The following is a 72,089-nucleotide window of genomic DNA, read 5'->3' on the forward strand; positions in this document are numbered from 1 at the left end:
GATAGATAACTTTTGGAGAGCTGTTGTGGTTCCTTTCTCTGTATCTGTAGATGACAGTAATCAACCTGCTGAGTTTGGCTGTGGTACAACAGAAACTTAGCTAGGCTTGTTCCTACCTGCCCAGAGAGCCTATGCTGACTGGATCTAGTGTGTTCTCTCTCTCCTGCATCCCGCCCCTCTCCCGACACACACACACACACGCATGCAAACGAACAAGGAAGTACAAACATGCAGCTGTGATCCAGCCTCCACTGGTGTGTGTGTGTGTGTGTGTGTGTGTGTGTGTGTGTGTGGTGTGTGGTGTGTGTGTGTGTGTGTGTGTGTGTGTGTGGTGTGTGTGTGTGTGTGTGTGTGTGTGTGTGTGTGTGTGTGTGTGTGTGTGTGTGTGTGTGTGTGTGTGTGTGGGCTGGGGTTAATGGTATTGGTAAAATGAATAAGGACTGCTTCTGGCAAAACAAAAATGTTCTCTCTCCTTGTCGGCTTCTGCTGATGTTACCTTTCATTCACCTTAGCCTAGACTCTGTGGCGTTGACTGACTGACTGACCAAAGTGTGATTCCCATTGAGACTTGTAGACCTGGGAATGGTTCTCTTCTTGATTTGATTGGCATGTGAGCACCGCAATGAAAGTGGATGTAAAGCAGAGGTAAAGTCTGTAAAGTTGCTTTGGAAGCAGGAAACATGTTGATTGCAGACATATTAGACTTCATTAATTGGTTCAACGTTGTTCAAACGTCTTGTTTCAGCTGTAAACTAAACAAGCTTCAATGGTTCTTAAAATGGTTTCTGAGAAAACAGTCATAGAGTGAATCTGCATAGGACTCTCTCAAAGCAAAAGAGAAATGTTGCAACACCTCCACCAACAGTTAGAGATTGGAATCCCAGGCCAATCACAGTCTAAAGTAAGAGAATGACTTCCTCTAAGATCATTTCTGGTTTCATAACAAATACATGCACAGCACACACACACACAAATGCATTTGACAAAACGTGATTGGTGTGAAAAAGAGGGCTAACCGGACGAGACAGGGTGAACGTGTTTGGTGGCCTCCCACGCTTACCTGACACAAACTTCCCCTAACACAAACATTCCCTTACACAAACCTTCTTTTACACAAACCTTCCCTTACACAAACCTTCTTTTACACAAACCTTCCTGAACACAAACCTTCTTTTACACAAACCTTCCCTAACACAAACCTTCCTGAACACAAACCTTCCTGAACACAAACCTTCCCTAACACAAACCTTCCCTAACACAAACCTTCCCTAACACAAACCTTCCCTAACACAAACCTTCCCTAACACAAACCTTCCCTAACACAAACCTTCCCAAACACAAACCTTCCCAAACACAAACCTTCCTGAACACAAACCTTCCTGAACACAAACCTTCCTAAACACAAACCTTCCCTAACACAAACCTTCCCTAACACAAACCTTCCTGAACACAAACCTTCCCTAACACAAACCTTCCCTAACACAAACCTTCCCTAACACAAACCTTCTTTTACACAAACCTTCTTTTACACAAACCTTCCCTTACACAAACCTTCTTTTACACAAACCTTCCCTAACACAAACCTTCCTGAACACAAACCTTCCCAAACACAAACGTTCCTTTACACAAAGTTACTCTAACACAATCCTTCCCTAACACAAACATTCCTTTACACAAAGTTACTCTAACACAATCCTTCCCTAACACAAACATTCCCTAACACAAACATTCCCTAACTCAAACCTCACCTCAGTAAAACATTGTTGAATTAATATATACAGTATGTATACAGTACCAGTCAAAAGTTCGGACACATCTACTCATTCAAGGGTTTTTCTTTATTTTTACTATTTTCTACATTGTAGAATAATAGTGAAGACCTCAAAACTATGAAATAACACATATGGAATCATGTAGTAACCAAAAAAGTGTTAACCTGTTTGGGATAGGGGGCAGTATTTTCACGGCCGGATAAAAAAACGTATCCGATTTAATCAGGTTACTACTCCTGCCCAGAAACTAGAATATGCATATAATTAGTAGATTTGGATAGAAAACACTCTAAAGTTTCTAAAACTGTTTGAATGGTGTCTGTGAGTATAACAGAACTCATATGGCAGGCCAAAACCTGAGAAGATTCCATACAGGAAGTGCCCTTTTCTGACAATTTGTTGTCCTTCTGTTGCATCTCTATCGAAAATACAGCATCTGTGCTGTAACATGACATTTTCTAAGGCTTCCATTGGCTCTCAGAAGGCGCCAGAAAGTGGAATGGGGTGTCTGCTGTCTCTGGGCGAAGAACAGCAGGAGAATTTGTGAGTGGTCAGCCTGGGGACAGTGAGACTGAGAGGCGCGTTCACAAGAATAAATACAACGATGCCCGGTTGGAATATTATCGCTATTTTACGAGAAAAATAGCATAAAAATTGATTTTAAACAGCGTTTGACAAGCTTCGAAGTACGGTAATGGAATATTTTGACATTTTTTGTCACGAAATGCGCTCGCGCGTCACCCTTCGTATAGTGACCTGAACGCACGAACAAAACGGAGTTATTTGAATATAACTATGGATTATTTGGAACCAAAACAGCATTTGTTGTTGAAGTAGAAGTCCTGGGAGTGCATTCTGACGAAGAACAGCAAAGGTAATCCAATTTTTCTAATAGTAATTCTGAGTTTAGGTTGTCCCAAACTTGGTGGGTGTCAAAATAGCTAGCCGTGATGGCCGGGCTATGTACTCAGAATATTGCAAAATGTGCTTTCGCCGAAAAGCTATTTTAAAATCTGACACCGTGATTGCATAAAGGAGTTCTGTATCTATAATTCTTAAAATAATTGTTATGTATTTTGTGAACGTTTATCGTGAGTAATTTAGTAAATTCACCGGAAGTTTTCGATGGGTATGCTAGTTCTGAACATCACATGCTAATGTAAAAAGCAGTTTTTTGATATAAATATGAACTTGATTGAACAAAACATGCATGTATTGTATAACATAATGTCCTAGGAGTGTCATCTGATGAAGATCATCAAAGGTTAGTGCTGCATTTAGCTGTGTTTTGGGTATTTGTGATGCATGCTAGTTGCTTGGAAATGGCTGTGTGGTTTTTTGTGTCTATGTACTCTCCTAACATAATCTAATGTTTTGCTTTCGCTGTAAAGCCTTTTGGAAATCGGACAACGTGGTTCGATTCAGGAGAAGTGTATCTATAAAATGGTGTAAAATAGTCCTATGTTTGAGAACTTTGAATTATGACATTTTGTGGTTTTAAATTTGGCGCTCTGATTTGTCACTGGCTGTTGAATAGTGTAGGACAATTTCGTCCCACCTCCCCTAGAGAGGTTAAACAAATCAAAATATATTTTTGATGTTAGATTCTTTGAAGTAGCCACCCTTTGCCTTGATGACAGCCTTGCACACTCTTGGCATTCTCTCAACCAGCTTCACCTGGAATGCTTTTCCAACAGTCTTGAGTTCCCACATGTGTTGAGCACTTGTTGGCTGCTTTTCCTTCACTCTGTGGTCCAACTCATCCCACATCATCTCAATTGAGTGAGGTTGGGTGATTGACACAGACCGTGTCACCAGCAAAGCACCCCCACACCATCACACCTCCTCCTCCATGCTTCACGGTGGCAACCACACATGCAGACATCATCCGTTTACCTACTCGTCGTCTCACAAAGACACGGCGGTTGGAGCCAAAAATCTCAAATTTGGACTCATCACATCAAAGGACAGATTTCCACTGGTCTAATGTCCATTGCTCATGATTCTTGGCCCAAGCAAGTATCTCCTTCTTATTGGTGTCCTTTAGTGGTGGTTTATTTGCAGCATTCGACCATGAAGGCCTGATTCATGCGGTCTCCTCTAAACAGTTGATGTAGAGATGTGTCTGTTACTTGAACTCTGTGAAGCATTTATTTGGGTTGCAATTTCTGAGGCTGGTAACTCTAATGAACTTATCCTCTGCAGCAGAGGTAACTCTGGGTCTTCCTTTCCTGTGGCGGTCCTCATGAGAGCCAGTTTCATCATAGTGCTTGATGGTTTTTGCGACAGCACTTGAAGAAACTTTCAAAGTTCTTGAAATGTTCCGTATTGACTGACCTTTATGTCTTAAAGTAATGATGGACTGTCGTTTCTCTTTGCTTATTTGAGCTGTTCTTGCCATAATATGGCCTTGGTCTTTTACCAAATAGGGCTATATTCTGTATACCACCCCTACCTTGTCACAACACAACTGATAGGCTCAAACGCATTAAGAAGGAATGAAATTACACAAATGAACTTTTAACAAGGCCCACCTGTTAATTGTTATGCATTCCAGGTGACTACCTCGTGAAGCTGGTTGAGAGAAAGTCAAGAGTGTGCAAAGCTGTCATCAAGGCTAAGGGTGGCTACACAAACATAAAATATATTTTGATTTGTTTACTACATGATTCCATATGTGTAATTTCAATGTAGAAAATAGTAAAAATAAAGGAAAACCCTTGAATGAGTAGGTGTGTCCAAACTTTTGTCTGGTACTGCATATATATACTACATGACCAAAGTATGTGGACACCTGCTCGTCGAACATCTCATTCCAAAATCATGGGCATTAATATGAAGTTGGTCCCCCCTTTGCTGCAATAACAGCCTCCACTCTTCTGGGAAGGCTTTCCACTAGATGTTGAAACATTGCTGCGGGGACTTGCTTCCATTGAGCCATAAGAGCATTAGTGAGGTCGGGCACTGATGTTGGGCAATTAGGCCTGGCTCTCAGTCGGCGTTCCAATTCATTCCAACGGTGTTCAATGGGGTTGAGGTCAGGACTTTGTGCAGGCCAGTCAAGTTCTTCCACACTGATCTCGACAAACCCTTTCTGTATGGACCTCACTTTGTGCACGGGGGCAATGTCATGCTGAAACAGGAAAGGGCTTTCTCCAAACTGTTGCCACAAAGTTGGAAGCACGTCATTGTATGCTGTAGCGTTAAGATTGTCCTTCACTGGATCTAAGGGGCCTATCCGGAACCATGAAAAACAGCCTCAGACCATTATTCCTCCTCCCCCGAACTTTACAGTTGGCACTATGCATTGGGACAGGTAGCGTTCTCTTGGCATCCGCCAATCCCAGATTTGTCCGTCAGACTACCACATGGTGAACTGTGATTCATCACTCCAGAGAATGCGTTTCCACAGCTCCAGAGTCAAATGGCGGCGAGCTTTACACCACTCCAGCCGACACTTGGCATTGCGCATGATGATCTTAGGCTTGTGTGCGGCTGCTTGGCAATGGAAACCCAATTCATGAAGCTCCCGACGAACAGTTATTGTGCTGACGTTGCTTCCAGAGGCAGTTTGGAACTCGGTATTGAGTGTTGCAACCCAGGACAGGCGATTTTTACCCGGTACGCGCTTCAGCATTCAGTGGTCCCATTTTGTGAGCTTGTGTGGCCTACCACTTCGCAGCTGAGCCGTTGTTGCTCCTAGATGTTTCCACTTCACAATAACAGCACTTACAGTTGACCGGGGCAGCTCTAGCAGGGCAGACATTTGACGAACTGAGTTGTTGGAAAGGTGGCATCCAATGACGGTGCCACGTTGAAAGTCACTGAGATCTTCAGTAAGGCCATTCTACTGCCAATGTTTGTGTATGGAGATTGCATGGCTGTGTTCTTGATTTTATACACCTGTCAGCAACGGGTGTGGCTGAAATAGTCGAATCCACTCATTTGAAGGGGTGTCCACATACTTTTTTATGTATAGTGTATATATATTATTTTCTATATACTTTTCCCCCCATACCCTACCATCCCTAGCCTGATTGGGGTAAACTAACGGACAACAATGCTTCTACTGCTACTTACAGCTATTTCGCTCACATCTTCAGTACATGTAGTTAAATAATTATACATATATTCCTATTTGCCTCTTTCTTCAAGTACTGGATTTTGACCAACAACGGCCAATCACCATTCATTCTGATTTGAACTCCAACCGATGTCCACAGATTAACCCATCTTTCCCAGAATAACACCATTTAGCTATTTCCTTTTGCAATTACATCCCTCCATTTTACTATGATGTCTTATGAGAATGTTGTGATATGTCCTATCTCACCCTCTAACTGTATGGATGCTTTGTCTTTCAAAGTTCATCTCACATGCTGAAAGTTGTATGTAATATATAATAATTATACAGTAAATGCCATTTAGCTGACACTTTTATCCAAAGCGATTTACAGTCATGAATTTATATTTTTGAGTAGGACTAGGCACAGACAAGTCAAATACAAGTACTGCTGTAATAGCATACCAAACATACTTATGTTTATACTGTAAGGACCTACGGTTAACTGGACTGTAGCTAACTTAAATAGAGTTACTGTTGTCACTGTCTATAACAGACTTTCACAGTTTGATTATATTGTGTAAAATCCTGCGTGTCAATATTTGATAAATATACTTTCTCATAGTATTGTTTAGCTTACTACCTACTTATAAAAAAAAGGGTTCCAAAAGGTATCTTCGGTTGTCCACATAGGAGAACCCTTTTTGGTTCCAGATAGAACCCTTTTGGGTTCCATGTAGAACCCTCTGTGGATAGGGTTCTATATGGATAGGGTTCTACATGGATCTCAAAAGGGTTCTACCTGCAACCAAAAAGGGTTCTTCAAAGGGTTTTCCTATAGGTTCTAGATAGCACCTTTTTTCTAAGAGTGTAGTCCCTGAACAAACAATGTAATCCAAGTGTGGTGTGGACCGGCACTCTGAACCATAACGTTATAAAGTCTTGGTAAACGGCCCTTCCTACAGCATTCTGATCAACATAACCATCACAATATCATACTGGTCCTATGGGATCTGTGCCAGATTTAAGATGACTCCATAGAGGTTGGTAATGTCCTTTTAGTCAGTTGAGAGCCACGTTAGCTTCCACACAGGGTATAGTGAGGAGCTGGTCTGGGGTGGGTGACGATGTTGGCGGGGTTAGTATACAGGCCTGTCGCCCAGTATTTGCACTGTAAGCATAGAGAGCAGTGTGATAACATCTTAACCGAGCCTCAGCAAAACACCTCCTCAACTCATCCTGATCCATGTGCCCTGGCCTAGTCATCATGTTTGTATGCTGCAACTCTCTGTGTTACGTCCCCATGGCAAAACGTGCAGTCGTGTATGGGGATATTGTGCATAGATGACTAATATGGTTCACTTGAACAGCTTTTCCTCCCTGTGTTTTATCTAATTCTACGTGCATGTGTTTCCACCCTGTGTTTTATCTAATTCTACATGCATGTTTCCACCCTGTGTTTTATCTAATTCTACGTGCATGTGTTTCCACCCTGTGTTTTATCTAATTCTACATGCATGTTTCCACCCTGTGTTTTATCTAATTCTATGTGCAGGTGTTTCCACCCTGTGTTTTATCTAATTCTATGTGCATGTGTTTCCACCCTGTGTTTTATCTAATTCTATGTGCAGGTGTTTCCACCCTGTGTTTTATCTAATTCTACATGCATGTGTTTCCACCCTGTGTTTTATCTAATTCTACGTGCATGTTTCCACCCTGTGTTTTATCTAATTCTACATGCATGTGTTTCCACCCTGTGTTTTATATAATTCTATGTGCAGGTGTTTCCACCCTGTGTTTTATCTAATTCTATGTGCAGGTGTTTCCACCCTGTGTTTTATCTAATTCTATGTGCAGGTGTTTCCACCCTGTGTTTTATCTAATTCTACATGCATGTGTTTCCACCCTGTGTTTTATATAATTCTACATGCATGTTTCCACCCTGTGTTTTATCTAATTCTACATGCATGTTTCCACCCTGTGTTTTATCTAATTCTACATGCATGTTTCCACCCTGTGTTTTATCTAATTCTACATGCATGTTTCCTCCCTGTGTTTTATCTAATTCTACATGCATGTTTCCACCCTGTGTTTTATCTAATTCTACATGCATGTGTTTCCACCCTGTGTTTTATCTAATTCTACATGCATGTTTCCACCCTGTGTTTTATATAATTCTACGTGCATGTGTTTCCACCCTGTGTTTTATCTAATTCTACGTGCATGTGTTTCCACCCTGTGTTTTATCTAATTCTACATGCATGTGTTTCCACCCTGTGTTTTATCTAATTCTACGTGCAGGTGTTTCCACCCTGTGTTTTATCTAATTCTACGTGCATGTGCTTGGCGTTCCTTTATGCCTTTCCTATCTATTATCGGCTACCCTCTCAGTCTTCAGGCTATTGGATACATACCATGTGCCATTATTTTTTGTGTGTGTTTGTCTTAAGAATAAAGTATGTTAACAAAAAAGTAATTTTTGGAAGAGGGTGTTTTAATTTGTCATCTTTACCTTACTACTTTGTCATCTTTACCTCGCTTGACTGTTGATTTGAGGACTACTGGTCTGATAGAAACCTTCAAATAGGCATACCGTTGCTCGGTTCAAATAGGATATAAAGGATACCTCTTCAAACAGTATCTCTTCAAACAGTATCTCCTCCTCACCTTGAAAAAAAAATACTTCACCAGCACTTGCACTTGAAAATAGGCATTTTCTATGCCTGCGATATGTGGTTGTCCCACCTAGCTATCTTCAGATGAATGCAGTAACTGTAAGTTGCTTTGGATAGAGCGTCTGCTAAATGACTAAAATGTACAATATAAGAAACTCCATTAAATACTCATATTCACGTTTACTTAGTTTCATCAAGGTACTACAAGAAAAGTGACATCCACAATCATGTGCGCGGGACAACATAACATAATTCACTCACCACGGAATAAGGCTCAGCTGAGACATGCGCTAACAAGCCTGGATAAGAGGATTCATTTGCATGTCATTTCCATGAGATCCTGGTTAGTTGGAGAGTGCCTGGAGTGTAGAGCAGGCTGTTTGAACCAACTGTCAGGGATTCCAGGATGAACCAACGGAAAAGGGGATGTGAGAGTGAACAGGATAAGAGGCTTTGCCAGCACAAAACAGGCGTATTATTCCAAACCCACTAAATATATAGACAGTTTGGAACAGTTAGAGATCTGGTGATCACGAAGAGTTGCTAACCTGTTGGAAACCACAGACAAGTGCTTGAGGAGCTGATGTTATTGCTGATTTCGCAAAGACCACACTGAATTCACTGACTGCGCTTTGTTGCTTAGACAGACTCAAGTCCAGACAATTCCCAATGAGACACTGAAAGCTTCTAATCTATGTCAATGCTTTATGTTTTAAACAAAACTATATGGTCCTAGTTGAAGCTTTGAATGGATTGTAAGTTATCCTCGGGATTTAGAGCTCTTTTAGAATGCATGGTAATATAATACAGAAATTAATATCAGGTTGATTTGGTAGTGGACATAAAACAAGGAATCAGCCACAGATCTGGTGATTTTGATTTGGTCTTCAACATACATTATGTATTGTAATCATATGAAACAGAAAAAGAGTCTTGTGGCTCACCACGTGTCTCTCTTCACCAAACAAGATGGCAACATACATCCTGACGGTTCAGTTGTTTTGCTCAAAGCATGCTTTATCAAAGCTTGCAAAGACTTATTCCTTGGAAACAATTTGAAAGTCTTCAAAAGAAAGAACCAACCAGTTCATTGCTCTCTGTCACTTCCTGGTTATAGCCTAGTGACTAGTCGTACTATACTAAGCAATATTCAGGGAGACGTGAGTTGTTCCTCACCACAGTCATGTCATTATGGGGAAAACTCAGGGCCCAAGTTCTAATGAAAGCATTGTGTCTGATGCTCAACGGAATTTAGGCTAAGATATGTCATCAAAATCATTCTTCATTGGTGTTGGAAACAGTAGGGTAATAGTCGGATTCTATATTTGAAATATAATGTCTCAAGGTAAGATCACCTTATGGGTAACCATACTCTCTTGAAGAGTCCCATAGGTTGATCCCATGGGTTTGTCCTGCCTATTCGCTGCATACGTACTTCCAGTCTAGTCTACATGCTATACTATTTAGTCAACACCCAGTGTATTTCCGGCCTAATCTCCAGACCTGGCTGCATGGCGGGTACTCCCAACTCCCTCCCTGCCTGCATCCCTACCTTCTGGCTCTGCATGTCCCGAGTGCAAACAAAAACACGTCTCCCAGGAGAAGCAGGCCAGGTGCCCTTCCAACGGGATAGATCAACAATAAAGCAGGACGTGTGTGTGCTTGTGAGTGTTGGTGTGTGTGTGCAAAGAAGACCCAGAGTTACCTCTGCTGCAGAGGATAATTTCATTAGAGTTACCAGTCTCAGAAATTGCAGCCCAAATAAATGCTTCACAGAGTTCAAGTAACAGACACATCTCAACAACAACTGTTCAGAGGAGACTGCGTGAATCAGGCCTTCATGGTCGAATTGCTGCAAATAAACCACTATTAAAGGACACCAATAAGAAGAAGAGACTTGCTTGGGCCAAGAAACACGAGCAATGGACATTAGACCGGTGGAAATCTGCCCTTTGGTCTGATGAGTCCAAATTTGAGGTTTTTGGTTCCAACCGCCGTGTCTTTGTGAGATGCAGAGTAGGTGAACGGATGATCTCTTCATGTGTGGTTCCCACCGTAAAGCATGGAGGAGGAGGTGTGATGGTGTGGGGGTGCTTTGCTGGTGACACTGTCGGTGATTTATTTAGAATTCAAGGCACACTTAACCAGCATGGCTACCCCAGCGATACGCCTCCCATCTGGTTTGCGCTTAGTGGGACTATCATTTGTTTTTGTCAAATGCGCTTCCTCTCTGGCCTCTAGGTCACCAGGCTGTTCGTTATGGAGCACACCTGTCACCATCATTACGCTCACCTGGACTCGATCACTTCCCTGATTACCTTCCCTATATATGTCACTCCCTTTGGTTCCTTCCCCAGGCATCCTTGTTTCTGTTTCAGTTTCATGTCTGTGTTTCTTGTTTTGTATTATGTTGTGTTTGTTTTATTAAAACACTCACTCCCTGAACTTACTTCCCGACTCTCAGCGCAGATCGTTACAGTTTTTCAAAAGAACAACGACCCAAAACACACCTCCAGGCTGTGTAAGTGCTATTTGACCAAGAAGGAAAGTGATGGAGTGCTGCATGCTATACTATTTAGTCAACACCCAGTGTATTTCCGGCCTAATCTCCAGACCTGGCTGCATGACGGATACTCCCAACTCCCCCCCTACCTGCATCCCTACCTTCTGGATCTGCATGTCCCGAGTGCAAACAAAAACACGTCTTCCAGGAGAAGCAGACCAGGTGCCCTTCCAATGGGATAGATCAACAATAAAACAGGACGTGTGTGTGCTTGTGGGTGTTGGTGTGCGGGTGTGTGTGTGTGTGGGGGGGGGGGGGGGGTTGCCTCTATCAGCACATTGGGATAAACTTTGCATCTTGCTGATAGCATCTCCAAAGCTCCTCAGACTAAGAAGAACTGCTGTTTATTTTCCCCCTGTGTGTTTCTTTTTAATTTGATCTGCGTAAAAGCTGGGAATTAAAGATTAGTGGTCCATGTAAATGCCATACTGCGTGGAGCTAACTGCATGGACTTGGTATTTTACCAAATAGGGCTCTCCTCTGTATACCAAGCCTACCTTGTCACAATGCAACTGATTGGCTCAAACGCATTAAGAATGAAAGAAATTCCACAAATTAACTTTTAACAAGGCCCACCTGTTAATTGAAATGCATTCCAGGTGACTATCTCATGATGCTGGTTGAGAAAATGCCAAGAGTGTGCAAAGCTGTCATCAAGGCAAAGCGTGCTTCTTAGAAGAATCTAAAATCTAAAATATATTTTGATTTGTTTAACACTTTTTTGGTTACTACATGATTCCATATCTGGTATTTCATGGTTTTCATGTCCTCACTATTATTCTACAATGTATTAAAAATAAAGAAAAACTCTTGAATGAGTAGGTGTGCCCAAACTTTTGACTGGTACTGTATGTTTAAGCAATAAAGCCAGCGGAGGTATGGTATATGGCCAATATACCACGGCAAGGGCTGTTCTTACGCACAACGCAATGCGGAGTGCTAGGACACAGCCCTTAGCCGTGGTATATTGGCCATATATCATAAACTCCCGAGGTACCTTATTGCTATTATACACTGGTTACCAATGTAATTAGAGCAGTAAAGACAATTTTGGTATACGGTCTGATATACCACGGCTTTCAGCCAATCAGCATTCAGCGCTCGAACCACCCAGTTTATAATGACATTTACATTGTTTACAAACATTGGACAAAAACAAGCTTATATTTTGGGTTCTGATGGGATACAACAATTGAACTAAGCTCCTGTGGCATTTATCCATAGCCTATTATAATATGCTAAGCATTCTAAGCTGTGGGAGGATCTCCTCCTACAACTTTGTGCAGATTTTCTTAATTTTAGGCTCAAAAGAAGTGTATCATTCTCTTACAGGCCACTTTATATTCCACGTGTTTTGTCTTTTTTACCCATAATGCTCATTGACTTGACATTCCAAAGTATTATTAAATAAAGCCCTGAGTGATTACCTCTACCAGGTTTCATTGAGTAGGCCAAAGAAACTGAATGCTATTTACATTTGCTAAATCAAAAATATCACTATTGCGTCATCCTGCCAATGCTACTTTGACCTCACTGAAGGCAATAGTTTAAACAATTCTAACTGTCATTATTGCGTCATAATTTATCCCATGATGACGTCACTTCCGCACCCCTCCAGCCATATGAAAGGGACGCAGCCCGTCTAAAAGTCATTCATAGTCTTAACTATCAATCAAAATGGCCAGAAGACGCAGGCGCCACCGCCCCAGGGCCCGGAGTCACAGGAGAGGAGGCCGCAGGAGGCGTTAGACTGGCCGGGTAACATACCTGACCTAACTGCCCCGTTCCGGACCGACCCCTGTTAGTGTTAAAGTCTGCTTAAATAAAAGATGGACTTTCAACTAAAACTGTTATGACTTTGACTTTTTATTATTAGATGTTTTATAAGAGTTTTAGGCAGTTGAGTTAATGATAAATAAGTAGATAATAGCCTAATCTGTTAGGGACATACATATACAATTTAAAAAAGTAATAATTGTATGTGTCAAAAGGTGTATTGGAGGCGAAGTCAGGTGCAGGAGAGCAGAGTATAATGAACAGGCGCACTTTTATTATAGTTCCAAAAACGAGAGCACTACATAAATCAAAAAAACAGAACATAAAAGTAAAGCTCGTAAACTAACACCACAATAACATGAAACAATTACACACAAAGCATGATGGGAAACAGAGGGTTAAATACAAGTAGCTTCATTGGGGAAATGAAAACCAGGTGTGTATGGAAACAAGACAAGACAAATGGATATATGAAAAACGGAGCGGCGATGGCTAGAAAGCCGGTGACGTCGATCGCCGAACGCCGCCCGAACAAGGAGAGGAGCCGACTTCGGCGGAAGTCGTGACAGTATGCCTATCTATTCCTAACAAATAAATAAATACATTAAAACAATGTTATATTTAAAACATTGACACATTCAATCATCAACAGTCAAGTCAGATGGATTGCACCATAATGATTTAGTTTGAGCTCATTTACAGTATAGGTCCATCATTTCTTGATCCAATGGTTGATCCAACGGTCCAACCATTATAGGCAAATCACTATAGCTATAACATTGCACAACATTGACAGACAACTACGGAAGAGCATAGACACGTGAATATAAATGAAATAGGCTATTAGTTGATAGAGGATCATTTCAAGATTCAACCATTATAAATGGTAAATCATCTATATTCTAACACAGTGAGCCTCTCAGCTGCTTTTACAGATGAGGCCTAAATGACATATATTACAGAAAATACACACATCAATATAAATACAAAATGCAAGTAGAAAGGAAAACAAGGTCATAAAAAACCAACACATTCATCAGTAATAAGGTCCTCCCTCAGCTTTCTGAATTGACCTAGAAGCACCAAAACATCACATTTAACGTTTAAGAACATTTTGGAGATTGTTCCACAAATAAGGTGCAGAAAAACTAAAAACTGATTTACCTAACACCGTAGAGAAATGTTCCTGGATGAACCATCCCTGAGACCGGGTGTGGTAACTCGTATGTCTTTTAGGTACAGTGGGACTTTTTGTAAAAAGGCTTTATAAATGAAAACATATAGCAATGTAGCAACCTAGTAACATGAAAGAGCGCCCACCAACTTTCTGCTAGAGAACACAGTGATGAGTTTTAGGATCAAAAGAAGGGCGTCGCCCTCTTACATGCCACTGCCCACTTTATATTCTGCTGTGTTTTGTATATTTGTTTATTTTTCCGTTTTTTGTTTTTGGAATGGCACGTTTACTGTGGCAGATTCAGCTGTCTTAATGCAAACGTTTATAGGCCCATTTTGAATCTGTAGAATGACTGCTACCATAACCAATTGACTGAACATTCGAAATTACCATGGAAATGATGCATCACAATAGTTGTAATAGTTATTTCTATGGTGAAGGGCCTTCTAAGGTCTAGGACAAGCCAGGCATTTTTGCAATCAAATTATTTTACTGTGCCCGGTCGCACACAGACTTTTATGGTCACACAAAGTGCAACAGGTGTATTCAAAATGAGTAGCCTAATTATTATTTACATTTTGCATTTGCAAACAAATATTTTTACTGTGCTTGGTCACACACAGACTTGTATGGTCACACAAAGTGCAACAGGTGTATTCAAAATGAGTACCCTAATAATTATTTCATGGCCCCAGTTGCATTCGCAAAACAAAAATTATGTACAAAATCAATAATAAGCCTATAGTGTGACAGTGAGCAAAATAACCATAGATAGGAAGTTGGCAATGACTTATTACTAGGCAAAAATACATTGTATTTCTATGGTTGCAGTCCTCAAAGATGGTATTGGATTGAATCAAATTAATCAGATCCAATGATTTACCGCCCATAGTAGGCCTAAGTTATATTCTTCAAGAATAAAGGATTGCATATTATTAATTTATAAATCCCAAAATTTCAGCTATGTAGCAACTAATGATTCTAGTTTATGCAAAGCACATACCAATTAGAATTGCTGGCAATCATGTTGCTTGTCTTATATTTTACATTTTTGTTATTTAACAGACAGTCTTATCCAGAGCGAGTTACAGGAGATAAGTGCCTTGCTCAAGGCAGGTGTTTCAGCCTAGCTCAGTGCTTTCTGTGGTTGTGGGGCAAGCCAGCCGAAAATAGGAGCATTGCACCGTGATTGGCTCAGTGTTCTTTCACTCATGGGGACACTAGTCATCGCCAAGTTTAAGTCCTTAGTAAGGGTAGACATCCAACATTTCAGCCCTTTGGGTCCTGCATAAAGTTATATTACAAGTGCCCTTCCAAGAAGTCTCAAGGTCATTGGCCACAGATAAAATGACTCAAATCACGTTATATGTAAAGTAGCTTTGAAAGGACTGATCAGTCATCATCATGAATCAAGTGAACAATATACTGGGAAATAATTTTTAATCCTTGTCATATGAAGAGAAATAATGAAGAGAAATTTTAGATAAAACCTATCGGTGCTCATCAGCCATTGGTCATAAACATTATACAGCAAGTTGGAAATCGCAAATTCAACAATGAGTGGTTTGGATAGAATCGGTGACAGTGGCTAACTGCTAGCATTGCAACTGGGAAGTCGGGAATAAACGAGCTCAAAATACGTTTTGAATGGTCATCCAACTTGGAATTGTACATTCTTTCTCTTTCTTTGATGACAAAATTTGCCCACGAAGGACCGCTGCGCCAACTTCCTGTTCAAGTGAGCACATCACAACAAGGTGAGTCCAAAAATGTATTATATGCTGCTACATAAATTATGCAATATGCCAGGGAGACATGTATATGTATGTTGTATGTAGTAAACTGTTAGTAGCCCATGTGCCTCACCCTAATAATTTGGTCTATTTTCACCTCTTCATTTTGCCTAATGTTACTGTTCTGACTCGGTGGTGCTGCACATGGAGTCAATAACCTGTTTTTGAGAAATGTCATAATTTAATATTGTAAGCGCTTTCATTGTCTGCTTATATGCCTCCTTTATTTATCTAACAGTTCGGACTTGTTGTACAGGGAAAATACTTTAAGAGCAGCCCATGTTCTGCATTCTGTCGCTGTACATTTCAAAAGTGCTGAACACAGTTATATTGACTATGTCCGTTTTAGATGGCTCATTAATATCGTAATCGAAATTACAGAATGCCTCTCATCCGCACATCATTCCCTTATGCCATAGTTTGTACATCTCAATTGTCAGTAGAAAACACATTTGTTAAGCAAGTCAGCCATATCAGCTATGTGTTTTAAAAAGGCAGTAAACGAGGCTGAATTAATTGTTTCGCTGCCAGACAAGGCTCCGCTGATAGCCAGGTGTAGCAGTGGTATAGTGCAATACATGTATTGTTTAGTGTAGTGTAGTGGCTTTGCTGGCATGCGTCCCACTTTTTATTTTTTTGCCCCACCAAGGTTTACATGCTAAAGTCGCCACTGTCTAGAACTACACAATTATTAAGCATTTACTTACTAGGAAATATAATAAACCATCTAAATACATTTTCTTTCTGTTTGCCCCACCAAGATTTACATGCTAAAATCGCCACTGACTGTGAGACACGGTTATTTACGCCTGCTACATTAGTTTACCCTTCATTCTGTCACAGTCCCATGTCACGGTCATCCTCATTGTCTCATGCTCTGGCTTCTAACCAACCCACAGGTAGACCGACAGGTAGACCACCAGGTAGACCAACAGGTAGACCACCAGGTAGACCAACAGGTAGACCACCAGGTAGACCAACAGGTAGTGCAACAGGTAGACCAACAGGTAGACCAACAGGTAGATCAACAGGTAGACCAACAGGTAGACCACCAGGTAGACCAACAGGTAGACAACCAGGTAGACCAACAGGTAGATCAACAGGTAGACCAACAGGTAGACCACCAGGTAGACCACCAGGTAGACCAACAGGTAGATCAACAGGTAGACCACCAGGTAGACCACCAGATAGACCAATAGGTAGACCAACAGGTAGACCACCAGGTAGACCACCAGGTAGACCAACAGGTAGACCACCAGGTAGACCAACAGGTAGATCAACAGGTAGACCACCAGGTAGACCAACAGGTAGACCAACAGGTAGATCAACAGGTAGACCAACAGGTAGATCAACAGGTAGACCAACAGGTAGACCACCAGGTAGACCACCAGGTAGACCAACAGGTAGACCACCAGGTAGACCAACAGGTAGACCACCAGGTAGACCACCAGGTAGATCAACAGGTAGACCACCAGGTAGACCAACAGGTAGACCAACAGGTAGATCAACAGGTAGACCAACAGGTAGACCACCAGGTAGACCAACAGGTAGACAACCAGGTAGACCAACAGGTAGATCAACAGGTAGACCAACAGGTAGACCACCAGGTAGACCAACAGGTAGACCACCAGGTAGACCACCAGGTAGACCAACAGGTAGATCAACAGGTAGACCACCAGGTAGACCAACAGGTAGACCAACAGGTAGACCAACAGGTAGACAAACAGGTAGACCAATAGGTAGACCACCAGGTAGACAGACAGGTAGACCACCAGGTAGACTAACAGGTAAACCACCAGGTAGACCAACAGGTAGACCACCAGGTAGACCACCAGGTAGAACACCAGGTAGACCAACAGGTAGACCACCAGATAGACCAACAGGTAGACCACCAGGTAGACCAACAGGTAGACAAACAGGTAGACCACCAGGTAGACCAACAGGTAGACCACCAGGTAGACCACCAGGTAGACCAACAGGTAGACCACCAGGTAGACAAACAGGTAGACCAACAGGTAGACTAATAGGTAGACCAACAGGTAGACCTCCAGGTAGACAACCAGGTAGACCACCAGGTAGACCACCAGGTAGACCAACAGGTAGACCACCAGGTAGACCAACAGGTAGACTAACAGGTAGACCAACAGGTAGACCAACAGGTAGACCACCAGGTAGGCTAACAGGTAGACAACCAGGTAGACCACCAGGTAGACGAACAGGTAGACCAATAGGTAGACCACCAGGTAGACCAACAGGTAGACCACCAGGTAGCCCACCAGGTAGACAAACAGGTAGACCAACAGGTAGACCACCAGGTAGATCACCAGGTAGACTAACAGGTAGACCACCAGGTAGACTAACAGGTAGACCACCAGGTAGACCACCAGGTAGACGAACAGGTAGACCAATAGGTAGACCACCAGGTAGACCAACAGGTAGACCACCAGGTAGATCACCAGGTAGACTAACAGGTAGACCACCAGGTAGACCACCAGGTAGACGAACAGGTAGACCAATAGGTAGACCACCAGGTAGACCAACAGGTAGACCACCAGGTAGACCACCAGGTAGACAAACAGGTAGACCAATAGGTAGACCAACAGGTAGACCACCAGGTAGACCAACAGGTAGACGAACAGGTAGACCAATAGGTAGACCAACAGGTAGACCACCAGGTAGACTAACAGGTAGACCAATAGGTAGACCAACAGGTAGACCAACAGGTAGACCACCAGGTAGACCAACAGGTAGACCACCAGGTAGACTAACAGGTAGACCAATAGGTAGACCAACAGGTAGACCACCAGGTAGACCACCAGGTAGACCACCAGGTAGACCAACAGGTAGACCACCAGGTAGACTAACAGGTAGCCCACCAGGTAGACCAATAGGTAGACCACCAGGTAGACCAACAGGTAGACCACCAGGTAGACTAACAGGTAGACCACCAGGTAGACCAACAGGTAGACCACCAGGTAGACCAATAGGTAGACCACCAGGTAGACAAACAGGTAGACCACCAGGTAGACCAATAGGTAGACCACCAGGTAGACCAACAGGTAGACCACCAGGTAGACTAACAGGTAGACCACCAGGTAGACCAACAGGTAGACCACCAGGTAGACCAACAGGTAGACCACCAGGTAGACTAACAGGTAGACTAACAGGTAGACCACCAGGTAGCCCACCAGGTAGACAAACAGGTAGACCAACAGGTAGACCAACAGGTAGACCACCAGGTAGCCCACCAGGTAGACGAACAGGTAGACCAATAGGTAGACCACCAGGTAGACCAACAGGTAGACCACCAGGTAGACCACCAGGTAGACAAACAGGTAGACCAATAGGTAGACCAACAGGTAGACCACCAGGTAGACCAACAGGTAGACGAACAGGTAGACCAATAGGTAGACCAACAGGTAGACCACCAGGTAGACTAACAGGTAGAGCAATAGGTAGACCAACAGGTAGACCAACAGGTAGACCACCAGGTAGACCAACAGGTAGACCACCAGGTAGACTAACAGGTAGACCAATAGGTAGACCAACAGGTAGACTAACAGGTAGACCACCAGGTAGACCACCAGGTAGACCACCAGGTAGACCAACAGGTAGACCACCAGGTAGACTAACAGGTAGCCCACCAGGTAGACCAATAGGTAGACCACCAGGTAGACCAACAGGTAGACCACCAGGTAGACTAACAGGTAGACCACCAGGTAGACCAACAGGTAGACCACCAGGTAGACCAATAGGTAGACCACCAGGTAGACCAACAGGTAGACCACCAGGTAGACCAATAGGTAGACCACCAGGTAGACCAACAGGTAGACCACCAGGTAGACTAACAGGTAGACCACCAGGTAGACTAACAGGTAGACCAACAGGTAGACCACCAGGTAGACCAACAGGTAGACCACCAGGTAGACTAACAGGTAGACCACCAGGTAGCCCACCAGGTAGACAAACAGGTAGACCAACAGGTAGACCAACAGGTAGACCACCAGGTAGCCCACCAGGTAGGCAAACAGGTAGACCAACAGGTAGACCAACAGGTAGACCACCAGGTAGCCCACCAGGTAGGCAAACAGGTAGACCAACAGGTAGACCAACAGGTAGACCACCAGGTAGCCCACCAGGTAGGCAAACAGGTAGACCAACAGGTAGTCCAACAGGTAGACCACCAGGTAGCCCACCAGGTAGACCACCAGGTAGACAAACAGGTAGACCAACAGGTAGACCAACACAAAGTACCAACACATGTCATTGACTATTGGTCTCCGCCCCTTTCCTCGTTGTAGCCTAATCCAATCCGATGCCCTGTCACAGGTAAAACCGGTCACATATTCTCACTCTACACTCCAAAAGCCGACAAAACCCGTTCGTTCAGAGACACCTTTGCCGTGGCCCTCATCGTGCTTCAGTTTTTCTGGTGAAAGTAGACAGATCGGATTTACAGTACCAACTAGAAAGTCCAGTTCCACCAACCGAGATGTCACAGGATCATGACAAGTAAGTGTTTTTAGTCGCCACTGCAAGTCCAGCAGAACCAAGGTGTTGAGCTCTTAACAGTATACTGAACTTTGGTGCAAATTGACGAATGGATATTTTTTTAGGTGGTTTACCCGCGCAGGTGGATTCTAACGGAGTGTCCTGGACTGTGGGAAAGTTGACTTTTTTCCTGCCAGGCAAAACGACTATGATTCAATCTCCATATTTATTGTGCTTAGTGATTCAATATCTATTTATCGTGTTTAGGATCCGTGTGAGCGCCGTTTGGGGTTCATAGCTAGAAGCGCTGTTTCTCTGGTCGGGTTCTAGCCTGCACGCCACAGGTGTATATCTCGCCACCTGTCGTGCTGGTTCAGGCGCCTGTTCCGAGTAACGTTCTGCCAACCCGTGTGTTATTGATGGGCGGTTCATTATTTGATTTGGCTCACAGTTATGTGGTTAGACTTTATTTTGTTTGTCGAAGATATTCGTCTTAACCCCCCCATATTATTTTCCTAGTTGAGGTTTGAAATGTATTATTTGATGCCCTAATCCATGGTTGTAATTGCATTTCTAATCGAACATGTAACTTGAATCGAAAAAAATATCCTTATTTTTTTGTAGGATTTTTTATCTTTGCTCCAGAGTGGTAATGTGTGAATGTATTTTGTCCGTTTTTGAGGGCAATGACAAGGAGACTGTTGACTCCAGTGAAATCGTACACCTTTTAGGCGTTGGCCCCTTTAGTCAGAGGAACAATGTAAGCAAGATTTTCTCCGTTGTATTGTAGACACAGTCACTGGACGAATAATTCATGTTGACATAATTATTTAATTGATTGAGATAGTCAATACGAAAATGTTGTATTAAGAAAAGGGATTATAATATTCACAAATAGGCCCTTGTAAAGAAAAATGATACAATGATAAAGACGAGCTTTTTCGTTTTCTTTTCTTAATCTCATCATTTTTAAGCGTTTAATTTAGGCCTTACTGCATAGGCCAGCCAGTTTCACGTGATATCAAAATACGGTGTGAGGCAAATGGATTTCTCTCTCTTCAATCTTTCAGGAAAAACAATTTAGGCTAAGCAATTTTGTCAGTATCCAATTTAATGCTTTTTTCCACATTGAAAACTTTTATCCTTTTTTCCACATTGAAAACTTTTATCCTCTTTTGTTTTACAGTGGATTGCATATCATCCAAAACAAAAACAAAACATTTGGGCGGGGGGGTGAATAACGGATCTATCGGGTTGCAAATCCTTAACGCCCCAATTCGACCCGGGAAACATTTTGTGAATGAAACAATTAGATATTGGATTACTAATAATACGTTTGCCTTGACCATTCCGAATAAAATAATTTGCTGTAGCAACTATAGCTTGGAAACCATCCGTACATTCTGTTTGTGCCACTCTGGAGACGCTTTTGTGTGAATTGAGGACAGAAAATGTCTCTTATCTCACACTAGCCTATATAGCATTTTGTTTGTTCATTTGAGAGAGTAGATTTAAGCAATTAAACAAATAAGGGGTGTCTTTATGTCTAAGATCTCATCATTGTTTGCACTTTAAATATTGTGCTAAAAATTAAACCTCAAAGGTTCTGTTTGTGACTGTAAAATAATTAAATTAAAAATAAAGGCAAACTATTTATTAAAACAATATTTGTGTGATCATCATACACATGTATTTAACATAGAATTAACCCATGCATGTTAGCCTACATTTAAATCACTGAAATACTACAATCTCATTGTTCAATAATGTAGGGCTTGTGGGCTATGTAACACCCTCTCACATTCTATGCAATAAATCTTGGTAAAAATTACTTATAGGCTTACTGTAAGTACCAAAAATTTAGATATTGTAATAATGGACCCTTTCTCTAATACGTAGAATCACCCATCCTGTATGCTCACTCCTATGTTCTCAAGGTAGATACAGTTTTGTTCCTTGTACCTAATCGACCATGACTGACTGACTGTCTGATACAGTACAGAGAGGAGGACTGATTCTCTTTGGCATTGAGTCAGTTAAGGGCCTATGATTATGATGATGACGAACGATGATTGTTCCAAACAGGTTCTTTAAAAATAAAACAACAACCCAGTCATATAAACTCTGGAATGTTGTACTAGATCCCTGCCTGGAGACAAAAGACAGGTAACCAATAGGAAACACTTAACAGTAGACAGGTAACCAATAGGAAACACTTAACAGCATACAGGTAACCAATAGGAAACACTTAACAGTAGACAGGTAACCAATATGAAACACTTAACAGCAGACAGGTAACCAATAGGAAACACTTAACAGCAGACAGGTAACCAATAGGAAACACTTAACATACAGGTAGCCAATAGGAAACACTTAACTGAAGACAGGTAACCAATAGGAAACACTTAACTGAAGACAGAGACAGGTAACCAATAGGAAACACTTAACAGCAGACAGGTAACCAATAGGAAACACTTAACAGCAGACAGGTAACCAATAGGAAACACTTAACAGCAGACAGGTAACCAATAGGAAACACTTAACAGCAGACAGGTAGAGCAGTAGAGCATCTTTTCTCTCACAGGTTGCTGAGATTTGTTGCACAATCGACTTTCTTGTACAACAGGTCTGGAAGATAAAGAGTGACGTTGTTGATATTTCCAACTTGTTCGTCGGTTGTGAGCAATGCAGTGATTGTTGCTCTGACTGTCTGTTGATTTACGTGTTGATTTACGTGCTGATTTACGTGCTGTCAGTCCGGCCTATCCAGTGACTCCCTGTCTGAATCTGAAGTGAACCAGTTAGAGAAACAAGACCATATTAACTAAATATTTATAACTCAGTCCATCTTTTGTGTGTAGCTTATAATTATGCAGCTCCTGGTTTTGACATACACTTTATCTAGCTAGCACATTACTTTCCTTCAAGAAAATTGTCACTGCACTCCTGCTAACATGTCTCTCTCTCTCTTTGTCTTTTTTTTCTTCTCCTTTCTCCGTCTCTTCTCCCTTCTCTTTCTCCCCCTCCCCAGTAAGAGACCGGTCCTGTTGTTGCAGAATGAGCCCAGCTACGGCCAGCGTCGGCCCTACACCAACGAAGACGAGGCGTGGAAGTCGTTCCTGGAGAACCCCCTGACAGCCGCCACCAAGGCCATGATGAGCATCAACGGTGACGAGGACAGCGCCGCTGCCCTGGGCGTGCTCTACGACTACTACAAGGTAACACAGGACCCAGGCTGGTCGACTACAGGCTGGTACGACTACTACAAGGTAACACAGGACCCAGGCTGGTCGACTACAGGCTGGTACGACTACTACAAGGTAACACAGGACCCAGGCTGGTCGACTACAGGCTGGTACGACTACTACAAGGTAACACAGGACCCAGGCTGGTCGACTACAGGCTGGTACGACTACTACAAGGTAACACAGGACCCAGGCTGGTCGACTACAGGCTGGTACGACTACTACAAGGTAACACAGGACCCAGGCTGGTCGACTACAGGCTGGTACGACTACTACAAGGTAACACAGGACCCAGGCTGGTCGACTACAGGCTGGTACGACTACTACAAGGTAACACAGGACCCAGGCTGGTCGACTACAGGCTGGTACGACTACTACAAGGTAACACAGGACCCAGGCTGGTCGACTACAGGCTGGTACGACTACTACAAGGTAACACAGGACCCAGGCTGGTCGACTACAGGCTGGTACGACTACTACAAGGTAACACAGGACCCAGGCTGGTCGACTACAGGCTGGTACGACTACTACAAAGTAACACAGGACCCAGGCTGGTCGACTACAGGCTGGTACGACTACTACAAGGTAACACAGGACCCAGGCTGGTCGACTACAGGCTGGTACGACTACTACAAGGTAACACAGGACCCAGGCTGGTCGACTACAGGCTGGTACGACTACTACAAGGTAACACAGGACTCAGGCTGGTCGACTACAGGCTGGTACGACTACTACAAGGTAACACAGGACCCAGGCTGGTCGACTACAGGCTGGTACGACTACTACAAGGTAACACAGGACCCAGGCTGGTCGACTACAGGCTGGTACGACTACTACAAGGTAACACAGGACCCAGGCTGGTCGACTACAGGCTGGTACAACTACTACAAGGTAACACAGGACCCAGGCTGGTCAAATACAGGCTGGTACGACTACTACAAGGTAACACAGGACCCAGGCTGGTCGACTACAGGCTGGTACGACTACTACAAGGTAACACAGGACCCAGGCTGGTCGACTACAGGCTGGTACGACTACTACAAGGTAACACAGGACCCAGGCTGGTCGACTACAGGTTGGTACGCCTACTACAAGGTACCACAGGACCCAGGCTGGTCGACTACAGGCTGGTACGCCTACTACAAGGTAACACAGGACTCAGGCTGGTCGAATACAGGCTGGTACGAGTACAGGACCCAGGCTGGTTGACGACAGGCTGGTACGACTGTAACAAGGTGGCCTAAAAAAACAAGAATCAGTTGAGTCATTACTTGTACAGGAGCTGTGCTCACCCACACTTATTACTGGTACAGGAGCCATGTTCACCCACACTTATTACTGGTACAGGAGCCATGTTCACCCACACTTATTACTGGTACAGGAGCTGTGCTCACCAACACTTATTACTGGTACAGGAGCTGTGCTCACCCACACTTATTACTGGTACAGGAGCCATGTTCACCCACACTTATTACTGATACAGGAGCCATGTTCACACACACTTATTACTGCTACAGGAGCCATGTTCACTCACAGGTGTTACGACACTGTTCCACAACAATCCGAGCCATAGAGATCGACAGCGTTGGGGAAACTAATTGAATTAACAGCTGTGAGGCCTTAGTACTATTGCCTCTTAGTTACGACTGAAGTTGCTTTACTTCCTGCATCTGTGAAACAGCAACAACTAGTAGTGTTGTCTATGTAGACATGGTTCTATTGGATGTGGTCAGACTCACAGCGGCTGTGTTTACCTTCCCATGCAGGTGCCCAGAGAGAAGAGAACAATATCCCAGACCAAGACGGAGTCAATGGGCTCTGATGTGGATCCCAACAAAAGGTCCATGTAGGTAGAACATCCCTTTACAAACCACTGGGGAGGGCAAATGTGCTGTGTGCGCCTGTGTGCATTTATAGGAACTACTAGGAATTTAGAAGTGAGAGGAATACAGGTCCTCCACACACCTCACCTTACCTTACCTCACCTCACTACACCTTACCACACCTCACCTCACCTCACCACACTACACCTCACTACACCTTACTACACCTTACCTTACCACACCTCTCTACACCTCACCACACTACACCTTACCTTACTACACCTCACTACACCTTACCTTACCACACCTCACTACACCTTACCTTACCCCACCTCACTACACCTCACCTTACCACAACTCACCTTACCACACCTTACTACACCTCACTACACCTTACCTTACCACACCTCAATACACCTCACCTTACCACACCTCACTACACCTCACCTCACCACCTCTCACCTCACCCCACCTCACTACACCTTACCTTACCACACCTCAATACACCTTACCTTACCACACCTCACTACACCTCACCTTACCACACCTCACTACACCTCACCTCACCACCTCTCACCTCACCACACCTCACTACACCTTACCTTACCTCACCACTTCTCACTACACCTCACCTCACCTCACTACACCTTACCTTACCTTACCTCACCTCACCACATCTCACCTCACTACACCTCACCTAACTACACCTTACCTCACCTCACCACATCTCACCTCACTACACCCCACCTCACTACACCTTACCTTACCTCACCTCACCACATCTCACCAGACCACACTTCACCTCACTACACCTTACCTTACCTCACCTCACCACATCTCACCTCACTACACCTCACCTCACTATACCTTACCTCACCTCACCACATCTCACCTCACTACACCTCACCTAACTACACCTTACCTTACCTCACCTCACCACATCTCACCACACCTCACCTCACTACATCTTACCTCACCTCACCTCACCTCACCTCACTACACCTTACCTCACCTTACCACACCACATCTCACCTCACCTCACCTCACCTCACCTCAATACACCTTACCTTACCTCACCTCACCTCACCACACCACACCTCACCTCACCTCACCTCACCTCACCTCACCTCACCTCACCTCACCTCACCTCACCTCACCTCACCTCACCTCACCTCACCTCACCTCACTACACCTTACCTTACCTCACCTCACCTCAACTCACCACATCTCACCTCACCTCACTACACCTTACCTTACCTCACCTCACCTCACCACATCTCACCTCACTACACCTTACCTCACCTCGCCACACCACACCTCACCTCACCTCACCGTCGGTTTGGTCCTTGTGACATTTCATCATAAACTGACATTTTACCTGCCGTGTTTTTTGTTTTTCTTCAGGCACTTGATGGCCCCCCTGCAGGAAGCTTCCATGGCGTCAGTGGAGAGCAGGATCCAGTTCCTGAAGGGCCCCATCAACATCCTGCTGCCCAACCAGCTAGCTGGCCAGGACAACAAGAGAGGGGTCCTTTTCCCCTCCCCGGACACCACTGTCACCGTCTCCATCGCCGCCGCCCCCAACTACCCCAACGTCAAGATGGAGGTGCCCTCCCACAGCTTCCACTGTGCTGAGTCCGACAGCCACACGGCAGAGTTCGCCAGGCAGCTCACACACAGCCAGTTCAGCCCTAGCACCCAGCCCCGTACCCCCGACTCCACCTTCCCAGAGACCTACAAGGATGGTTCCCAAGAGGTGTGGACACAACAACAGGAATCCAATAGCCTCTTCTCTAGTCTAAAACTCCCACCACCCTCCTCCACACCCCCACTCTCAGATCTCTCTCTCCAGTCAGACAATAACCCTTTCACCTGAGCCTCTGGAGCTTACAACAGTGGGTCTCAGCCTTCCCTGTTTTTATTTGAACATTCCAAAATAGCAGGCCAGTGTGTTATTATGCCATTGTCTGGCCCACACAATAAAGTGCTGTACTATTTCCCCCCTTCAATAGCCTCTCTCCTCTCTCTTCTCTCTCCTCTCTCTCCATTTAACCTGGAGGGGAATTACCTTGGAAAGGGATAACCCAACACAACCCCCTTCACACGGGGAGCAGAGGAAGGAGTGAGGGAAGGAGAGAGGGAGGGTAGGATGGGAAGTGGTTTGTTTCCACTTCAGTGAGAGAGAGAGAGAGAGAGAGAGAGAGAGAGAGAGGGCTCCCTTTACTTCCTGTAACCCCTGAGAGTGCTAGCTACAACCCTTGTCATGGATGCTTGTCTAAATCCAGACCCTCTCTCCCCACTTCTCTGTCCTCTTTGTGTGCCACAGGTGTTCTCCTTCCCAGGGGATCTCCAGTTACGCATGGCCTCCATCTCGGCAGAGGAATACAGCGTGTTTGACACCATGCCGGGGTAAGCCCTCCAGCCCGGCGCCTGCCCGCTGTCGCTCGCACCCTGCCATTCAGCCCCTGATAGGAGAATAACCTCATTCACTACAGTCACCTGGGGGTCAGCAGATTCCCTCAGTTTAAAAGCTACAATGCCAAACGTAATGTTATCAGGGACTCAGTGACACTACGAGGATTCGGGGTCACAATCAAGCCAATGGGAAGGGACTGATGAGGGTGGTCTTAATCAAGGGGTGACATTTGCAATGTATTTCACATGTGGAAAATATAGGTTATCAATATTTGCATACGGTATATTCATAAATACTGAAAACACATCTAGATGGTTTAGAATAAAGATAGATACCAGACAAACATCAGCTGAATACTAGATACATCACTTTTTCCATCTCTATGCCTACTCTTTCCCTAGCCTGAAATCCAGGCCTGTTTTGTGCCAAACATATGACACGGAGTACAAGGAGTGGAATGTCAGCACAAAGCAGGTCTAGATTTCAGGCTCCTCTTTCCCTAAAGGAAAATACAAATGTAGCCTACTGTGGTTTTGTCACTAATATTTATTTCCTGATTAGGAATAATTTTGAGTACACCCTGGATGCTTCCAAGTCGCTGCGTCAGAAGACAGGTGACGGTACCATGACGTACCTGAACAAGGGACAGTTCTACCCCATCAGCCTCAGGGAGATAGACAACAGCAAGCTGCAGCACCCCATCAGCAAAGTCAGGGTAAGACCACACCACCAAGCTAGTTAGTTGTTCTACAGTAGTTCATTGTCAATAACAGAAAACTTTTAGATTGGTCCTTGTCTGTAACTAAATATGTGCAGATAATTTGGCTAGGTCTCTCATGTTAACGATACATTTTTTGACAGAATAAACAGAGAAATCTTATGCTAGTTGGTAGCTATTATGCTAATAGTAGCTAATGTACTAACAAGTAGGAACTTGTTAAGTGGAATGTGTCAGTTAAGCTAGCATGATTGATGGCCCTGGGGTTGTGTGCACCATTTCAGAGTGTGGTGATGGTGGTGTTTGGAGAGGAGAAGTGCAGAGACGACCAGCTGAAGCACTGGAAGTACTGGCACTCCAGACAGCACACAGCCAAGCAGAGGTGTCTTGATATTGGTAAGAGCCTATGCTACTGGAACCTACATGGAACACTAGTCCTCACAAACTCTTGAAGGAGACGCTACACCAAGACATGAAATGCCTAATTTACGGTGCAAAGCACAAGTTAGTACAAGTTTTCAACTGTTATTATCTAAAGCGAGGAAAGACAAAAAACTAGCTAAAACATGAGTTGATTTACCCTTTAAGATTGTTCATCAACCTTAAATGTTTTATTACATCTGGGGAAATAACAGGTGCAAACTTCACATTACAAACGCTTATTAAATCAGGCCATAGTTTTTATGTCACATAAAGTCACCCGAAGTACTGCCTGAATGGTTCCGAATACATTTCATCATATTTACCTGACACTCTTCTTACCATACCATCCTGCACTGTCACGAGTCACTGTTGTTCCCTGAGTTGTTGTGCAACAGTCACCCTCCATCTCCTCCCCCGTGTCACATGCTGTCTCTGTCTCAGCTCAACTCTCATGACCTAGAAGGAGAAGAATCCAGCTAGCCAAGGAGCCAGGCAGACAGACCCACCCAACGAGCCAAAACCTCTATGCCACCTTAAGTAAATAACTTAGTATGAGATCTAGGATGAGCACGTCCCCCTTGTCCATATACTCTTATTCTAAAAGGGAAAAATGATCCTGGATCTGATTGGTTGAACCTTAACAAACCTCATTAGAACAATACACATGATTGGATGAAGGAGGGTGATAATGAGGGTGGATATGGGACAAGGCCAGTTGTCCTATTTACTTTTACTTCACTACATTCCTAAATAAATGAATGTACTTTTTACTCCATACATTTTCCCTGACACCCAAAAGTATTCGTTACATTTGGAATGCTTAGCAGGACAGAAAAATTGTCAAATTCACGCACTTATCAAGAAAACATCCCTAGTCATTCCTACTGCCTCTGATCTGGCAGACTCTCTAAACACAAATGCTTAGTTTGTAAATTATGTGTGAGTGTTGGAGTGTGCCCCTGGCTATCCGTAAATGTGCTGTCTGGTTTGTTTAGTATAAAGGATTTGAAATTATTTATACTTTTACTTTTGATACTTAAGTATATTTTAGCAATTACATTTACATTTGATACTTAAGTATATTTAAAACCAAATACTTTTAGACTTTTACTCAAGTAATATTTTACTGGGTGACTTTTGCTTGAATCGTTTTCTATTAAGGTATCTATACTTTCACTCAAGTATGACAATTGGGTACTTTTTCCACCACTGCCTATTTGTTAATGATACCTGTGTCAACTGAGCTTCATGGTGGCTCCCTGTCGGGACAATACAGCAGCTTAATTCTCTGGAGGTAGACTGATCAATCTTACTCTGCACGCACACACTGTGAAAGGAGAACTTAGTTTGGCTTGACAGAGGAAAGTGTATTGTCTCACTTGCAGTCTGACTTTGATGGAAGGACTGTGGGCGAAAGGTGACCATTGAGACAACCTGCTTGCTTTTGATTAAAAGTAGTCAGTCAGCAACGTAGAAGTGCTCTACTAAAGCAGTGTGGTTTCTGGCATAGGGGTATAGGCCTAATAAGGGACTTTGATGGGATTAGTCAGAATGTAAAGTTTGGAGACAAGCACCTCAATTTCCAAAAAATGGCATAGTGAAAACATTTTCTGAAGGATTAGACTTGGTAGTACAACAACGCAAGACTACGAGACCAATACCACGGAGCAAGCTTTTTAAGCCGCACCTTTTGAGGACAAAAAGCTTGTTTGTTTATCAAACATCTAAGATGTGGGATGGGACCTCACCAGGGTGGGAGCACATTCTCAATGGTTGTATCTAATACAAGCTACTGACCTTCACTTCATTCTTATGCAAGGCTCCTAAAACCTTTCATTCAGCCCAGTCCTAATAATGATAATAATAATACTAATAAAATAGCCTTTCACCTCTCCATACTTAGTTTCATAACTTAGCCACCGCCGCGCTTATCTTAGCACCCTCTCTTCATTGAACGTCTTCTGTCAGTGCTAACTGTACTAACAGTCCGTTATGTGTTCCATGGTTCCCAGCTGACTACAAAGAGAGCTTCAACACAATCAGCAACATTGAGGAGATCTCCTACAACGCCATCTCCTTCACCTGGGACATCAATGAGGAGGCTAAGGTGAGGTATAGGAAACATACCTTTTGGTATGAGGAATCAGAGAAAAAGGTGAAGAGAGATGGAAAGATAGTTGTAAGCCTAGTTGTTTTTCCCTAGAACACGTGATGATGCCAAGTGTTTCTGGAGGATTCGGTTCATCTGATCACAACTTCCTCATCAACATTCTGTGTAAATGTGGCTGAAGATTCTTCCAAAAATAGACTGCCTTCCCTTGCTCTGAAGGTTAGGATGTGTTTTGGCCATCACAGAAAAGGTGTCAGGTGATGCAAACCAATTTGTCAGCAAGCGATCGTCACACGCTTTGTCCTTTGTTTTCTTCTAGATGCCTATTATGGAAAGTTGTCCTTCGAGTTTTGATCGAAAAATAAAGACATTTATTGGCCCTTGGGGAGTAAGGGGAGTTTTTCCAGTGTTTTGGGTCCTTTGGTTGCTTAGAGACCATAGTGAATAGGTACATGCGTAGGTGTTTGTCTGCCGTCGAGGCCACATTCTAAACTCGTTCTACATGTCACCCCAATTGCTGAGCTAAAGTGATGCACATACAAGGGAGGCCTAAGGATCTAGGGCTTGCCTACTGCCTAACAATGGGAGTTGGAATGAGGAAACGCAGCAGGGGGGCAGAACTGGATTTGACAGCTAGCGATGGAATCCCGTCCGACCGGGTACGAGGTGACAGACATAATCCACCGTCCCTGACCAGTTTGTTGGGTTGTGAGGGATGGCGTCAACAGACAATCTCACAGACGCTTTAGCTAGCACTTTATGTTCATGGGGTGCTATGACACTGCTACTGTTGACTGTTGGTCTGTTAGCCTGGGATGCACAAACAAACTACCAGATAGACAGTTCATCTATCCCTTCCATCTCCTTGCTCGTTGGTTTTCACTGAGGGACACACACACACACACACACACACACATGCATACATATAACCAGGGTGTGGATCTTTTCATCTCATGACCTGAGGCCTGTGTCCATAGGACCCGAGGACTTCCATCCTTGTGTTTGTACTGTGTATAATCACCTGTGTCTATGCACTGTCTGTTTGTTAGAACCACAGATGAGTTGGGTGTAAGGTGTCACACTAAGGATGGTTGTGTGTGTGCGCGCGTGTGTGCGTGTGCGTGTGCGTGTGTGTGTGTGTGTGTGTGTGTGTGTGTGTGTGTGTGTGTGTGTGTGTGTGTGTGTGTGTGTGTGTGTGTGTGTGTGTGTGTGTGTGTGTGTGTGCGTGTGTGTGTGTGAAAGATGCTTTACCTTCTCTCGCTGAGTCCCCTGAGGATTTAATAACTTAGGCACACAGTTTACTCAGAAGGAGGAAATGAAACAAGGCAGAGTAGGAGCAGCCTTTCTCAAATGTTGACGCGGTTTGGGCTTCTTGGCAAAACACTCTGCAATGATCATGAGAATAGAGCATTATACGATGAGATCATCTTTACTGAAGATGAGCAATTGCAAAAACGTTGAAATGGAACATACTTGCTCGTGAGACTATGTTGCACCATACATGACTTTACGTGAAGTTAGCCACATCGTTTCTTACCACTTTGGGTCACCAGCAGGCTATTTGATTAAACCAAGGATCTAATTTAGAAAACGAGTTAAATTCTGCTTAAAATGAACTGCAAAAATGAGGTACTAAATAGTTACTAGGTGGCTATACCAATAAATTAACAGTTCAGTCTAACTACATCAAATCTGTGCAACTTGCAGTAAAGGTTTTCCAGTATAGTGGTTATATGTTAAGTAAGCATATTGAAATAGTTATTTCTCTAGAAAGCGATCTATTGAAATAGCTTTCCGCAACCTTGTTTTAATGGTTGGCAGTAGAACCAAGAGTCAACATGTAATTACCACTCTCTGCCAAAAGAGGGAGACACACACCAGTCCAGTGAAGACAGCATGTACATAAACAAGGAACCAGACAAAGAGATCCTTTGCACCTGAGAATTCAGTGGGAGTGGAACCAATGAGAATGCTCTTGAATAACTATTATCTAATTTACTGTGTATGGAACATCAGTCAATGACAAAGAATAGAATTAACATTTGAACCATTTGCATTATTATTATTTTTTATTTAAAGATCTATTCGTTTTTTTTATGTAATCTTTATTTAATTAGGCAAGTTAGTTAAGAACAAATTATTATTTCCAACGACGACCTACACCGGTCAAACCCAGACGATGCTGGGCCAATTGTGCGTCGCCCTATGGTACTCCCAATCACGGCCGGATGTGATACAGCCTGGATACGAGCCAGGGACTGTAGTGACGCCTCTTACATTGAGATGCAGTGCCTATATTCTGTGTCCAGAATATATAAACAAGGTATATGCCTTAAGTTTAAGATACCATACATTGTGCACAATCACTATAATGTTTAACATAGAGGCAATGGAACACATCTCTTTTGTTAATGTATCAAACTCTCCCCTCCTCCTCCTCCCTTCTGTCCGCCCCCATCCTCCTATGAGCCAGTCAGGAAGCACCTCCTATGTAATGTTATCAAATCAAATCAAATTTATTTATATAGCCCTTCGTACATCAGCTGATATCTCAAAGTGCTGTACAGAAACCCAGCCTAAAACCCCAAACAGCGAGCAATGCATGTGAAAGAAGCACGGTGGCTAGGAAAAACTCCCTAGGAAAAACTCCCTAGAAAGGCCAAAAACCTAGGAAGAAACCTAGAGAGGAACCAGGCTATGAGGGGTGGCCAGTGCTCTTCTGGCTGTGCCGGGTGGATATTATAACAGAACATAGTCAAGACATGGTCAAGATCATAAATGACCAGCATGGTCAAATAATAATAATCATAGTAGTTGTCGAGGGTGCAACAAGCACGTCCGGTGAACAGGTCAGGGTTCCATAGCCGCAGGCAGAACAGTTGAAACTGGAGCAGCAGCACGGCCAGGTGGACTGGGGACAGCAAGGAGTCATCATGCCAGGTAGTCCTCCGAGAGAAATGCATGTTAGGGCTCAGGTCCTCCGAGAGAAATGCATGTTATGTGTTGCTATGCACAGTTTTAATGTACCTGAATTACTCCACAAACAAAATTCGAAAAACAAAGTCATAAATCTTGCTCCTCCTCTTCCGCCTTCATCATCCTCTTCCTCCTCTTCCTCATTTTCCTTCTCCTCTTCCTCCTCCTCAGATCTTCATCTCGGTCAACTGCCTCAGCACAGACTTCTCCTCCCAGAAGGGTGTGAAAGGCCTGCCCCTGAACCTGCAGATAGACAGCTACAGCTACAACAACCGCAGCAACAAGCCCATCCACCGGGCCTTCTGCCAGATCAAGGTGTTCTGTGACAAGGGAGCTGAGAGGAAGATCAGAGACGAGGAGAAGAAGCAGTCCCGTAGGAAGGGCAAGGGCACCGACCTCAACACCAGTCTGGGATCATGTGAGCTCCCACTGAGCACAGAAACACACACACACACACATACACACACATACACACACACACACACACACACACACACACGCACACACACACACAGTCAGAGCATGTGTATATGCGCACATATTATGCTATATGTTTTGTGATCACACACACATCTTGCAATGATGCACATCAACAAGTCTCATTATTTGTCATTTTTGCCCCTCCATAGATGTGGACGTTAAAGTCCCTTTCCTCCAGAAGCGTAATGATGTCACAACCTTTAAGATGATGACTGACTTTGAGAACCAGCCGGTTCTCTTTATCCCTGACATCCACTTCTCCATCTTCCAGCGCCATGTGAGTACCTAGCCCCTAAACACTGATATGTGGACAGTTTAGCATTTTACCCTCTAAAGGTTAAGGTTAGGACTTGGGGAGGGTAAACTGATCCAAGATCTGCGTCGAAGGGTCAGCATTTTGGGCCAGGTCACGGAAGACAGGGTTATGCAGAGTACAGCTACCACATAAATCATGTTAATCAACGGTACCTGTGACATTCAAACTGATATAAAGACACAATTTGGTTTTCCTGGTATAGTGTAGTTGTGGTGATAAGGCTGTTATCAGATTCATTGGAACAAAATGATAAAATCCAACCCTTTTTTGAGTGCATTCCGCAAAAACGTTTAGAAAGAAAAATGTCCAGTGTTTTATCTATGTACACTACCATTGGAACACAGGAGTGATGGTTGTTGATAATGGGCCTCTGTATGCCTATGTAGATATTCCATTAAAATCAGCCGTTTCCAGCTACAATAGTCATTTACAACATTAACAATGTCTACACTGTATTTCTGATCAATGTGATGTTATTTTAATGGGCAAAAAAAAAAAACTTTAAAAAACAAGGACATTTCTAAGTGACCCCAAACTTTTGAACAGTAGTGTATATTTGCACAAGTGGACAACAACAGCCATGCATTTAGATAACATAGTAGTTATATCTATTAAGATAATATACAGTAGTTGGTGCAGATTCAATCATAAAAACCTTATCAAAGGGCATTTGAATGCAACTTCAACCAGCCTCTGACTACCAAAGAGTCCACTCCACTCTCTCCATGTCTCTTTCAGACTTCTAAAGAGCCACTCATTCTGGCAGTCCACTAACTACCAGGAGTTCTTTAGACAGTGGATATCCCCTAAGGCAATCTTACTTTAGGGTGTAGGGGCTTTTGCCTATTGTTAATAGATGAATTAGAGACCAAACCCTAGTGTTTGAAGTCTAAGCCCTGAACACCATTGATGTCCAGTGATTTTCTGGGGATCCGTAGTGCATTATTTTTTTATTTTTTTAAATTTTATTTCACCTTTATTTAACCAGGTAGGCAAGTTGAGAACAAGTTCTCATTTACAATTGCGACCTGGCCAAGATAAAGCAAAGCAGTTCGACAACATACAAAAACACAGAGTTACACATGGAGTAAAACAACATACAATCAATGATGCAGTAGAAAAAAAAATAAGACTATATACAATGTGAGCAAATGATGTGAGATAAGGGAGGTAAAGGCAAAAAAATGCCATGGTGGCAAAGTAAATAAAGTATAGCAAGAAAAACACTGGAATGGTAGATTTGTAGTTTGAAGAAAGTTCAAAGTTAAAATATAAATAATATGGTGCAAAGGAGCAAAATAAATAAAATAAATAAATACAGTAGGGGAAGAGGTAGTAGTTTGGGCTAAATTATAGATGGGCTATGTACAGGTGCAGTGATCTGTGAGCTGCTCTGACAGCTGGTGCTTAAAGCTAGTGAGGGAGATAAGTGTTTCCAGTTTCAGAGATTTTTGTAGTTCGTTCCAGTCATTGGCAGCAGAGAACTGGAAGGAGAGACGACCAAAGGAGGAGTTGGCTTTAGGGGTGACCAGGGAGATATACCTGCTGGAGCGCGTGCTACAGGTGGGTGCTGCTATGGTGACCAGTGAGCGGAGATAAGGGGGGACTTTACCTAGCAGGGTCTTGTAGATGACCTGGAGCCAATGTGTTTGGCGACGATTATGAAGAAAAGGCCAGCCAACGAGAGCGTACAGGTCGCAGTGGTGGGTAGTATATGGGGCTTTGGTGACAAAACGGATGGCACTGTGATAGACTGCATCCAGCTTGTTGAGTAGGGTATTGGAGGCTATTTTGTAAATGACATCGCCGAAGTCGAGGATTGGTAGGATGGTCAGTTTTACGAGGGTATGTTTGGCAGCATGAGTGAAGGATGCTTTGTTGCGAAATAGGAAGCCAATTCGAGATTTCACTTTGGATTGGAGATGATTGATGTGAGTCTGGAAGGAGAGTTTACAGTCTAACCAGACACCTAGGTATTTGTAGTTGTCCACAAATTCTAAGTTAGAACCGTCCAGAGAAGTGATGCTGGACAGGCGGGCAGGTGCAGGCAGCGATCAGTTGAAGAGCATGCATTTAGTTTTACTTGTGTTTAGGAGCAGTTGGAGACCACGGAAGGAGAGTTGAATGGCATTGAAGCTCGTCTGGAGGGTTGTTAACACAGTGTCCAAAGAAGGGCCAGAAGTGTACAGAATGGTGTCGTCTGCGTAGAGGTGGATCAGAGATTCACCAGCAGCAACAGCGACATAATTTATGTATACAGAGAAAAGAGTTGGCCCAAGAATTGAACCCTGTGGTACCCCCATAGAGACTGCCAGAGGTCCAGACAGTAGGCCCTCCGATTTGACACACTGAACTCTGTCAGAGAAGTAGTTGGTGAACCAGGCGACGCAATCGTTTGAGAAACCAAGGCTACTGAGTCTGCCGATGAGGATGTGGTGATTAACAGAGTCAAAAGCTTTGGCCAGGTCAATGAATACGGCAGCACAGTATTGTTTCTTATCGATGGCGGTTACGATGTCGTTTAGGACCTTGAGCGTGGCTGAGGTGCACCCATGACCAGCTCTGAAACCAGATTGCATAGCGGAGAGGGTGCGGTGGGATTCGAAATGGTCGGTAATCTGTTTGTTGACTTGGCTTTCGAAGACCTTGGAAAGGCAGGGTAGGATGGATATAGGTCTGTAGCAATTTGGGTCAAGAGTGTCACCTCCTTTGAAGAGGGGGATGACAGCAGCTGCTTTCCAATCTATGGGAATCTCAGACGACACGAAAGAGAGGTTGAACAGGCTAGTAATAGGGGTTGCAATAATTTCGGCAGATAATTTTAGAAAGAAAGGGTCCAGATTGTCTAGCCCAGCTGATTTGTAGGGGTCCAGATTTTGCAGCTCTTTCAGAACATCAGCTGAATGGATTTGGGAGAAGGAGAAATGGGGGAGGCTTGGGCGAGTAGCTGTGGGGGGTGCAGTGCTGTTGAATGCAGTAGGGGTAGTTAGGTGGAAAGCATGGCCAGCTGTAGAAAAATGCTTATTGAAATTCTCAATTATAGTGGGCTTATCGGTGGTGACAGAGTTTCCTATCCTCAGTGCAGTGGGCAGTTGGGAGGAGGTGTTCTTATTCTCCATGGACTTTACAATGTCCCAGAACTTTTTAGAGTTGGAGTTGCACGAAGCAAATTTCTGTTTGAAAAAGCTAGCCTTGGCGTTTCTAACTGCCTGTGTGTATTGGTTTCTAACTTCCCTAAAAAGTTGCATATCGCGGGGGCAGTTCGATGCTAATGCAGAACGCCACAGGATATTTTTGTGTTGGTTAAGGGCAGTCAGGTCTGGGGAGAACCAAGGGCTATATCTGTTCCTGGTTCTACATTTCTTGAAATGGGCATGCTTATTTAAGATGGAGAGGAAGGCATTTAAAAAAAATAACCAGGCATCCTCTACTGACGGGATGAGGTCAATATCCTTCCAGGATACCAGGGCCAGGTCGATTAGAAAGGCTTGCTCGTTGAAATGTTTCAGGGAGCGTTTGACAGTGATGAGTGGAGGTCGTTTGACCGCTGACCCATTACGGGTGCAGGCAATGAGGCAGTGATCGCTGAGATCTTGGTTGAAAACAGCAGAGGTGTATTTAGAGGGCACGTTGGTTAGGATGATATCTATGAGGGTGCCAGTGTTTGCGGCTTTGGGGTTGTACCTGGTGGGTTCATTAATAATTTGTGTGAGATTGAGGGCATCAAGCTTGGATTGTAGGATGGCTGGGGTGTTAAGCATGTCCCAGTTTAGGTCACCTAGTAGCACGAGCTCTGAAGATAGATGGGGGGCAATCAGTGGGGATCAGAGTTAAGAAATTTCAGAAATGTTCCCAGAAATTCCCAGGTTTTCCAGAAATCCTGGTTGAAATGACAGAATAGTTTATTTTGGAATTCTACATAGGGGGATGTGCTATGTCTATGCCATGTTATGACCCTGTATAGCCCGCCCAGCACTCCTCATGAGTCATTCCTCTCCAGCTGGTGGGGCCAGGTGACGGGTCATTCCTCTCCAGCTGGTTTGGCCAGGTGTCGGGTCATTCCTCTCCAGCTGGTTTGGCCAGGTGTCGGGTCATTCCTCTCCAGCTGGTGGGGCCAGGTGACGGGTCATTCCTCTCCAGCTGGTGGGGCCAGGTGACGGGTCATTCCTCTCCAGCTGGTTGGGCCAGGTGACGGTTCATTCCTCTCCAGCTGGTTGGGCCAGGTGACAGGTCATTCCTCTCCAGCTGGTTGGGCCAGGTAACGGGTCATTCCTCTCCAGCTGGTTGGGCCAGGTGACGGGTCATTCCTCTCCAGCTGGTGGGGCCAGGTGACGGGTCATTCCTCTCCAGCTGGTTGGGCCAGGTGACGGGTCATTCCTCTCCAGCTGGTTGGGCCAGGTAACCTGGTTTGGCCAGGTGTCGGGTCATTCCTCTCCAGCTGGTTTGGCCAGGTGTCGGGTCATTCCTCTCCAGCTGGTTGGGCCAGGTGACGGGTCATTCATCTCCAGCTGGTTGGGCCAGGTGCAGGGTCATTCCTCTCCAGCTGGTTGGCCAGGTGACGGGTCATTCCTCTCCAGCTGGTTGGGCCAGGTGACGGGTCATTCCTCTCCAGCTGGTTGGGCCAGTCACCGCTCGCAAAGTGGTGTTCTCTGGGATGTATATATGATCACCGTGGACAAGCAGCTCTTTCTGTTTTTAAGACCTATTAGAGAGAACGGACTAGTCGACTGGTGCCTGGCCAATGTCATTGTCACTATGAGATCAGCGGGTTTGTCCCAAATGGCACCCTATTTACTATGTAGTGCATTTACACTACTGTTGACCATAGCCCTATGGGCCTTGGTCAAAATTAGTGTATCTATAGTGCACTACTTTTGACTAGGGCCAGGAAGTAGTGCACTATATAGGGTGCCATTTCAAACACAACCGTATAGTTTGTTATGATTTATTTAACCTTTATTTAACTAGGCAAGTCAGTTCAGAACACATTCTTATTTACAATGACGGCCTACCGGGGACAAGGTGCAGGTCAAGGTGACTAAAACATACAGTGTAGACCTGCCAATTGGCCAGGATACTGTATTCATGTAATATCATGGGATCAGGGGTTGGTTATATAACCTGGGAGGTTCCAGTGCCATCTGATAGGTGGAGATGGCCTTGAGAGAGTTCCCAAGGTTTCTAGGTGTGCGAGTCAAATTATCTTACATGGTGCTTCAACAAATCCAAACATGTTTGGAATCACTCTCATGTGCGTGTATATCTCATCATTTCAATATCATTAATTATGGAAGCCCAGTGGTTTCTTAATACGGCACCTAATGCAGTATGTCTAGAGTAGACTGCACCTGTTGCACTTGTGACTTGGCTTGATGCAGGGACAGGAGACAGAGGGGAGTGTAGTGCTGTCTGTCTACGTGTGGTATGTCAGGTCTCTCTCTCCATTCCCCAACAACACACCTCTTCCTGGCACTAGCAGTGCTCCTAGCCACCCCTGGACTCTGAACCCTCCTTGGCTTAGCAGTGTGATATCACATGGCCCTCAGGGTGCTTGCAGGAAGCCTAGAGTGAACCATTTTCACTTGACTTGTAAAATGGGCAGACAGTTGTTTTGATTAATCCCTGTGGCTCTGTAGAAAGTGAACTTTGACTGCCCCCTGTTGGCCACAGTGGCACCAGGGTCCGTTCATGAGGTTTGCGTATTTGAAAATATTATTGAAACAGAAATGAACATGAGTGTTTCACATTGGACAAGTCCAGGTAGTCCCTCCCTGTTTCAGTCCGTTTGGGTGCATAATGAACATGACCCAGCTGAGCTCACTGAGTTCTCTGGTTTCCGGCCACATGGCGTTGCTGACCCGCAGGGTGGACTGAGCTGAAAATAAACCTTTGCTGTTTACCATTCTGATCCAGCCTGGAAGGAAAGCATTTATTTTGATACACGATTGGTATAAAATGGCAACCCAGTAAATCTCTAGCACTCCTATCAGTTAGTGATTAGCAGGGGGACTTGGTTTCCTCTGAGAATTTACAACACACGACTGCACTCTGTTACTTGGGAATGTGTTTAGTATTGATGAGACAATCAATGAAGGTACGGAAACCAGGTTAGAAGGCAAGTGGGCCAATTAAATGTATCCTTCTATCCAGGTTGCAGTTATCTTATGCTGTAAGAATGGCCTTTAGGATTTATGAACTGAAAGTGTTACTCAAAATATTCTGAACTGCATATTACAGCAATACATTAAAGCATGCTCTCATGTTGAGGGGAAAATATTTAAATCATATCCAAAACACTGTCATCAGTTTTGATTCAAGAGGTCCCTTAGGATTGTTGACACGGCCCACAAAGTTCAATAGACCTGTTCCATATTAGATCAAATGACCTCTTTCATATGTATGACTGTGTTTTTTCACCCTTGACCCATATCATTCCCTCCCCTCATTCACTGTTCTCTTTCTTTCTCCCTCTTCTCCCTCTTTCTCCCTCTTCTCTCTCTTTCTCCCTCTATTCTCTCCCTTTCTCCATGCAGCCCTTCTCACAAGAAGATGGAGAGGAAAGGTGAGTTCCTGGAAACATTGACTTCACGCTAATTAGTTTTATTGGACAAGTAGGTGGAAAAGGGCTGGAGTAAATAAAGTATGGCCACTCATATGGTTGCTGTTGTACCGAGACAACCTTTAGCTCTTCCAGTTTCCACCTTTAGCTCTTCCAGTTTCCACCTTTAGCTCTTCCAGTTTCCACCTTTAGCTCTTCCAGTTTCCACCTTTAGCTCTTCCAGTTTCCACCTTTAGCTCTTCCAGTTTCCACCTTTAGCTCTTCCAGTTTCCACCTTTAGCTCTTTCAGTTTCCACCTTTAGCTCTTCCAGTTTCCACCTTTAGCTCTTCCAGTTTCCACCTTTAGTTCTTCCAGTGTCAACCTTTAGCTCTTCCAGTTTCCACCTTTAGCTCTTCCAGTTTCCACCTTTAGCTCTTCCAGTTTCCACCTTTAGTTCTTCCAGTTTCCACCTTTAGCTCTTCCAGTTTCCACCATTAGTTCTTCCAGTGTCAACCTTTAGCTCTTCCAGTTTCCACCTTTAGCTCTTCCAGTTTCCACCTTTAGCGCTTCCAGTTTCCACCTTTAGCTCTTCCAGTTTCCACCTTTAGCTCTTCCAGTTTCAATCTTTAGCTCTTCCAGTTTCCACCTTTAGCTCTTCCAGTTTCAATCTTTAGCTCTTCCAGTTTCCACCTTTAGTTCTTCCAGTTTCCACCTTTAGCTCTTCCAGTTTCCACCATTAGTTCTTCCAGTGTCAACCTTTAGCTCTTCCAGTTTCCACCTTTAGCTCTTCCAGTTTCCACCTTTAGCTCTTCCAGTGTCCACCTTTAGCTCTTCCAGTTTCCACCTTCAGCTCTTCCAGTTTCCACCTTCAGCTCTTCCAGTTTCCACCTTTAGCTCTTCCAGTTTCAACCTTTAGCTCTTCCAGTTTCAACCTTTAGCTCTTCCAGTTTCAACCTTTAGCTCTTCCAGTGTCAACATTTAGCTCTTCCAGTTTCCACCTTTAGCTCTTCCAGTTTCAACCTTTAGCTCTTCCAGTTTCCACCTTTAGCTCTTCCAGTTTCCACCTTTAGCTCTTCCAGTTTCCACCTTTAGCTCTTCCAGTTTCCACCTTTAGCTCTTCCAGTTTCCACCTTTAGCTCTTCCAGTTTCCACCTTTAGCTCTTCCAGTTTCCACCTTTAGCTCTTCCAGTTTCAACCTTTAGCTCCTCCAGTTTCAACTTTTAGCTCTTCCAGTTTCAACCTTTAGCTCCACCAGTGAAAACCCCCTGTTTCACGTGAAGAGTCTAAACTTCTAAGAAAGACCCTGAGAGTTGTTTGTGACATGGTCTATTATGTAGTTGTTACGGTTGTTAGGGTGGTTGTTAGGGTTGTTAGGGTTGTTAGGGGGGTTGTTAGGGTGGTTGTTAGGGTTGTTAGGGCATTAACTGGAGTGTGTGTGTGTGTGTGTGTGTGTGTGTGTGTGTGTGTGTGTGTGTGTGTGTGTGTGTGTGTGTGTGTGTGTGTGTGTGTGTGTGTGTGTGTGTGTGTGTGTGTGTGTGTGTGTGTGTGTGTGTATGCATACGTGAGTGAGTGTGAGTGTATGTGTGTGTGTGCATAAGCGCTCTAAACCAAACTGTCGTGTGTGTCCATTGCAGTTCGGGCATGAAGAGATCGCTCTACGCCGAGGATGAGTTTGGTTCACCTTCCAATAAGCTGGCCAGAATGGACAAGCCCAAGAAAGGTATGACGTGTGTGTGTGCCCGCCCACCAATGTATACACTACTGATAAGGTCACTGTCTACCACGAAACCAGAGAGAGGGCTAGGTAAGAAGAGGGAGGAGTGTGTGTGTTATGGCTTGCCTTGAAGGATACCAACACCCCACCACACACACACACCTTACCCATATCTGTAAGGCACGTGATTCCTTATTTACCCAGCCCCTGAAAACAGTATTTCTGTTCAATTCATTACAAATACGTATTTCAACTAACTTTGACTGTTTTGTAATTTGTATTTCATTTGCCTGTTACAATCCATGTAACAAGACACTTTCGAGAGTTGTAATTTTTGTTTTCAAAATACTTTTCTATACCATTTTTTTATGGTGGTTCACAATTTTGTAGCCCCCTTTTAGCCTGCATTGTTGTCAGAAGTCTGATTGTACTATAGTGTTATAAGAGGCTCTGATAAATGACCTAAATGTAAATGTCAAAATGAACACTTCCAAAGCATGCTGAGTATTATTCTAAAGCACTCCGACTCCGAAACTAGGTCAATAAAAAACCCAGTGTGCTTTGCAGTTGATCATTTACATTTTGGTCATTTAGAGACGCTCTTATGCATTCAACTAGGGTAGATAGAAAAAACATATCACAGTCATAGCAAGTAAAACGTTTCAGCAACCATTACTGAGAATGTTGTTGTTAAGGGGGTTAATTGCCAATGTATTTTTTGATTTTTTGATACAATTTAGCCAGTAGTTCTGAAAGTAGCGCCCTTGTGCCAAAAGTGTCCCTGAAAATTGCACATACAGTGAGCTCCAAAAGTATTGGGAGAGTGAGCAATTTATTTTTGTTTTGGCTCTGTACTCCAGCACTTTGGATTTGAAATCATACAATGATTATGAAGTTAAAGTGCATAGTGTCATCTTTAATTTGATGGCATTTTCATCCATATCGGGTGAACCGTTTAGAAATTACAGCACTTTCTGTACATAATCCCCCCATTTTAGAGGACCAAAAGTATTGGGACAAATTGACTTTTGTGTATTAAAGTAGTCAAAAGTGTAGTATTTAGTCCCATATTCATAGCACGCAATGCTTACATCAAACTTGTGACTTAACAAACTTTGTTGGATGCATTTGCTGTTTGTTTTGGTTGTGTTTCAGAGTATTTTGTAATAAATAACCTATAACTTCCGTTCTCAAAGCATTAATGAAACCTCTCAGGAAAACTTTCAAGGAACCAGAGCAAAACGCTCTCAGAACCTTCATGCAACCTAAAGATAAACGTTCCTAGAACAGGCAACATTTTCACTTCTGTTTTCAGAACATTTAAAAAATGTTACGTTTTACTGGTCAGGAAACGTATGGCTTCGTTCCCACAACCAATGTCAAACCAACAACAAACTATCTCAACCAAATCAAATTCTATTTGTTACATGTGCCGAATAGAACAGGTGTAGACTTTACCATGAAATGCTTACTTACTAGCCCTTTTTTTGCAAAACATAAAAAAGGAAATAGAAATAAAATAACAATGAGACTATACACAAGGAGTACCGGTACCAAGTCAATGTGGGTACGAGGTAGTTGAGGTAATTGCGGTAGTATGTACATGTATACTGAAGAAAAATATAAACGCAACATGTAAAGTGTTGGTCCCATGTGTCATGAGCTGAAATAAAAGATCCCAGAAATGTTCCATTTGCACAAATTTGTTTACATCTCTGTTAATGAGCATTTCTCCTTTGCCCAGATAATCCATCCATCTGACATGTGTGGCATATCAAGAAACTGATTAAATAGCATGATCATTACACAGGTGCACGTTGTACAGGGGACAACAAACGGCCATTCTAAAATGTGCAGTTTTGTCACACAACACAATGCCACAGATGTCTCTGTTTTGAGGGAGCATGCAACTGGCATGCTGACTACAGGATTGTCCACCAGAGCAGTTTCCAGAGAATTTGATGTTGTTTTCTCTACCATAAGCCGCCTCAACTTAATTTTAGAGAATTTGGCTGTACAATATTTTTTTTATGTAACCTTTATTTAACTAGGCAAGTCAGTTAAGAACAAATTATTATTTACAATGACGGCCTACACCAAACCCAGACGATGCTGGGCCAATTGTGCGCTGTCCTATGGGACTCCCAATCACAGCCGGTTGTGATACAGCCTGGCTCGAACCAGGGTGTCTGTAGTGATGTCAGAAACCATCTCAGGAAAGCACATCTCCATTCTCGTCGACCTCACCAGGGTCTTGACCTGACTGCAGTTCGGCGTCGTAACCAACTTCAGTGGGCAAATGCTCACCTTCCATGGCCACTGGCACGCTGTAGAAGGATGAATCCACTGTACCCGGTAGATGCCAGACCACATGTATGGCATCGTGTGGGCGAGCAGTTTGCTGATGTCAACGTTGTGAACAGATTGCCCCATGGTGGCAGTGGGGTTATGGTATGGGCAGGCATAAGCTATGAACACAATTTCATTTTATAGATGGCAATTTGAATGTTGACATGCTCTGGATCGACGTGTACGACAGCGTTCCAGTTCCCGCCAATAACCAACAACTTCGCACAGCCATTGAAGAGGAGTGGGACAACATTCCATAGGCCACAATCAACAGCCTGATCAACTCTATGCAAAGGAGATGTCTCGCTGCATGAAGCAAATGGTGTTCACACCAGATACTGACTGTTTTTCTGTTCCAATCCCCTTGGGTATCTGTGATCAACAGACGCATATCTGTATTCCCATGTGAAATCAATAGATTAGGGCCTAATGAATTTAATTCAATTGACTGATTTTCTTTATAAACTGTAGCCTAGTGGTTAAGAACGTTGGGTCAGTAACTGAAAGGTTACTTGTTTGAATCCTGGAGCCGACTAGGTGGAAAAATCTGACCATGTACCCTTGAGCAAGGCACTTAACCCTAATTGTGTGTGTGTGTGTGTGTGTGTGTGTGTGTGTGTGTGTGTGTGTGTGTGTGTGTGTGTGTGTGTGTGTGTGTGTGTGTGTGTGTGTGTGTGTGTGTGTGTGTGTGTGTGTGTGTGTGTGTGTGTGTGTGTGTGTTATTGGCCACTTGAGACTGGGACATAGTGAGATGCTCAGATGTCCAAACCCACATCAAGGGCTTCACCACTGTTAGCTTCAGCAGAAAAGATATCTGACTTTGCCAAGTTAATGTGTTGTGTGATTCAGGGTGTGTGTCCTGCTATGACCATTTCAGTGTGTGAGTCCATTTCTGTTTGTTGAGTGTGTGTGATAGATCAATATTTCTCAAAGCATAGCCTCCTCTCTCCTGTGTAGTTCTGCTGTACGTGCGGAGGGAGACAGAGGAGGTGTTTGACGCGGTCATGCTGAAGAACCCAACAATAAACGGGCTGGTGGAAGCAGTAAGTTCTTACTCAATATGAACAGGAAATGAACACTGCCAGACATACGGTGTCCGTTATGGGAGGCTGGTCACATTGCATCACTCCAGTGACACGGTGGGTGGCACTGTTTGTGACACGGCCCACTCTGCCACACAGACTCCTCTATCCTGCAATTACCCATGTCCACTATCTGTCTCTCTCAGCTTGATCCTATTTCAACTCAGCATGAGAGAGAGGGAGAGCTATGACCTCAACTCTTTCCTCAAAATGAAATAGAGGGACAGACTGAGAGAGCGAGAGAGAATGAGAAAGGAGGACAGAGGCTTAACTGTGTGTAGGGTCTCCACATAGTCATTCAGCCTTCCCGTCATGTGGGGGTGCTGTGGTTCTGATCAGGGGGGTCTGTCTGGCTGGCGTAGTGCACTAAGACAAAGGGGACAGAGGACATCCTTCAGCAGGGGACAGCAGGGGCTGTGGGGAAACTAGACATGGGTCTCCAACTCCCTCCGCAACAGGCCAAATGAGTCGTGACAGGACTGGACCTGGCCTCTCAACAGGCCAAATGAGTCGTGACAGGACTGGACCTGGCCTCTCAACAGGCCAAATGAGTCGTGACAGGACTGGACCTGGCCTCTCAACAGGCCAAATGAGTCGTGACAGGACTGGACCTGGCCTCTCAACAGGCCAAATGAGTCGTGACAGGACTGGACCTGGCCTCTCAACAGGCCAAATGAGTCGTGACAGGACTGGACCTGGCCTCTCAACAGGCCAAATGAGTCGTGACAGGACTGGACCTGGCCTCTCAACAGGCCAAATGAGTCGTGACAGGACTGGACCTGGCCTCTCAACAGGCCAAATGAGTCGTGACAGGACTGGACCTGGCCTCTCAACAGGCCAAATGAGTCGTGACAGGACTGGACCTGGCCTCTTCGTTTCTCTGGGAGGGAAGGGTGGACAGCTGGGGAGGAAATGTGGACAGCTGGGGAGGAAATATGGACAGCTGGGGAGGAAGTGTGGACAGCTGGGGAGGAAATGTAGACAGCTGGGGAGGGAAGTGTGGACAGCTGGGGAGGGAAGTGTGGACAGCTGGGGAGGGAAGTGTGGACAGCTGGGGAGGACATGTGGACAGCTGTCCACATGTCCTCCCCAGCTGTCCACACTTCCCTCCCCAGCTGTCCACACTTCCCTCCCCAGCTGTCCACACTTCCCTCCCCAGCTGTCTACATTTCCTCCCCAGCTGTCCACACTTCCTCCCCAGCTGTCCATATTTCCTCCCCAGCTGTCCACATTTCCTGTGGACAGCTGGACAGCTGGGGAGGAAGTGTGGACAGCTGGGGAGGAAGTGTGGACAGCTGGGGAGGGAAATGTGGACAGCTGGGGAGGAAGTGTGGACAGCTGGGGAGGAAGTGTGGACAGCTGGGGAGGGAAGTGTGGACAGCTGGGGGGGAAGTGTGGACAGCTGGGGAGGAAATGTGGACAGCTGGGGAGGAAGTGTGGACAGCTGGGGAGGGAAGTGTGGACAGCTGGGGAAGAAATGTGGACAGCTGGGGAGGAAATGTGGGCAAAGATACCACACATCTCTCTTTTCTTTAATATCTGCCATTTGACCTGAGTAATTTTTAGAGTGGTGTATTGTATATTTCATTTCCATTCTCTTCTTTCAAAAGAGAGACTACTGTATTACAAGCCTTTGTTGCTCCGCTTCTTCTAGATATCCGAGAAATACAACGTGCCGCTCCAGAAAGTGGGGAAAGTCTACAAGAAATGCAAGAAAGGGTAAGTTGTTCTCATCAATGGTAAATCTATTTACCATGATTTAAGAATTCTACAACAATTAAAAGTTATATTTGTGAAGAATCAGGCCTTTTATGTATTTGTACACAACATAAGACCATAGAAATGTAATGATTCGATTCTATTACTATGATACTGACATTTCTATCTGTCCTTCTGTTAGGATTCTAGTCAACATGGATGACAACATCATCAAACACTATTCCAACGAAGACACCTTCCAGATCTCTATGGAGGAGCTAGGGGGCATTTATAAACTCACCCTGACTGAAATCTGATTGGCCCAAAGGGAGGGGTGGGGAGTGATTGACACTATCACCGCTCAGTCCGCAAAGAGTGTGGCGATAGGGCAGCTTGTAAAGTTGTTGTAAATGTAAAGACTCTTAGTTTACAGATACACATGGCATTGGCCCAGGCACCAAAAATGGACAGAATGTCTCAGACATTAGCCGTATCTACAGTCCACTAGCCTGGTCCCAGATCTGTTGTTAGGCTTGCCAATGATCATTGCAGTTTCGAGACAGCATAGACAGATCTGGGACCAGGCTTAAACTGTCCACCTATCTGAGAGTCCATGTTCTTCTTTATTTGTGATGTCACTAATCCAAGTTACAAAGCCACTGATCTTATGCCATGATGACATTGTGTTGATGGCTTGATGTAGACTTTTCATACACTTTTGATACTTTTGTATTTAAGAATTGAGTCTGACAAGAAGCCCTCTTAGCTATGTCTTATAGGTATGCTGAGGCCATTTGAGAATCTTTGTTTATTTGTGTGGCGTGTCTCTCAGTATCTTTGCGTTGTACATGGTATAAGTGAAAGCATCAGTCTAATAGTGTATTGCTTTTGGTATTAGCATCATAGTGATCTGGAGATGTATGCAATCATTTAACCTGGTCCTCAATCTGTTTGGTCTGTCTTGCCAGTTCATGTGGGGATTGTCAAGCCAAACAAGACAAGACAGTGAAAACACAACTGGGACCAGGCTAGCTATCCTTATGCCTCAGGCTGCATTCTATCTGCCCCCTTGGAAAGGGTTGTCACTAGTTACCACAGCCACAAAGTCAAAATTGGCTATATTGTAAAAATGTATGAAAACAAAAATGCAGCTTTTTGGTCTTAATTTAAGGTTAGGTTTAGGAATAAGGTTAGCAGTGTGGTTAAGGTTAGGGTTAAGGTTAAGGTTCGGGTAAGGTTTAAAATCAGATTTTAAAGAAAGATAATAGAAATAGGCGGGGATTAGCCATAACTATGACTATGTGGCTGTGGTAACTAGTGATGACCTTCGGAAAGCCATAGTACTGAAGACAGATCTTAATCTATTAAATTAGGATATCTATTAGGATATCTATTAGGATATCTAGTAGGATATTTCACACACAAGGTGAGTGCAAACGCGTATTGTAAATAGAGAGGATGGATTGGCCTCGTTGGCTTACTCACTGTATTGATACTAAACATCCTGGCAGTATTTAGTATGTATGTAATGTACACGCTACCACAGTCTGGCAGTTAGTATGATATAATCTGTTTGTTGCTACTGTATGTGTGTTTTGAGAATGAGCATGTAATGTATGTGTGTGTCATATGGATTCTGAATAGAATGGAGAGCAGACATTTTCCCTCATACTGCTTTAGCATATGGCCTCTTCATAAGTATTACATGTCAAAACATTATAATAAGATAAAAGTGTATCAACCCTTCTGTCACTCAGCTATGGTTTGAATAGGATTCAGACCACAGGAGGCTGCTGAGGGGAGGACGGCTCGTAATAATGGCCAGAACAGAGCAAATGGAATGGCATCGAACAACTGGAAACCACGTTTAATGTATTTGATACCATTCCACTGATTCCGCTCCAGTCATTACCACGAGCTTGTTCTCCCCAGTTAAGGTGCCACCAACCTCCTGTGATTGACTATTAGTCTATTAGTACAAAGGAAGTGCAATAAGTCAGTGATTGAAGCTCAAACACATTCAGATGGACAGATTTTCCCTTTCTTTTCATACACATATCCGACACAGTAATAGTGTGATAACATGACATTTGTGCCCATTTGAAAATGTGGGGGACATTTTTTTTCCTTGTGTACCAACGCAGTTCCTCTTTGCACCAGAGTAACAAAGTGATGCTCCAGCGCTTATGTATAATTTCAGCCAGTAGTTTTAAAAGTAGTGCTCACGAGCAAAAACCTGTTCCCGGATATTGTCGACTATGTTATCCATTTCGTATGATAAGTTACGTCCTGCAAAAAAAAAAATGCTTTAAAATGTTTTTTCCGTATGATATGTTAAGTGCTTAATATCCCAGACTGCATCTTTAATGTCTATATATTTATTATGAGAATGGGAAATAGGGTATTTTTTACCATATACACTGAACAAAAATATAAATGCAACATGCAAAGTATTGGTTTTCATGAGCTGAAATAAAAGATCCCAGATATTTTCCATACGCACAAAAAGCTTATTTCTCTAAAATGTTTTGCACAAATTTGTTTACATCCCTGTGAGTGAGCATTTCTCTTTTGCCAAGATAATCCATCCACCTGACAGGTGTGGCATATGAAGGAGCTGATTAAACAGCATGATCATTACACAGGTGCACCTTGGGCTGGGGACAAGTAAAGGCCACTCTAAAATGTGCAGTTTTATCACATAATAAAATACCACAGATGTCTCAAGTTTTGAGGGAGCGTGCAATTGGCATGCTGACTGCAAGAATGTCCACCAGAGCTGTTGCCAGATAATTGAATGTTCATTTCTCTACCATAAGACGCCTCCAATGTAATTTTAGAGAATTTGGCAGGACGCCAAACAGGCCTCACAACCGCAGACCACATGTATGGCGTTGTGTGGGAGAGCGGTTTGCTAATGTCAACGTTGTGAACAGAGTGCCCCGTGGAGGGGTTATGGTATGGGCAGGCATAAACTATGGACAACAAACACATATGCATTTTACCGATGGCAATTTGAATGCACAGAGATACTGTGATGAGATCATGAGGTCCGTTGTCGTACCATTCATCCGCCGTCATCACATGATGTTTCAGCAGGATAATGCACGACCCCATGATGCAAGGATCAGTACACAATTCCTGGAAGCTGAAAATGTCCCAGTTCTTCCATTGCCTGCATACTTACCAGACATGTCATCCATTGAGCATGTTTGGGATGCTCAGGATCGTCATGTACGACAGCGTGTTCCAGTTCCCGCCAATATCCAGCAACTTAGCCCAGCCATTGAAGAGGAGTGGGACAACACTCCACAGGCCACAATCAACAGCCTGATCAACTTTGTGCGAAGGAGATGTGTCACGCTGCATGAGGCAAATGGTAGTCACACCAGATACTGACTGGTTTTCTGATCCACACCCCTACCTTTTTTTATGTATCTGTGACCAACAGATGCATATTTGTATTCCCAGTCATGTGAAATCCATAGATTAGGGATTAATGAATTTTCCAATTGAGTGATTTCCTTATATGAACTGTAACTCAGTAAAATCTTTTAAATTGTTGCCTGTTGCATTTATATTTTTGTTCAGTATACTGTATATACTGTAGACATTGAGTGTACAAAACATTATGAAAACCTGCTCGCTGCATGACAGACTAACCAGGTGAATCCAGGTGAAAGCTATGATCCACTTTAATCAGCGTAGATGAAGGGGAATAGACAGGTTATAGAAGGATTTTTAAGCCTTGAGACAATTGAGACATGGATTGTGTGTGTGCCATTCAGACGGTGAATGGGCAAGGCAAAAGATAACACATATGGAATCATGTAGTAACCCAAAAAAAAGTTAAACAAGTCAAAATATATTTAATATTTGAGATTCTTCAAAGTAGCCACCCTTTGCCTTGATGACAGCTTTGCACACTCTTGGCATTCTCTCAACCAGATTCATGTGGTAGTCACCTGGAATGTTTTCCAACAGTCTTGAAGGAGTTCCCACATATGCTGACCACTTGTTGGCTGCTTTTTCTTCACTTTGCGGTCCAACTCATCCCAAATCGTGTGATTGTGGAGACCAGGTCATCTGATGCAGCACTCCATCACTCTCCTTCTTGGTCAAATAGCCCTTAGACAGCCTGGATGTGTGTTTAGGGTCTTTGTCCTGTTGAAAAACAAATTATAGTCCCACTAAGCACAAACCAGATGGGATGGTGTATCACTGCAGAATGCGGAGGTAACCATGCTGGTTAAGTGTGCCTTCAATTCAAAATAAATCACAGATAATGTCACCAGCAAAGCACCCCCACACCATCACACCTCCTCCTCCATGCTTCACGGTGGGAACCACACATGCGGAGATCATACTTTCAACTACTCTGCGTCTCACAAAGACAGCGGTTGGAACCAAAAATCTAAAATTTGGACTTATCAGACCAATGGACAGATTTCCACCGGTCTAATGTCCATTACTCGTGTTTCTTGGCCCAAGCAAGTCTCTTCTTATTATTGGTGTCCTTTAGTAGTGCTTTCTTTGCAGCAATTCGACCATGAAGGCCTGATTCACACAGTCTACTCTGAACAGTTGATGTTGAGATGTGTCTGTTACTTGAACTCCGTCAAGCATTTATTTGGGCTGCAATCTGAGGTGCAGTTAACTCTAATCAACTTATCCTCTGCAGCAGAGGTAAATCTGGGTCTTCCTTTCCTGTGGCGGTCCTCATGAGAGCCAGTTTCATCATAACACTTGATGGTTTTTGCGACTGCACTTGGAGAAACATTCAAAGTTCTTGAAATGTTCCGTATTGACTGACCTTCATGTCTTAAAGTAATGATGGACTGGCATTTCTCTTGCTTATTTCAGCTGTTCTTGCCATAATATTGACTTGGCCTTTTACCAAATAGGGATATCTTCTGCATACCAAGCCTACCTTATCACGATGCAACTGATTGGCTAAAATGCATTAAGAAGGGAAGAAATTCCACAAATGTACTTTTTAAAAGACACACCTGTTAATTGAAATGAATACCATGTGACTATCTCATGAAGCTGGTTGAGAGAATCCCAAGTGTGTGCAACGCTGTCGTCAAGGCAAAGGGTGACTACTTTGAAGAATCTCAAATATAAAATATATTTTGATTTGTTTAACACTTATTTGGTTACTACATGATTCCAAATGTTTTATTTCATCGTTTTGATGTCTTCACTATAATTCTACAATGTAGAAAATAGTAAAATAAAGAAAAGCCTTGAATGAGTAGGTGTGTCCAAACTTTTGACTGGTAGTGTACCTATATAGTGCCTTCGGAAAGTATTAAGACCCTTTGATTTTTACCACCTTTTGTTACGTTACAGCCCTATTCTAAGAAGGATCAAATAAAACATTTAAAATCCTCATCAATCTACACACAATACCCCATAATGACAATGTGAAAACAGGTTTTCAGAAATTCTTGCAAAAAAACTGGAATAACTTGTTTACATAAGTATTCAGATTCTTTGCTATAAGACTCGAAATTGAGCTCAGGTGCATCCTGTTTCCAATGGTCATCCTCGAGATGTTTCTACAACTGGATTGGAGTCCACCTGTGGTCAATTCAATTGATTGGACATGATTTGGAAAGGTATACATCTGTCTTTATAACGTCCCACAGTTGACAGTGCATATCAGAGCAAAAACCAAGCCATGAGGTAGAAGGAATTGTCCGTAGAGCTCCGAGACATGATGGTGTCGAGGCACAGATCTGGGGAATAGTACCAACACATTTCTGCAGAATTGAAGGTCCCCAAGAACATAGTGGCCTCCATCATTCTTAAATGGAAGAAGTTTGGAACCACCAAGACTCTTCCTAGAGGTGGCCGCCCGGCCAAACTGAGCAATTGGGGTAGAAGGTCCTTGTTCAGGGAGGTGACCAAGAACCCGATGGTCATTCTGAATGAGCTCAAGAGTTCCTCTGTGGAGATGGGGGAACCTTCCAGAAGGACAACAATCTCTGCAGCACTCCACCAATCCACCAATCAGGCCTTTATGGTTGAGTGGCCAGACGGAAGCCACTCCTCAGTAAAAGGCACATTACAGGCCGCTTGGAGTTTGCCAAAGGGCATTTAAAGGACTCGGACCATGAGAAACAAGATTCTCTGGTCTGATGAAACCAAGATTAAATTCTTTGGCATGAATGCCAAGCATCACATCTGGAGGAAACCTGGCACCATCCCTACGGTGAAGCATGGTGGTGGCAGCGTCATGCTGTGGGGATGTTTTTCAACGGCAGGGACTGGGAGACTAGTCAGGATCAAGGGAAAGATGAACGAAGCAGAGCACAGAGAGATCCTTGAAAAAACCTGCTCCAGAGCGCTCAGGACCTCAGACTGGGGTGAAGGTTTACCTTCCAAAAGGACAAAGACCCTAAGCACACAGCCAAGACAATGCAGGAGTGGCTTCAGGACAAGTCTCTGAATGTCCTTGAGTGGCCCAGCCAAAGCCCGGACTTGAACCCGATTGAACATCTCTAGAGAGACCTAAAAACAGCTGTGCAGCGAACCTGACAGAGCTTGAGAGGATCTGCAGAGAAGAATGAGAGAAACTCCCCAAATACAGGTGTACCAAGCTTATAGTGTCATACAGAAAAAGAGGCGAAGCTGTAATTGCTGAAAAGGTCCTTCAACAAAGTAGTGAGTAAATGGTCTGAATACTTATTTAAATGTGATGTTTCTGTTTTTTATTTGTAATAAATTTGCAAACATTTCTAACACCTGTTTTTGCTTAGTCATTATGGGGTTTTGTGTGTAGATTGATGATGAAAAACAACAATTTAATCAATTTTAGAATAAAGCTGTAACGTAACAAAAAGTGGAAAAGGTTAAGGGGTCTGAATACTTTCTGAATGCACTCTATATACATTAAATATACAAAAGTATGTTGACACCCTTTCAAATTAGTGGATTCGGCTATTTCAGCCACACCCGTTGCTGACAGGTGTATAAAATCGAACACACAGCCATGCAATCTCCATAGAGAAACATTGGCAGTAGAATGGCCTTACTGAAGAGCTCAGTAACTTTGAACTTGGCACCGTCATTTAAAAACAAAAAACAAAACATTTATTTAACCTTTATTTAACTAGGCAAGTCAGTTAAGAACAAATTCTTATTTACAATGACGGCCTACCAGGGAACAGTGGGTTAACGCCTTGTTCAGGGGCAGAACGACAGATTTTTACCTTGTCATAGGATTCTACCTTTCCAACAAGTCAGTTCATCAAATTTCTGCCCTGCTAGAGCTGCCCCAGACAACAGTAAGTGCTGTTATTGTGAAGTGGAAACGTTTAGGCACAACTAAGTCTCAGCCGCGAAGTGGTAGGCCACACAAGCTCACAGAATAGGACCGCCAAGTGCTGAAGCGAGTAGTGAGTAAAATTTGTGTGTCCTCGGTTGCAACACTCACTACCAAGTTCCAAACTGCCTCTGGAAGCAAAGTAAACACAATAACTGTTCGTCAGAGCTTCATGAAATGGATTTCCATGACAGAGCAGCCGCAAAGATGCCTAAGATCACCATTCGCAATGCCAAGCGTCGGCTAGAGTGGTGTAAAGCTCGGCGTCATTGTACTTATGAGCAGTAGAAATGTGTTCTCTGGAGTGATGAATCACACTTCACCTTCCGGCAGTCCAACAGACGAATCTGAGTTTGGCAGATGCCAGGAGAACGCTACCTGCCCCAATGCATAGTGCCAACTGTAAAGTTTGGTAAAGGAGGAATAATGATCTGGGGCTGTTTTTCATGGTATGGACCAGGCCCCTTAGTTCCAGTGAAGGGAAATCTTAACGCTACAGCATACAATGACATTCTAGACGATTCTGTGCTTCCAACTTTCTGGCAACAGCTTGGAGAAAGCCCTTTGCTGTTTCTGCATGACAATGCCCCTGTGCACAAAGCGAGGTCCATACAGAAATGGTTTGTCGAGATTGGTGTGGAAGAACAGTGTGGAAGAACTTGACTGGCCTGCATAGAGCCCTGACCTCAACCCCATAAAACACCTTTGAGATGAATTGGAATGCCGACTGCGAGCCAGGCCTAATCACTCAATATCAGTGACCGACCTCACTAATGCTCTTGTGGCTTATTGGAAGCAAGTCCGGCAGCAAAGTTACAACATCTACTGGAAGAGCAGGTGTCCACATACTTTTGGCCATGTAGTGTATATCAAACAGAATGTACCCATTATTTCTAATTTGTTTTATGTTTCTTGTTTTATATGAAATTGTTATAACATAGTATTTACAGTACATGTAAAGGGAAGGTTTAATATTTGAACATGTCTTTGTTTTTTAAATGACATCATGTCTTTCCTCAAACTGTCAACAACAAAAAAAGCTCCAGGAGCTGAACTGGTATCTCGCATCCCAAATGGCACCCTATTCCCCACATTGTGCAGTACTTCTGACCCTATGGGCCATGGTCTAAAGTACTGCACTATATAGGGAAAAGGGTGCTATGATGCACTATATATGGTGCCGTTTGGAATGCAGCCTGGCCTCAGTCTTCCACAGGCCCATATGTCTGGGCACCAACCCCAAAGCCCCACTGACAGGAAACAGGTGTGAAACCAGTAACACCCAGCCTCGCTCGCCAGTCACCACATTGCTCCGAAAACACACCGATGCCCTCAAATGGACTCGCCATCGTAGCCTCTCCCTCTGCCTGTCCACACAAAATATATAGTGGTAAGGCATTGTTTGGTATAGTGCGTCCAGACCAACCAGACTGGTTTATATTTGGGTACTATTTTCAGACATGTTAGGCTAGAGAAACAGGTGAGTGTAGCAGAGAAATAGGCACACAAAGGCAACTATCACTGTCACATCAGCATTACTGTAGATATTATTCAGTACAGGGGTTTCCCTTAAATGAGTAGGCCAATGTCGGTTGGTATTGTTGAGTGGGCGTCCTCTAATTAACAGGGAGCCAGAACCCTCGAAAGATAAACTAATTGTAGTTTTTTTCTTTTGAGGATTTATTTTTGTGGGTTCTGGCTCCCTGGTAATTAGAGGACGCCCACTCAACAATACCAACCGACATTGGCCTACTCATTTAAGGGAAACCCCTGTACTGAATAATATCTACAGTAATGCTAATGTAACAGGTGTAATGCTCCTAAACTGATACGTGTATTAGAAGTAAAGAGAGGGGCTTTTTCCAGCTCAACGTAATGTAGAATCCTCACAGACTTTAGCAGACTGGATACTGTACTTCCATGTCACCTATTGCATAATCACAAACCGCACCTGGCCCTATGAAGTGGCTCATTAGATCCTAGACAACAAGACAGACTGACAGAGAGACTTATAAGGCTGTGGATGTGAATGGGCCTGGCCTGCTGTAACCAAAGCAGGATACTGTGAAATAAATCTAAATCTGGGGCTGAGTGGGTGGGTGGACAGGGCGGAGCTATACAACCATGACTGAGCCACTAACAGATTTCTGGGTATGAAGATAAGAGGCGTGAGGCGAGGCGGACAGATTCAGTTAAACTTTATACACCCAGGCGAGCCTCGAGAGCTACCCATGAGCACTAGGCCATCTGCTCTCTTCCACTCATCCTCCCTTTTTCTTGTCTGGCACAGGACTGGGTAGCGGAGGAACACCCGATAAGAGAGGCAACGTAAAGTCTTTCTTGGCTGGGGTCCATAGACTGCCCTTAGGGAGTGAAAAACAGACTTTAATAGCTTGAGGGAAGTAGTGCCAGAGACTGACTGGGCCTGCTGCTGTAGACTGGTGGGGTGGGGAAGACATGGTTGCTTAGCAACTCGGTTGCATTTTTCTCAGAATGTCCTGCATTTTACCCCAGAGACTCTTTTGTCTCACCTGCTGGCGCTCACAGGTTTGTTTTGAGCCACTATTTCCATGGCAAGTCATTATTTGCTAAAAAACACACACATTCAGGTTCAGTTTGAACAATACCGTATGTACAGTATATGAGTTATTAATGCTTACATCCCTGTCAGTCATTTTATTAATATCTTGAGTTTGTGTTTTAATTTCAGCTCTTTGGAACATATCTCAAAGAGCCAATGGAGTTGAGCAGTGTCTTTTCGAGAACATGTGTTTGTTTTGCTACCAGGGGTTTGTAACCCTGGACTGCTCTACTGTGGGAATACCAAGTGAAAGCATGACTGTCTGATGTTCCTTTGTTTGGGCAAGACAGTGAGACCTCAAATGCAGGTCAACACCTCTATTTTCATCAGTGATGGTTCTGTTTTAGTCTGCGTGTTTGTGCAAGACTGGTCAGGATATTTTGAGGGAGTCCATTGAAGTAAACATCCCGTATCAGTTATATAATGCTGTTCAGTCTATCCTAATGTGTGGACTCATTTTGAGGACTATTGACTCTGTGACAGGTCTTCATGAATGATTGGATGGTTCTTAGGCGTTTGTTCAGAGCTCTCAAAATAGCATCATAGTAGGAGAACATTCTTGATCACAAGTCATGATTAACAACACTGGTTGAAATACTTCTGGGTCACTAATAAACTAATCTGGAAAGAATGGTATTATTGCTAAAGACGCAAGGTGCTCTCTTTATTTCTCCCGAGTCTATACAGTATACAATTAAGCAATAAGGCCCGAGGGGATGTGGTATATGGCCAATATACCACGGCTAAGGGTTGTTCTTATGCACGACGCAACACGGAATGCCTGGATACAGCCCTTAGCCGTGGTATATTGGCAATATACCACAAACCCCTGAGGAGGCTTATTGCTATGATAAACTGGTTAGCAATGTAATTAGAGCAGTACAAATACATGTTTTGTCATACCTGTGGTATATAGTCTGATATACCCCGGCTATCAGCCAATCAGCATTCAGGGCTTGAACCACCCAATTTATAATGTGGCATATATTTGTGTAAGTACTGTATGTCAACAGCGCCCCTGCAGACTACTGTACCCAATAGCGATTTCAGCATGTAAATCTTGGTGCGGCAAAAATAAAAAATAATACGTTTTATGCTTGCCAGCAAAGCCACTACAGAACACAACACTAAACAATACATTAATTGCACTATAACGGTGACAAATGGTGCCCACAAACTGTTAGGGCCTACATAAAGCAGTCCTAATAGCAGAGTCCCAAGAGCAGTCCCAACACCTTATCACTGCGACACCTGGCTATCAGCTGAGCCTTGTCTGTCAGCGAAACAGTTAATTCTGCCTCATTTACTGCCTTTACATTTTGTTTTGCTGATATGGCTGACTTGCTTAAACAAATGTGGTTTCTACTGACAAGTGAGATGTACAAATTATGGCATAAGGGGACAACAAGCGGATAAGAGGCCATCCGTAATTTCGATTAAGAAATTAATGAGCGAGCTAGGATGGACGTAGTCAATATAACTATTTGTTCAGCACTTTTGAAATGTGCAGCGACAGAATTCAGAACATGGGCCATTCTTACAATGTTCTCCCTGTACACCAAGTCAGAACCGTAGGATAAATACAGGGGGCATATAAGCAGACAATGAAAGCTCTTACAATATTCGATGATTACATTTCTCTAAAACAGGCTACAGGCCACATGTGCACCACCAAGTCAGAACAGTAGGCTAACTAAAGAGGGGAAAAATAGACCATTTTTTTTGTACATTGCTTGCAAACTCTGCCCCACCTTCCCTGAATGACGGGTCACCACTGACTGTACCCAAACTTCGAGATATAGATCAGCCCCCCGCATTTCAACAAGTCCTTATGATTCAGCATGGTCTTGATAGATTGCATGAGTGAGTACCTCACCCCACTTATGAGACCAACTCACCCTCCCCTTGAGTACCATGAAATGTTACCCACATATGTGTAATGATTATTTTGTTGCTGGTCATTTGACCTACTCAAAAAACACTTACACAGAATCCTCAAACGAACCTCATTTGAGATATATTCCAAACCTGTTTGTCATGGGAAAGCCCCAGCTTTCCCCACTCACTGTTTGTATGTTTCCTTGAGGGTATTTTGGTATTTTTCATCAGTCCATTGTTGATACAGTTCCAAAATGTTTTGCAGTTCAGCAGTCACGTTTTGAAGTTTTGGGACTTGCAAGAAGCAAAGTGTCACCGGCCACATCATCATGTGATTAATTTTGCGTCATCGTGATGATGTGGCCGGTGACACTTTGCTTCTTAAGGCTGTGTCTGAACCTCTGAGGCTTACTTGGCCCTCCGCCTGACCCATATTCCCAAGAATCTCTGAGCCTATCACATAGACCCATATGTGTCCATACACAACACAGTGAGTTGGCAGTGAGTTGGCAGTGAGGGCAGTGCTTCATTTGTAAATTGGGAGGTGCCGTGATAAAAGGTGAGTATGAGAATTTTGCCTTTTATAAATGCATTTCATGCAATGCAATTCTACGTTATTTTACATGACTGGAGACTTTGGCAGAATCTTTATAATTTGTGAACAAGTCTTAGAAATTGATATTGTCACGTTCGTCACAAGGATGGGACCAAGACGCAGCGGGAATGTGAATACTCATCTTCTTTATTCAGAAGAAAACCAAAATAAACACTTAAACAAAAACAATGACGAAAAACAGTCCTGTAAGGCACACAGCTACACATGGAACAACTACCCACAAAAACCCATGGAAAAACACCCCTACTAAATAGGACCTTCAATTAGAGGCAATGAGGAACAGCTGCCTCCAATTGAAGGTCAACCCAATAAACTAAACATAGAAATAGAAAGACTAGAACGAACATAGAAATATACTAACATAGAACATTAACCAAAAACCCCGAAACACATAAAACAAACATCCCCTGCCCCGTCCTGACCAAATTACAATAACAAATAACCCCTTTACAGGTCAGGACGTGACAGATATATTCTTTCTACAGCTTATTAGCGTACACCTAATATGTTCCCCCTGTTGATGATGCTCATGATACATTATGGTTGAACCAAAAGATTGCATGTAACAAATATGAAATGAAATACGAAACAATTATGTGAAATTGAATTAAACAATAATGTGTGTTGATGCTAATATGATGTATAATATTCAATTATGTTTCTATATGATAACAATAGCGTAATATATTTAATATGCCATAAACTATTGTTTTTTTTAACAGTTTCACTAATTAATTTTAATTAACTTAATCATTATGACACACCCCTCACTATTGTCATTGGTTGCACTAATTGCACTGTTTGTCTAGATAACTTGGTTCTAGTATTCATGACATTACCCTGAGGAAGGCACAGTGATGCTGAAACGTTGGTAAATACCCATTCAATTGCTGGCAGTTTATATATGGAGTGTGCGACTTTCTTTATTTTGATAGTTTATAGTTTATTCGCCGTTAGTCAGCACCTCCACACAAACAAATTTTTCTGGGTGTGCGCCAGCTCATGTTTTTTAACCTAGAATATTTTATAATACCACACAAATTATCGAAATGACATGATCATTTGACATTGACAAACTGAGAATCTGAAATCAATAAAAATGACCTTATCTTCAATCCATCAATAGGCTAGGTATATGGAAACACATATTGTAGTCTACAATATGAAGAAGAAATGATAGTCCTAAAAATGCTTTCCAGTTTCACTGACTCACCCAATGATGTGTAGCTCACTCTCTGGTGATGGCCGATACGCTCGTGCGAGTGCGCTTCTACTTTGTAAAACAATATTTGGAAGTTGATCAAATATTTTGGTAGCCTGCAACAGACGATCTTCTCTTTTCAGCAGGAGCCATTTGCTTTCCAACCTGTGTTTTCCCAGATTGTATTTGAAATATTGCGAAAGGCCTGTTTTGTCTGCATGCTGTTTGTTCACTGACAGATTTACTGCATGTTCCCGACTGTAGGCTAGGCCTTGTAATTGGACTAAACTCCACAGTCAGGATATGTTTTAAAAGAAGCTATTGATCCTCTATGGGTAAATTACAGGCTTTCTCGGGGTGTAGTAGGCTATTCTGAATTATTTCATTTCTTTCTGAACAGACAGCAGTAACTCTATAACTTTGGCAAATGTATTTACATTTATCAGGGGTGCTGCAACGCTAGAGAGATGAGAGTTACAGACTCGTGTCTATCAGAGTAGAGAGATGAGAGTTACAGGCTCGTGTCTATCAGAGTAGAGAGATGAGAGTTACAGGCTCGTGTCTATCAGAGTAGAGAGATGAGAGTTACAGGCTCGTGTCTATCAGAGTAGAGAGATGAGAGTTACAGGCTCGTGTCTATCAGAGTAGAGAGATGAGAGTTACAGGCTCGTGTCTATCAGAGTAGAGAGATGAGAGTTACAGGCTCGTGTCTATCAGAGTAGAGAGATGAGAGTTACAGGCTCGTGTCTATCAGAGTAGAGAGATGAGAGTTACAGGCTCGTGTCTATCAGAGTAGAGAGATGAGAGTTACAGGCTCGTGTCTATCAGAGTAGAGAGATGAGAGTTACAGACTCGTGTCTATCAGAGTAGAGAGATGAGAGTTACAGGCTCGTGTCTATCAGAGTAGAGAGATGAGAGTTACAGGCTCGTGTCTATCAGAGTAGAGAGATGAGAGTTACAGGCTCGTGTCTATCAGAGTAGAGAGATGAGAGTTACAGGCTCGTGTCTATCAGAGTAGAGAGATGAGAGTTACAGGCTCGTGTCTATCAGAGTAGAGAGATGAGAGTTACAGGCTCGTGTCTATCAGAGTAGAGAGATGAGAGTTACAGGCTCGTGTCTATCAGAGTAGAGAGATGAGAGTTACAGGCTCGTGTCTATCAGAGTAGAGAGATGAGAGTTACAGGCTCGTGTCTATCAGAGTAGAGAGATGAGAGTTACAGGCTCGTGTCTATCAGAGTAGAGAGCTCATAAAAGAAAGTCCATTTCATTCTAGTTCTGTGAGAGATACAGGCGGACTTCTCACATAGCCACACGTTGGTCTCAAACATAGTTTACAATGTTGCGCAAACCATAAACCATAACCAAAAACGACTTTTTCACATTACGTTTTCTTTGGGGGGGGCAGGAGAATTAACGAAGAGGCAACTCAAATGAAGTTTAAGAATTTTTATTATAATTTTTACATTGCAAAAAGCGAAGGAAGAAAATTCATGCCACGAGAGGTTCTGGATCCTGTTCCGGTCCGGCTCAAATTACGCACTGAGTGGAGGCATTATTGGACTTAAGTGAAAGTGCACTTGGCCATAGAGGGAACTTCAGAGCGGGATCTGGAAAAGGCCTCCATGTAAATTTGCTTAGTGGTCACAGTTGGACTATAACATGGATAGATTATTAGAGTGCACAATTAGATTCCCTTTGCTGCATAGCACCCATCTTTTCCAGTTGTTATTGAGATTGTAGGACCATAAGTAGAGTACAGTGCATTCAGAAAGTATTCAGACCCCTTGACTTTTTCCACATTTTGTTACGTTACAGCCTTATTCTAAAATGTATTAAAAATAAACAACTGAAATATCACATTTACATAAGTATTCAGACCCTTTACTCAGTACTTTGTTGAAGCACCTTTGGTAGCGATTACAGCCTCGAGTCTTCTTGGGTATGACGCTACAAGCTTGGCACACCTGTATTTGGGGAGTTTCTCCCATTCTTCTCTGCAGATCCTCTCAAGCTCTGTCAGATTGGATGGGGAGCGTCGCTGCACAGCTATTTTCAAGTCTCTCCAGAGATGTTCGATCGGGTTGAAGTCCAGGCTCTGGCTGGGTCACTTAAGGACATTCAGAGACATTTCTCCCGAAGCCACACCTGCGTTGTCTTGGCTGTGTGTTTAGGGTCATTGTTTTGTTGGAAGGTGAACCCTTGCCCCAGTCTGATGTCCTGAGCGCTCTGGAGCAGGTTTTCATCAAGGATCTCCCTGTACTTTGCTCCGTTCATCAACTCTAGAGCTTTTTTAGTGACCATCGGGTTCTTGGTCACCTCCCTGACCAAGGACCTTCTCCCCCGATTGCTCAGTTTGGCAGGGCGGCCAGCTCTAGGAAGAGTCTTGGTGGTTCCAAACTTCTTCCATTTAAGAATGATGGAGGCCACTATGTTCTTGGGGACCTTCAATTCTGCAGAAATGTGTTGGTACTATTCCCCAGACCTGTGCCTCGACACCATCGTGTCTCGGAGCTCTACGGACAATTCCTTCTACCTCATGGCTTGGTTTTTGCCCTGACTTGCACTGTCAACTGTGGGACCTTATATAGACAGGTGTGTGCCTTTCCAAATCATGTCCAGTCAATTGAATTTACCACAGGTGGACCCAATCAAGTTGTAGAAATATCTCGAGGAGGATTAATGGAAACAGGATGCACCTGAGCCTAATTTTGAGTCTCATAGCAAAGGGTCTGAATACTTATGTAAAAAAAATATAGATTTTTTTTTTTATACATTTGAAATAAATTCAAAGAATCTGTTTTCGCTTTGTCATTATGGGTTATTGTGTGTAGATTGACGAGGGAAATGTTTTATTTAATCCATTTTAGAATAAGGCTGTAACGTAACAAAATATGGGAAAAGTCAAGGGGTCTGAATACTTTCCGAAGGCACCATAGATATCAACATCTCTTCAACCTTCCACTGACGGTTCAGTTTCTTTTTTGCAACTGCAGATAAAGCTTGAGTGTTTATAGGGAGACATAAGCAGCACAGATGGATGGTAGACACTACTATCTTGTTGTATTGATCCTGGTGCCAGAATCCCCTATCTTCAAAGACCACAAACAATAAAACAGGCACTGACAGACAGATCCCAATACCTTGTCCAAACACAAATTACTCCAATTCTCTCGAATTTCAGAGGTAAGCATCAGATAAACCACACGTGCCCAGACCGTCTCAATGGAGCTCCACTAGGGAACCGCCAAGCCTTCAAACCTGCCTCGCCGCCCACAGTTACCTAGACAACAGCCGGCAAATTTAGCAGCTAATGTGTTCATGTGTCATAGTAACAGATTGGTTTTGGCATCCAATACGCACCAATCCTGAGTGAGTCCTGTTGGGAATTGCACTGCTATGTCTGTGGGGGGGTGTGGCCTGTTTTCAGATGATTGATAGACAGTACTCCCACAAAAGGAAAATGGCCGACTTGAACAGATAGCCTAGTATGGAATATGGTTCACCTGAAATGGAGATTGCTGCTTAACCAGCATTTCACATTTAAATCTGATGAGAACTGCTTATTAGCATTTGTTTGCTTAATAATTTGCAGTCAATTGTGCTTATTTTGATGAATCTTGATCTTATATTAATCAATCAATGTACAATGTATAGTCAATATAGAGGGACAAAGAAGCTTGGAGTCAAATCAGTCAGTCTTGATAAGGATAACACTTAACAACAATGATACAAACACACAAAGAGACAACCTGTTCTTCCGTGAGCACCATGGAAAAACGGCATAGCACAAGCCAAAACCTTTTTCGAAAACGGATAGGCTAACACACTGATTGACATCAAAATAGTGCATAGGCTAACAACTTGTCAGCAATGTAAAAGGAAGTAGTACAACTAATCCCCTACCTATGCCAGTCATGGCATAGCTTGGCACTGTGGCTGTGCCCCACAGGGCAGGTTGAATGCTGCATGCCAACCGGCACAGTGACAGGTCATAGGACCATTGGGACATGTGCCACTCGGTGATACGGTAGGTAGACGGTCTCCCTTGCTGTTGTCCTTTCACCCAGATGCCAACCCCCCTGTGGCTAGCTACGATGACTGTCATGACCGACTGTCAGAGCGAAATGTCATCTCTCCGAGGTATTTTAGGCAGGCCCTCCTCGGGACCTCATGGTCCCATGCCCAGTGAAGCTTCCACTAGGGGATGGGTTCAGCATTCCTCAGACACACAAACAAACACACACTAGGGCATGGGTTCAGCGTTTCTCGCGGCTGCCTGTCTGAATTGACAGAGCAGAAGACAGGTGAAGACACGTGTGTATGTAGACCACAGGAGCTTGGTGGAACCTTAATTGGGGAGGACGAGCTCGTGGTAATGCCTGGAGCGGAATAGGTGGAATGATATCAAATACATCAAATACATCAAACACATGGTTAGATGCCATTCCATATGCTCCATTCCAGCCATTATTATGAGCCCCTCCACTGATGTAGATTCAGGTGCTGCTGCCGTATGTTTTCTGGAGACCATAATGAAGTTCTGGAACCCAGAGTCGTACTCAGAGTTCTCACCATATAACTAGATGTTGATAACATCTGAACAGGACATCATTTTAGAGAAACACACATTTAGTTTACTATGAACAAGTATTTCCTTTTTTATAGTACATAGCAATTAGTCATAATGAGGACTTTGCATTTATGGTCACATTTTATTTGGATAGTCCCATATAGATCATCTCCAGATGGTCATACCATCAAAAAACTATTATTTATTAACCAACTTTAGGGTATTGGTTCAAATTAGAACGCAATGTAATCCATGTCATTTGTGCCTGTGGGATCAAATTTGCCCAATAGTAGTTTGTTATAATGCTGTCATGCACAGTGTTGATACCCTGATCAATCATTTTGAGGCCCCTTGTCTGTTTGTTCAGTTGAGGCATTTAGTCATTATCCTCATGTTACTGCCAAAACAAAATTCCTGTCCATTGTGCCATCACACCAGCTGATTATATCAAACCCTCTCTTGACAAATCCAAACAGGTTTGTTATCATTAATACACTATTTGGTGTATAGTCAGCACAAGTTTGCAATAACGCATGGCAGCAGCCTGGTCCCAGAGCATTTGGTATTATTCTGTAAGTAAATCTGGGAAACTCCTATAGGATGATATGTTACGTTTCCTATGGTATGTATTAATTTGTGGATGTCCATCATCCATTCTGTATGATATGTTACAAATTCAATTTCGTATGATATGTTCCCGAGTTAGCAAAACGTACAATATGTTACACGATTTTGCAAAACATATGATATGTTACAAATTCCAATTTGTTGTGGCTAACGTTTAGAGCTAGCTGGCTAATACTAATGTTAGCTAGCTGGCTAACGTTAGGGCTAGGGGTTAGGGTTAAGGTTAGGAGTTAGGTTAAAGGGTTAAGGTTTGTGTTAGGGGAAGGGGAAGGATTAGCTAAAAGGGTTAAGGGTTAGGCTTAGAGGAAGGGTTAGCTAACATGCTAAGTAGTTGCAAAGTAGCAAGTATTTGAAAAGTTGCTAATTAGCTAAAATGCTAAACTTGTCCATGATGAGATTAGAATACGCACCCATTGGGTTGCTACAGCCTGACTAACCACCTCCTTTTGTTTTTGCCTTAAGTAACATTCTGTCTTATGTAACCATGCCAAACATATCATACAAATTTGAGTGTCCTGGATTTTCATGTACTATGTTATGTCTAGTCTATGGGACCAGCCTGATATCTGAGAGGTACACTTCTGTGAGAATGACTATTCCTCTACTTGACTCTGCTTCCCTGTCCGAAGTGTCCACATATCAGGGCTTGGGGGTGGGAGTGAGTGATAGCCTCTGGGGTGGTATATCTAACTCTCACAGGGCGACTGCCTCCAACTCCCACTTTCTGTGTCCCCTCATGGAAGTTCCTGAGAGGAGGAGTTAGCAGGCGAGGGGAGGTGTGAGCCTAGATATGACCAGCGTTAACCTTTCCTCCAGTTTTCTTGTTGACCGAGTTCATACGGTTCTACCCCACTTATATCACAAACAGTTTCTGTTGCTGCTCCAGCCTCTATCTCTAGCCCTGCTCCTCCCTCTGCACCTCTCACTGCTTATGCTGTGCTGCTGGCACTGGGTTGCATTGTACAACCAAGCCCTACTCAGCCCTGCTGCCTGAGGTCATGCTTATGTGACTTGAAGTGGGGCACGGCCTCCCGGGTCACTCCTGACATACCGGGGCGTTTGGGTGGGAAAACTGGTTGATTGAACTACAGAGAGAATGAAGATGACCAGTTTCATTTGAATCTTTTCAGAGGTTCAGAGAATGGGGAATGTAGAAAACATTTAAACAGTCTTTTTAAAAATGTGTTAAGTGTGTGTCAGATATCTTAGATTGCAATCTAATTACATAGGCTACTGCAGTTGCAGAGTTTTTGACATACACTATAGTTTCTTTCATCATGTAAACAATTTTGATGATGCAACATTTCGGAGATGTAGGTCAGCACTCATTTGAATTTGTGACATGCAATTCTGAGAAACCATACATATAGAGGCACAGGAGGCTGCTGAGGGGAGGATGGCTCATAATAATGGTTAGAATGGAGTGAATGAAATGGTATCAAACACATGGAAACCGAGTGTTTGATGTGTTCGATACCTTTCCATTTATTCCATTCCAGCTATTAAGCCCGTCCTCCCCATTTAAGGTGCCACCAGCCGCCTGTAATGAAGAGACATGTACAATAACTGCAACAACAAAATTATATTTGGATATTTAATACCATTTCGATATTACATTAAATGTGTTGCCCATGGTTAAAACACAGCTATGCTCTTGGTGCAATGAAATGTTGAGTCCAGAGCTACGGTAAGCCTTCTCTGAAGCCATATGATGCATTGTCTTTGTTATAAGTTCATGACATATTAAATGATGTATTAGGCCTATACAACATCCTGTGATTTTGACATGATATATCCTACATACCGGTACTCTGTTTTTCCGTACCATAACAATGGGGGCCGGGGCAAAATGTTGGGCTCTATGGACAAAAACAGAGAGGCTAGGTTGTTCACAAGCTCCACCCTAGAATTCCTTTAAAGATGTTTTTTACAAGACCATATTAACCATATGGGGTTGAGTGGGGTGGGTCTAAAAACAATCTTTAACTCAAATATGACCCAACAATGTTTATAATACTATGGGGTGTTGATTTTTTCACTGTGATTTTGGATTTAGTTCAATGTTTGTTATATATTTTTATGCTTTAGGCAACCCGAGGCCTCTGAAGTTCAACATGGTCTCATGCAGTATTTGAAAACAGAAGTGTCAAAATAAATCAAACACGTGCCAAACATGTATTAGCTACATAGTAATATATCTACTAGAAGTAGCAATAAGTAGAGATGTTTTGTAACAGATATAATATGAACGTTACTAAGGTCTGATAAAATGTTCATTTTACCCCTGCTATGTTAGGTTAGATACGATGTGACAATGGTGTAGCTTGAAATGCACATCATTAAGGTGGTAAAATAGAGCATGACGTTTTACTGAATCTGAAAAGCACAACATTGTGATTTTAATAGCTGACAAACTACTCTAACTGACAAAAAACGAGAGCATTCATTGGCCAACTCTAAAAGCTTTAGATATCCTGTAAAAAATAATAAACATAAAAGTATGTCAAAAACATATGGGAGAAACTCAGGAGTCCCCTCATTCGGCACTAGTTCCGCGTTCAAAACATCTGGGAACTCGGAAAAATACTATGTCAATCAGGACGTCAGTGATCTTCAGGTCGGAAATCGGAGCTCTAGAAAGAGTCCCGAGTTGGAATTCTGACATTCTGACCGTTCAAATCGATTATTCCCAGTCGAAGCTAGTTTTTTCCGAGTTCCCAGTTGTTTTGAACGCACTGAAGTCAGAGATTTCCGAGTTCCGAGGTCCCAGTTGTAATGAACGCAGCATAAGACCTTTCACCTAGTTTTCAGACTTGCAGTTCATCGGGTTCTTTCTGACACCGATGACCCCTTTGCACGCCCACCAACAGCCACGCACCCTATTTCCTCCAATCGTCCGGCCACCATGCACTGATCACGCGTCGTCTCACCTGCTATTGGCTAAGGTCTCACACACATTTGTGTTTCATTGGTGGCATGTTGCCACCCGCCTGTGTGTTGTGAATTTTGTTTTCCTTTTTTTATCCTGATGTTTTACACAGCTGAGAGAGGACGTAGTGAAAACGAATTGAACAGCCAGTCTACTGATCGGGCGGAGTAGCACCGCTTCTTTTGTTCCATATCCGGTTGACGCTAAACTTAATTCAAATATACCTAAACAATGCCCTCACAAAAATGTTCAGAAATTGAAGTCTCGTATGGGGTAAGAAGATGTATATTTTTTTATGAATATTATTATTTCAAGTCAACATGCGTGTTATTTCATATGACTAACGTTCAGCATTCGAATAATGGGTCAATAGGATACTGTATTTGTTTGTCACTCTAGTTTATTAGTTTCACTTTTTACTTTTCACGTTACAATATTATTCAGTTGGTAATTGAGTCATGTTAGTTCAGAATTATTGAGAAAAAAACAAGATTAATTGAGACATATTTACATTTATACCATCCAATCATATTATCCAATGACTTCGCAATGATTGACCGTTGGTCCAATATCTTTAATTCAACAGTGCCCAGTTGACAGAATTGTGCAATAATGTAGCATTTGTTTTATTGACCTGTGTTAATGTTACCCAACGTCACCCTATGATAAGGTAGCCCAGTAGAGTGGTATTGTTTTGCCTAGGCGGGCTACTCTTTCACTATGTGAAACTGGTCACATTATTTGATGTTGGGAGTGGCCATACTATCACTGATAGTGTCATTGTAGACAAAGCACTTCCTGATGCAGCGTTCACACTGGGTAACATCCCCTCAGCATGCGGGTTTCGGTCTCACGTGGCTAGTGGTAGGGATACATCACTAGTTGGTCTATATTTGGCAATGGGAGGTTACTTGGCTCGTAGCTTTAGGGCAGATGGGATGTAATCTCAAAAGCCTGCTCCTTCAGCACTCTAACGGCCACACTGTGACAACCTCGCAGCAACTGGCACTTGACATTAAGCTAATGACTGGTAAGAATAGAAACATTTCAGACATTTTATTTGAGGTCATTTGGATGCTTCCCTTGGTATGCAAATGAATACATCTAGCTGTATGGTTTTGATTGGGTCTCATTTCCCAGTTATTGTTGTGATTCGTCCCTATGGTGACTCACCAGTCTTCTATTATATCATCATCAGAAAAACTTTCTTTCCTCCAGATGAATGGGGTGGTGATGGACTATTGTGGCTCCTATCTGAAGAGGAAGAGGCACTACAGTGAGCAGTCGTCCCCAGGTTGCAGTCTGGAGTACACAGACCTGGAGGCTGCAGAGGCTCTGGTCTGCATGAGCTCTTGGGGCCAACACCGCCCCAACTCCTGCAAACCCAGACCCCTTACCCCTGCCTCGGACTCCTGCGACTCCCTCTTGCCTCCGGACCCATCGGAGCCCCCCAAGGACTTTGTCTCGCTCTCCTCCCTGGTAAGAGTGTATTCTCTATGGACAGCCATAAACACCACACATCCCAAAACAACCATCACACATAAACATCTGAGTCCTAGCTTTGACTTACTGTGTAAACCAGCGTTGAGACAGTATCTTTATCTCAGGTTGGTGTGTTTGCTAAAAACTTTGCATGGCTTATAGGGGTTAGGGAGGTTGCTGCACAGGTGTCAGGAAAGAGATAAGGAGAAATTGCCTGATAGGCGGTTTCAACTTCACCCAGTGCTCATCTCTCTCAGATGCTGGTTGTAAAAATCACTGTTTTACAGCCACCCAGCTCGAACTAGTCATTAGTGTAGTGTGCATACGTGACCACTCACGTATCTCTCCTAACAGCTACATTAAACCTCCAATTTGAAACAGAACACACCCAACCTAGGACTTCTGTACTAGAACACCACAGTGGCTGTACTAGAACACCACAGTGGCTGTACTAGAACACCACAGTGGCTGTACTAGAACACCACAGTGGCTGTACTAGAACACCACAGTGGCTGTACTAGAACACCACAGTGGCTGTACTAGAACACCACAGTGGCTGTACTAGAACACCACAGTGGTTCTTTGTTCTACTTATTTATTTCACCTTTATTTAACCAGGTAGGCCAGTTGAGAACAAGTTCTCATTTACAACTGCGACCTGGCCAAGATGAAG

The 72,089-nt window shown here is 43.4% G+C and overlaps 2 protein-coding genes across 3 annotated transcripts in view; both read left to right on the plus strand.

Annotated features, from left to right (window-relative positions):
* Positions 1–20,141: 20,141 nt before the first annotated feature.
* Positions 20,142–50,693, plus strand: LOC106567073 (grainyhead-like protein 1 homolog). Its single transcript, XM_014135981.3, has 15 exons — positions 20,142–20,331; positions 23,342–23,528; positions 25,322–25,401; positions 26,783–27,134; positions 27,705–27,787; positions 28,356–28,509; positions 28,797–28,908; positions 30,948–31,042; positions 34,193–34,439; positions 34,651–34,778; positions 41,351–41,379; positions 42,991–43,076; positions 46,377–46,462; positions 48,156–48,220; positions 48,402–50,693. The coding sequence occupies exons 1-15, from the start codon at positions 20,312–20,314 to the stop codon at positions 48,514–48,516; spliced, it is 1,839 nt and encodes a 612-aa protein (XP_013991456.1). The 5' UTR covers positions 20,142–20,311; the 3' UTR covers positions 48,517–50,693.
* Positions 50,694–69,898: 19,205 nt separating this feature from the next.
* Positions 69,899–72,089, plus strand: part of klf11b (Kruppel like factor 11b) — a 7,555-nt gene continuing 5,364 nt past the window's right edge. The window contains exons 1-2 of one of the 2 annotated variants that reach the window (XM_014136322.3): positions 69,899–70,207; positions 71,153–71,413. In XM_014136322.3, coding sequence (XP_013991797.3) covers positions 70,166–70,207; positions 71,153–71,413 — 303 coding nt within the window. In that variant the 5' untranslated portion in view covers positions 69,899–70,165. Of the gene's footprint in view, positions 70,208–70,275; positions 70,965–71,152; positions 71,414–72,089 lie in introns of those variants that run through there. The other variant, XM_014136410.3, reaches the window with a different exon arrangement.

The sequence above is a fragment of the Salmo salar genome, chromosome 01 (genome assembly GCF_965601325.2).
Source record: "Salmo salar chromosome 01, fSalSal1, whole genome shotgun sequence".
Classification (NCBI taxonomy): domain Eukaryota; kingdom Metazoa; phylum Chordata; class Actinopteri; order Salmoniformes; family Salmonidae; genus Salmo; species Salmo salar.

Bases quoted from the DNA above. Each gene is read 5' to 3' on its own strand.
- LOC106567073 (XM_014135981.3), top strand. From the start codon at position 20,312: ATGTCACAGGATCATGACAA. The intron at 25,402-26,782 runs GTAGGTAGAACA...GTTTTTCTTCAG, and splicing joins GATCCCAACAAAAGGTCCAT to GCACTTGATGGCCCCCCTGC. The intron at 34,440-34,650 runs GTGAGCTCCCAC...GCCCCTCCATAG, and splicing joins CAACACCAGTCTGGGATCAT to ATGTGGACGTTAAAGTCCCT.